We start from the raw sequence: 72,089 nt of genomic DNA, 5'->3' as shown, positions 1-72,089 counted from the left end.
ATCTAGACCACCTTGTTTCGGATTCCCATCGACTTTGTGTACATGAGCTGGCCTATTAGCGGGTCTGACATGATGTCTTTCGCCAATGTACTGTTTCAGGTTGTACCACTTTGTTCCTCGAACCTCTTTCTGTCCACGCAGTTGTTTAATACGTTGACATGCGTCTCCGCTTCCCCACCAAGCTTGGTAACGCCCTTAAGTTACGCCACGAGCTTTAAGCGAACTGTTTTCTTAGCGCTCTTTGAACATTCGTCGCAATTCTCTTCGTTGTTCTGCTTCGCTATATGATTTTCTTGGCTCAGTGTAGGTTTCCTCCGCGCTCCGGTAACGGTGACCTTCTGGTACGACTTCTTGTTGACAAAATTTTCCGACTCGGTGAAAGGGGCTGTCGTATGTACTGCTTCTAATGTTGTCCGCGCTCCACCCTTTTCCTCTGGTAGTTTGGAAATGTCTCCGGGGATTGTTCGAATAAGCTTGTCGACACCAATTGCTCGAAGATGGATCCTTTTTTTGTTGTCGCGTGATTCTCTCGGGTGACCAGTCCAACGCTGGTGCACTTGAATCAGCGAGTTCATGTAGCGATTCTTTTTTCTCAACTGCGGCCATTGTGCACGCTCTCATAGACTTTATCGGTGTTGAAATGATTGCTTTTGTTGTTTCTTTATCCTTTTTCCGTTCTTCATCTGGGCGTCTTCTTTCTTCATTCATATCCGCTAACCTGCTTGTCCATTTCGCGTCAGGGTCATTCACTTTCCTAATGCCGGTCACATTACCCAGAATCAAGTCATACGGTGGTTCATGTACACATTTGGCTATTGACTCTCTCGTGTAGAAGGGGCCGCAACTTGAATGATAGCTTCCGGCCAGCACCTTACCGTTCCATCTACAAGAACCACTTGTGCCTTCTTCCCAGTAAACTGGTTTTCCGTGAAAAGGCTCCTCATCACCAATATCGTGTTCGTTCCGGTGTCCCGGAGAACTGAGATTCGCTCTCCCCGCAGCTCGCCATCTACAACAGGCATTTCGCATTCTTGTGTCGCCCGATCTCCTTCTCTCAGTGTTAACTGTGTTTCTTTGGGGCTTGCGATTGGCTTTGGTGGGGCCGGGTCGAACTTGTTCGCGTTTATCGCACAAGCTGACTTATCGTGGTTTTGAAAACGGCATTCTTCTGTTGTATGTCCTCTTCCCTTACACACCTGGCAAGTCGAAGGTGCTTGCCTCGAGTTAGCTACAGTTCGGCAATCCACAGCCCCATGCCCTACGCGATTGCAAAGAAAACAACGCGATGGAGCCCTCGGAGCGAACCTTTGTGGCATACTTTCCTGTGATTCTATGCTCGTCGCCATGCCCTGTTCCTTCACTTTGCCTAAGTTGTTAAGCCTCTGAGCTTCGCAGTACTGATCTGCTGCAGTAGTCATCTTTTCAATCATCTTTAGGCTGCGCTCTTTCAGAAATACTGCAAACCGGAAATTGCAACACGCGAAAAGCTGTTCCGTCACCATTCGCTCACGAAGTTTTTCAAACGTCTTTTCTGTGTTGGACATCTCCAACCACCGGTCAAAGTAACTCATGAGACGTGAAGCAAACTGTTTCCCTGTTTGCGCATCCTCTGGCTTTGCTTTGCGAAATTTCTCGCGGAAATCCTCGGCTGTAAGTCTAAAACTTTGCAGCAATGCTGTCTTTACCATGTCGTAGTCCATAGATTCTGATGCCGCCGTTCTTCCGAAAACACTAGAGCTTCGCCTACCAGATATAGACTCAGTGCGGCAGCCCACTGACTCTTCTCTCAGCCTTGCCCTAGTGCTACTCGTTCGAAGCGATGGAGATAAGCGCCAAGGTCATCTCTCTGTCATCAAAGGGAGGCATGAGCTTTCTTGGGTAAATTTCCTGACTCTTCGACGTCTGTGGTACCGGAGATACTGGCAATTGTTCACCACTTGGGTTTGATGCGCTGGCATTTGCTAAACATAGCTTTAACTCGACCAACTCTATCTCTTGGGCTAGCTTTTCTTTTTCTACTTCCGCCATGCGCTCCGCTCTCTCTTCTTCTTCTCGCCGTCTCTGATTTTCCCTCTCATACAGGTCCAAAATCTATTCCTTAGTCAACCCCAAGCTACTCGCTAATATCATTAACTTTTCAAGATCTATTTCTTCTACCGCAATAAACAGGTGACAATAGAAAAAGGGATCGTGGCAGGCTCGCCAATGTTTTTGTCACGCGTCACCTCGGTAGAAAAATGGAGTCCGGACACAAAGGTATCAAGTTGAGACAATACTTTAAGGTTGGTAAAGGTATTGGGAAGTTAAGAGAAATAGACAATAAAAGTGTTTGAAATACATTACACACAAAACATACCCCAAATGGTTTTCAGTCCCTAAACTACAATAGTGTCCTCACGCTCTAGCTATTGGTAACTATAGGTTCTTCAAGGACATTTTCCTACCGCACTTTTGTTTTTGCGTTGCATCCGATCGTTGCGGCAGTCGTATGTCACTTGTCGCTGAGGTGATTCCCTGAGCGCAGCCCCGTGAAGATGGTGACGGGGACAGTTGGGCGAAGCCGCTGGTGCATGTGTGCCCGTGAAATCATGTGCTGAGACCAGCGGTGCGGAACCGCGGTTGCCCAGGAGCACCCACGTCGACTGCCTGAGGAGGCCAACGGAGCAGTGCCGCTGTTACCTTGCAGGTTCCCAGACCTTGGGTCATGCCTCCTGCGGTCGCCTCGAACCACGATCTCTCCGTCCACCCGCTCTTCGTCTTCCTTCTCCTTCTTCTTTTCTCCACCAGCTTTCAGAAATTTCTCGCTTCTTATTCTCTTCTTCTTCGTCGTCTCCACCGTCTTCTCACCTTGCCTCCTGACACCCGGACTATATGAAAATAAATGTAAATTATGTTCAGCAAGGGCCGACCTTGAAAACATTTTATGGGCCTGCCCCCTTAAAGTCAAAACCACACCTCAAGAACCACCGTACCCCAAGGCGCCGAGGCTACACGGGCGATGAGGCGCACCATGGTGGAGGGCTCGGGATTCCCTTTGTCCACCTGCGGATCTTTAGCGTTCGCCGAAATCTCGAACTCACGGGCGTTTTTGCTATTCGCCTCAATCAGAAAATCGGTCTCCGCGGCCGGGAATCACACTTTCCGAATCTTTTTTCCGAGTAAACAATTTCGAAGGTGGCTGACCCAGTTCTTGAGGCCATGTCTAGGGCAAAGACAGAAATTTAGGGTTGAATAAACAAGATAACCAACGATTGCGAAGGTGGACATCGAATAGAGGACATCGTAGGTGAAATCCAGTAAAAGAAGTAGGCTTGAGCCAGGTATACAATGCGGTGAATTGACAACATGTTGACCATGACGGTAAACGAATGTTCTTTTGAGAGACGATACAAGATGTAGGGCAAGAGACAATAGCAGAGAATGGACCCTGTTATCGCCGCGGTTGGAAGTGTATGGACTAGGCGGTCGTCCTGAAGTGAACATAAATAGGCCTATGATGATGAAAACATATTGCTGATATTGCACACCACGCTAATAATCACGCAAAGTGCAAATTGGCTAGTATTCAGGCCTAAGAAATCTAGGTGGCCCTCGAGCAGAAAATGCACAAAACAGCTTCGGTATATCGCTCGATTGAACTGGTCAGAGTCATGCAAACAAGTCATTCCAGAATGTTTAGTATCTCTATGAGCGGAATATGGTACAGGTTGTATGAGAAACAGATAATACGTGTCTAATGGAACCTTAGAGATTAGGGAGGAATTGAGAATACACGGATAACAGCTTTGGGCAGAAGGGCGGACGCTGATGTCCACTGAGCTGTTTTGATCTGGTGCGTCTGCATTATTTACAACCCTGTGACTTATTCACATCACTCTTAATATAATTGAGACGGTCGCAAAGATAGGTTTCTAGTGGAAGAGAACTCCAAATGGGGAGTAAAAACGAGCTTGGGGTAATCAAGGGTGACATTGAATCGTAAAACTGAGTTTTTTGGTTTCTCCGAGCTATGTAATGTGTTAGGCATGCTTAGGAAAATTAACACATATACACCAACGTTGGCCTACAGCTGTTGCTGTTAACGTAATAAATTTACAACTATCAGCTTTTACAATTTCTTAAGTAGATGGCACAAGTTAGCATTCGTAAAGCGTGGGCGGTACTCTTAGTACACACATTCTCACATTAACGAGTGCTTTTTTTTATTATTCTGAATAATTCCGGTGCAGCCGCGTATCAGCCAAATACGAGGTATATGCTATTTCGTTATAGCTAGTTCAAAAGAGATTACAGGGTTCTCAGACAATAAATATCTAAATATCTTTCTGTAGGGTTTGGCCTTATTTGGGTGGCGGTGTAGAATAATTGACCGTAAACTCAAATTTATCTTTGCTGCGTGTGACTAAAAAGCCATCAGACACTCGTGGCTCGAATCGAGGCGCGCTTGATAAAATGATAAAACCTAGGCATTATGGCGACTTCCTTGTAAGTAACTGAACTATGTTAGACTAGCTGCGTTCTCCTTGGTTCTAATTGTTAACGCCTACGCAACGCAAGCCTAACGAACAAAAACTATAGCGTAAAAAATGTTTCTGATTTCTTTTTATATAGCCCCACGACCACTTTATAATTGCTCTTCTGGGAGAAAAAAAGGCTACGCTCACTTGAAAGTAACCAGGCTGTTCCGCCGATGTAGCTTGTACAGTTCCGTATAGCAAATAAATATTCGCGTGCAAGAAATGTTCTTGCGCTTCTTATTCTACTGATGTTTAGCCATGCGGTACTGTTTGGTTGTCATCCAGTACAGCTCTAAACACTGCATGACGACTAGCGATACGAGTTCTGTCGGGTTTTGATTAGCTGGCCTAGTATCTGCATGTGTAACTATAAACCATAACCTTCGAAGTGTGTACACGCTTGAAATAAATGTTTTGTCCCACAGTTGTTAAGAGATGCCTAACAGCGTTTCTCAATGCATTGAAATACTTTTTTTTATTCGTAGTATGGCACCCAGGTGACACTGACATCGGCTCTTTCCCAGGGGCCACTAAGTCAGTCGACACCGTGTCCATGACCCTCTGGGAGAAACCTGCAGGAACACCATGCCGCGTCTAGGCCAGACCAGCTGTACCTCACGTTCGGATTCCGGGTTGCGTCGACTGGTCCCGTCACAAAAAGCTGCGGTGGACGAAGTTATTCCTGGGCTTCCTCGCGAGGACTCGCAACCGTTCATGAGGACACCGAGCTTGCAGGAAGTGGCTAAAAGCTTTGGGAACACACGTACGACGTGCCTTTTGCACCAAGACACTCCATGCAAAAGGTTTTGTGGTGCTGTCGTAGAAAGAAGCTTTGAATAAAATATGCGAACATAAGTTACGGTTGTATTAAAAAACTGATACTATTAATAAATGCGTAGATGAGACATTTGGGGGCATAAGCACTGTGTAAAAAATACCTAGCATGAATGAACTTGCGCAGGGGCGCCGTAAATTAAGAGCCTCATAACTTCAGCATTGAGCGCCGAAAATTATTCGCTTATAAATTAACTTCCATCACACCGCCTTGTATTTGTGTATGTTCATTAGGCGGCAATTTAGGAAAGCAAGAGCTTGAATAATAACGTCCTTTTGAAAACTGCGCCAGGCAAATTGGGCGTAGTAACTGTACATAACAAGCACAAGTGGTAGCGCAAACCGGATGGAGGGAAATACTTTCCGTAAATGCAGCACATCTCTTCACAATATTGCGGGTAATTGTTTCTCGGGATCTAAGTTCAAGCAAGTCATAAGAGCCAAAGTAGAGCATTTCCGTTCTTTAATGATACAAAACTAAGACCAGCGATAATGACACCAAAGTGAAATAAACATTGCGCTGTCGAAATGACCCGTTGGGCTGAAAGAATAAAGTGGGTACGGCGGTCACAAATTGTTCGGGTAAGTAAAATGACGCTTCTGCAGTTCATTTTTCCGCATTTTTTGCCGGATTTTTACTTCCTGATACATCAAATTATTTTAATACAAAAATTTGTGCAGTCTATGGTACCAAGAAATTTGAAAGCCAACACCCTTTTTTTTCACGCCACGGTTTTAAAGCCTCTTATTTAAAAGAGTTGGAACTTTTCTTCAACAGCCTCACTTCTGAGCAATAATCGAGCTCCGATTTGTCGAAAAATTCGCCGTTATTAGAAAATCACACTGGAATTCAATCGAGAGATATCCACAGGTAGACAATCAAACTATTCAATTCCAGCACTGCTAGTAGGTGGACCCACGTTCTAGAGCTGGCCAAGCGAAATGAAATATTTGTGGCGTTAAAGGCCCACGAGAGCAGTTACAAAATACAGCCTCTTAACGCTAAAGGATAAAAAACCTTGCTGTTTCAAATTAAAGGATGCATAATTTGTAGCTCCCTAGGCTTTTTTGTTCAGCCAATGATGTCTGCGTGCTGAAAAATCAACAGTTGAAGCAAAAATTTTCTTCTGCAGTTGGCCTCTCGTATTTTGTTGCTTTAGATATCACGCCCAAAGCACACTCCATTTATCCCATCATCACAACACTGTTGAAAACTTGCTGTCAGTGGTTTTTAGCTTTAAGACAAAAGATTCAAAGACGATTAGATAATTTTTTTCACACTATCTGTTCATGGGGAACCAAGGCAAAGTAGCGAATCGCCCCCCTAACCATGCGGTCATCAAGTGCCGCGCCGGTAGCGTCCCGGCTAGGTTCCGCGGCCTTGGAGAAGAGGTAGAAAATATTGGCACTGTTGGTCAACAGTAACGTTTCTGCCAATGCAGCTGATTTTTCAAGAGATCTGGGATTTAGCAACTGGCTGCGCTGGGTATATGCGTTGGTAGTAAGTAGGTAAGGTGGGCTTTCAAGTTCAATTGCATACGTATTTTGACTCCGCTTGCACTGTTCGGTGAAACATTACTTGGAATTTGTAACTGAAACAGCGCATACCGCTTGTAGATCTGAGGCATAGACACTTAAATTATGTTGGATAGTTGCAGTTGTTTTTAAAATAGCCCATGGTCAGACAAAGTACTCGCGTACATTATTTAACACTTATTCTTCCGTCTGGCGGGGATAGCGACGCCTGTTTTAATGACTTTGTGTTTTTCTGTCACCAAAACGAACTGATGATGGTGCGAGAAGGGTTTTAACAGCAGAGGTGTTTCAGCGTTAAGTCCCACCTTCGAGCGTTACCAGAAAACTCAGCCCAGCCGAGCGCACGACCGTGGACGCCTCGTGAGCAGCACCCGGCGTTGTCCAGGCTTGCGCATGCGCTTGAGCCACGTGAGAATCTTGCAAAAAATACCAAGGAAATATACCGAGTGCAGGTGACCGTGCGCCCTGGGGGAAGCACCCGGCGTCGGCCAGCTTGACCTTTGAGAACACTGCCCAACGTCTGAGGCGTGATCTTTCAAGCGCTTTTCTCCTAGCAAGTTCGCGTGGGTTCACGCTTGAAGTGGGGAGCATGGTTACCGAGTTCGCTACAGACGCCGAGTTCGCCGCCGCTGGTTCTAGCACGTGCTAATGCGGTCCACTTTGGCAGATATGTCAAAGCCTGTGGAGAACACGATCCGGGCCTGCCCAGTCATGGAGAAGTTTCAGCCGCAAGTTCAGAAATCCATTTGAGGTGCAAAAGCCTGGTCTCCGACGAAAGTAGAGGGGCCGCCAGCTCTGCTGTTTCTTTAGCCTTGCATCACAAGTACAAGCAGCTTCACTTTTTTTTTATTCATGACACTCAGACCTACAGATTTAAAGCGATGTCTTGAAAATGTAGTGTTCATTTAAACAAAGGTAGTGGCAGTGCCTGTCCCGTGACTTTTCAGTGACTGTCCCTACCTTGTCTCTCCTCTTGTACAGCGTGTTTTCACTGGTTTTCAAAAATGACTTGCGTGGGACCCTGTAAATCTTTTTCGTTGTCAGCTTTGAGCTATAAACGCGATTGGGACTTTAGGAGGCACACATGCGAGATAAGGTTGTGTTCTCCTACTCGCACGTTCACGTACCCGGAATAGTTAAGGTACATGGTTGAATGTTAGAATTTTTTTGTTGTAAGCGCGTGTCCGCGAAAAATGTACAAAAAGTTAACACGCATTTGCATCATTTAGAGCAAAATGCCCCCCCACCCCTCTGCTCCAGTGGGCAGGGTTGCATTGCCGGAATGTGAAGAAAGTCCCTTCGCAGTCTCTTCACTTTGCCGCCTTTTCTCTATTATACGGTCTCTCTTGTACACTTATTAGTGAAAAAAACTTGTTGTGATTTAAAAAAAAGCTCGACACGCTGCGAAGATGTCCCGGCCAAAACCCATGTCGAGCGCGTTGTTTCTGTGTCTTCTTTAGTGGTGTTTTGTAAAAACAAAAGCAAGAATCAATACAGAACCGTCGCCACTACACTCGCCGGTCACTGCTTGGCTTCAACAAATCTTACAAGATATTGTTACGTGGCGGCAGGGCGAATGACAGGAACAATGGCTGAATGCGAAGCGATGTACATTTGCACATTTTAGTGGTACAAGTGTTTCACTGCCGTGCTAAGCACGCAGTGCTTGTGGGAAGGCAATAAAACACCCCACGGGAAAGCAGTAAAGGCCACGGGGGGGGGGGGGGGGGGGCAGTAAAGACTGCATAAAACATCTTGTTGGAACGCAGTAAAGGCCCCATGTCTTATTATGCATGCAGCTTCAAGACCGGGACGACCTCCTGGCCTCGGCGGAGCGGCTAGCAACTTGCATGGCTCCGAAACAAGGCAAGCTGCACCCTGTTCATTGAAAATTTAAACGCACTTCTGGAGTTGTTTTTGCGTAGTATGCTTAGAAGGGCGTTATTTTTAACGTAGCACGCAAGCACTGTAGGAATAAATCAAAGGAGAGACCACCTGGCAGGTTTTATAACTGGACCTGCGTTCCCAAAGAGTGCCGTTGTTGAAAAAAAGTTTTTAGATGCGGCGCATCTCTTGCTCTGAGTCATGTCCCTCCTGCGTCGTCGTCGTCGGCGGCGGCGGCGTCCGCCCGCAGCCCTCCTCCGTTTGCCTCTCCCACAGCTGTGTGCAATACTCTCACTCCGGCGCATCAGCATAACGACATCTGGCGCGCTTGGTTGGCGCGCGCTTCGCTTCGTTTACGCTGCGTTAACAGCTGCTCCGGTTCACATGTGCGCGCATGCGCGACTCTTCTCCGCGGTCTCCTCTCATTCAACCCAATGAATGGAAACGCCAATTGAACCCCCAGATGCGCCGCATCACAGCAGGGTTCCCTCGCTGGGAGATGGAGGCAATTTTTGTTCTGATTGCCTAGAAGTGCTGGCATTACGTTGCCGTACGTAATGTAGTTGGTATACAGGGTGATCGAGGTTAGGTCGACAAGTTTTTTTTAGGCGCTTAGATGTACGTGAAGACCCCTGATACAGTAAGATTATGCGTTGAGGGAGACACAATGGGGCAGTAACTCTTGATGTCGGTGGCTATATTAACTAAAATGGAATAATTACTTTTTAGCGGATGCTATAAGCGGGAATGTTTGTATTGAAAAGTTAGACGCAATCTTGTTTATCCGCAGCCTCATTCGGCAGAATTCTTCTATTGTATTTCTACTCCGAGATATCGAGCTGCGAAGTTTAATTGCGGTTCACCTGATTACGCTTGTTAGACCGCGAAGAGCGGCGCAAAGCTCCTCCCTCTTGTGACGCGTCTGCTGTGTTTGGTGTTTAGTTTGACAATGGGGTGGAGGCATAGACAGAAGTGATAACTGGCATCCTTTCAGTCATGGCTGGCGTTATCGCAATCTGCAATAGGCGGAACCACTATCGAAACACAGAACAAAAAGAAGGAGCTTTGTGCCGGCCTTCGCTGTCTAGCATGCGCAATCATGCGAATGGCAAATAAACTTTGCAGTTCGGTATCTCGGAGTACGGATGCATTAAAAAAAATTTGCCAAATGAAACTGCGTAGAAACACGATTGCGTCTAACTTTTTATTGTAAAGATGCCTGCTTACTTCAGTCGCTAAAAGTAATTATCCAATGTTAGTTAATTAAGCCACCGGCACCAATAATTACCATTTAATTTTGTGTCCCCCTAGACGCATAACGTCACTGTAGAGGTGGTCTTCACGTACATCTAAGCGCCTAATTTAAAAAAAACCTGTCGTCATAATTTTGATCACTCCGTATAATTATTCCGAGAAGCACGGCAAGATGAGCGTGTCAGAAATCAATCAGGCGCACACGAGATGGAGAAGGAAAGAACGTAAAAGTTGGGCAACGCATCAGCCGAGAAACTAAACAAAAGACACGTTAGATAGAAGCGCAGAGTTTCAATGAAAGGGGCAGGCACGCGAAATACTTACCTAGGTGTAAATGTCGCCCTCCTAAACTTTTTAATTCAATTTACGCCCCGCTATTTTATTATTAATTAGCATTATTTGATGATACCATTCTGGAAAACATTATCAGTTGTGGGACATCATGAAGCATGTGGTCGATGAGTGCTATTTAACGCCAGTAATATATTAAACAGCTCCCATTCCGGCCTGTATGACTGGTAGCTTTTTTTAAGAATGCAGTATGTGCCCTCGACCCATACATTGAAAAACGTACCCGATCTGCCATTTCACTTATTTATTAGCAAGTCCAATGCAAAATCAACAAAACAGGCGTGTAAATTATATACCGGAGGGAAAAAAAGATCAGAAAATTTTAATCACTTTTATTTTCTATAGCAGTACCAGGGTATCATTTTTTCGGGTACCGGCCACTTGAAGGAAAGTTTAACTTTAAACTTTTCCTGTTGTATGGAAGGCAGGTAGAACCGGTGCAAGAAATTAATAGGTACTGCAAAAATTCATATCTCATTGTTTTTAAATCTGCGCCATTTTTTCAGTCGCAACACTTGCTAATACAAAGACGTTGCGCTTAGAGTTTGCGCCGGATACATGTAGCAGCCGTAGTGTTTTACGCCTTATTTTCGCGCCTTTCTTTAAAAGCAAATTGCAAATTGTTTGTACTCAGCAGCACTTGTGCAATAACATTTTTCAGTAATGTTTGTTTAGGTTTTGAAGTCAAGTAAGATTTTCTGAAAAATTTTTACTGACGGTAATTATTTCCCCCGCGGAAATATTTTGCTGACAACTGGGACTTCATTAGTGCAGGGACATGAGCCAATTCAGCGTCCTAGGTTATGGAACATACTCCGAAAAGTATATCGTAGTTCACGCCAAAAGGGAAAACTGGACTCGGGCTCGCAGCACTACCAAGGTCTCTGACAACCGGTGGATCTCTCGACGGACAAGGCGGCTTCAGAGAGATGCGGTGCGAAGACAGGAAATGCAGTGGCCGGATAAAATAATATGTTGCAGATGAATGTATTCGAATGACGCGATAAGAATCACTTAGAAGTTTGCAAGGGAGGTCTCCGTCGTGCAGCGAGAAAAACCACGGTGATGATGATGGTGAATGAAGGGTTGCTTGGTAATTCTTTTTGACGTTTTTTATTGTATAGCTGATTCATCAAATGCGACACCATGTCCTGAAGACGAACCCGAAGTGTCGCAAGTGCGGAGCAGCAATCTGAGCATCGCAGAAACTTCGGGTGAAGTTTGATGTGAGTATAGCGGGGTGATAAAATGAAGTAAAATAATGCAGAGCATATTTTCTTTGGGTGGGACTGTGACGATGCTGTGAGTACTTCTGGCGTGGTAAAAATGTGGTTGATTGCTCTGTCATAGGAATTGGTAAAGCACCAAAGTGAAATCTGCACAGAAATCTGCAGCTGAGCATGATTTGCGGGTCGGCGGCTGGGTGTGCTTGGAAAGCGACGTCCTGCTTGCGGGTGGCTTCGGCAAAGGTGTACTGGCGTCATTTTCGGAACGGATATGACGTCAGTGAAATCTTGGTGTATCCCGGCATAAAACACTTTCGTGATAAATTATAAACCCCAAAACGAACAACCCTAAGTAAAACGTACCCTTTAGTCCTAAAGGTTACTTCCCCGAAAGAAGACCCTATGGGCAGAGGTGCAACGTTTGCAGGCCGCTTGCTTCCGTGTACTGGCGTCACTTCCGTGACGGATATGACGTCACTCAAATGCTTGTGTAGACCGGAATAAAATAGTTTCATCTTAAAATGTCTGATTTCAGGTCCACGCTCAGGACGTCATTTGGAGTACCAATATAGTGCCTTTGGAAACCAGTCCCGGACCCGTGGGCTTCAAAAGTCTTACGTATGTTCTTTTCGTTGGTTTATAGGGCGTTAAAGTGCGGGACCTTAGAGCCACAGTGAACCAAAAAAAAAAAACGAATATTGTATTTGCGGTGCCGTACATGTGCTTTGTAGTGGTATTTTACGTTGAACCATAAGACAGTCTGGGCCATTATTGTGTGATTGTACGAACGTTTTCAATGAGAATAAAAGAATGAAAATGTCATAAGCAAAGGGAGAAAATAACAGCAACTCACATCTGCAGCCTTGGCGTGGCGGCTTAAAAAAACCAGGAGAAATTAGCCTTTAGGTGTTATTGGAGAGACTACTTTAAAACCGCAGAAAATAGTTCCGTAAATCAGAATGCAAGCGATTTGTGCAGAAGTGTGCTAAGAATATTTGGCGAATCATTATACGCAACAGTGGTAGGTGCAGAACGTGCGTTACGTACTTATGCTATGACACTTGAGCTGGCTAGATAAAGAAAGTAACTTTGTTGTGGCTTATTCGGATATTAAACAGATTGTAATTTCTTAGTTGGTGTTCAAAGTCTTGACTATATTGATAACTTAACCATTCAAATTCATCAAGAACTTCATCAATATATTGGAGAAAATGAGTGACATATGCAGTTACGGCTCTTTTACAGAAATACATAGAATGGGAGTATTTCGACACCATTCCTTGCAGCTACGCTAACCAGTCATGATGGCTCTGGTCGTGTAGCCTGCCGAATGTCCTCAAACTTCACAGCACTAGCGCATCTCTCAGTTATCGGTAGTGGCAGGCATATTATGCCACGCTGTTATACTTGCTACCCCTAGTTTACCTGCACTATTTTTGGACCCTTTTCACTAAACCAGGCAATCATGATTGCCTTGACTTAGGCGTTTGTTAGTTTTTATGTGACCACTTTTTATATATTACCCCACTGTAGGTTCTCTGGGGATATAAAATAAAATGACGTCCTTCTTCTTCATTTTTACGGTACCTCACTTTTGGTCAACGTATCTGCGTTGAAATTTCTGAGCTATCACTAATTGTTTCGCTTTTAAAGATTGTGTGTGTATTGTGAGCATGACGTAAGAATGATGTCATCACTGTTACACCAGGCAGAATGGCTATGGTAGCAGCAGAGTCCTTCAATGCTTTTTTTGGCCACGAAACTCCACCGTAACGCTATGGATGGAGTTGTTTTACCGCCGAAGCCACCGTGGGGCGGTTATGGGATCACGGACTGGGGCAGACAAGATCTGCGCGCTGCGCGAACGAAGTTGGGGTCCCACGGAATCCGGCGATGCGGCAGGTTGTTTGCGCAGTTTCAAGTAGTTAGTCGATGTGACGCCTTTGGTCATGACGCCTTTGGAGATTGCTTTCGGCCTGCCGCTACGATAGCATGCTCAGTAGAGCCAGAGTGCTTCAAGGCTTTAAAAAAAAACAATAAAGGACACTGACGGACCCGAATACAGTCTTGGGGTTAACTCTTTTCGTTAATCATAGATAATTAGCTACAATTCAAGGCAAAGCAATTAGCGAATGTACGCAATTTACGCGAAAACAGGGAAATACTGAAATGCACTTAGCTAAACATATTTAGGTCGCGAGGGTCCCCAGGCATCTGGCCTTATTTGCTGTGGTTCTGTCGAGTGAGCCTCGTCTAAAGCTTCTTTACACCCACCCCCAAACACCAACACTTAAGTTTTATTACATAAAAACTACGCTTTCAAGAGCGTTTCCAAAAGGGTGGGAGGAGAGACTACTAACACACACTGGTCCGCTGACTGGCTACGTCAACCAAAGGTTTACACACAAGCAATAACTTGATCCACACTCCCACTCTCACTCAAACTGTAATGTATTCAGAAACGGACAAGCACGTAACTAATAGAAACCAACCGACTGATAGCAGCTCTGAGCACTGGTCATCGACCCTCGGGCGGCCTCTCTGAAGTATTGCTCATACGACGCGCCCCGAAATTATGCTAAGCGCTGAAGGAACTCTGGCCTTTGTCAACCCGGCGTGTGCATTACAAAAGGAGCTGTTCAGTCCCTCGTCACGTGTATCCGCCATCGTGGTGACACTGTAGAACCGTCACCAATTTGGACCACACTGCGTACCTTGGACGGTGCACAGCGCCGCTCCTTTTTCTATTCATCTCGGCCCCACTAATGAAGTCGCATGAAGCGTAAGCCTACCTACCAGGACGCACCCGCACTTTGCACGCTCTAATGCGGTAATTACCTCCTCCAATTAGAGGGAGACCTTCCATCGGCGTCTCAAAGTACCCTGGGCTCCGTTCGGACCTACGACAACAAAGGCCCGGTTCACCGCAACAGGGCATTGACACTCTTTTTCCTGGCAGGGAACGTTGATATCGGCTAGACGAGCAGCCCGGCTTTTCCAGACAGATGACTGACGGGGAATAGCGCTCCCGCGTCTGCTTCTAGCACCCCTCCAACACGCCAGCCGGACCGGCAAAAAGGAGGCATGCAAGCTATAGAACAATTACGCAGCTGCCGGTGGTCTTCATTGATAAACTCAGGTACTTTAACTGGACAGCCATCTGAACTGAACCGTATATGGAACCGTATTTTGTAGCGTGAGCTACACTGGCCGAGGTTGAGCAGTTTGGCGTGGCTCTTGGATAGCCGTGCTGGGCATGCGCGAGGAGCAGTGACGTCTCACGGCGCAGAGCTGGCGCGCCGGAGCCGCCGCCACCGCGACTGGATTGGATTGAATTATATTCGATTGGATTAATTTGGATTGAATGGGATTGAATTGAATGGGATTGGATTGAATTGGATTGTATTGGACTATATTGAATTGTATTGGATTGGAAATCGTTTTACCAGTAAGCATGGTAATCAGCTAATCCTAGACACCAGGAAACCTAAGAATAACCAGCTGATCCTTAGCTCACGCTACAGACACTCTGGCATAGCCGAGCAAAGCCACTTGTAATTTTTCGTGTGCCACTATGTACTACGACGACTCTGTCCCCCCCCCCCCTTTTATGTAATACCCCTCTGGGGTCCTTAAGGGTTGAATAAATGATGATGCTGACAGCCCGTCTAAGCCGCGTTCAAACGAATGGAATTTGCCTACCTCGCAAAGTGAGAACAGAGCAGACTGAACTGCGACTTCGCGACACAACATCCAAGTGGTAGCGGGATTTGAAGCTGAGGGTGGGACATTTCTGAGAGCGTAACGCATTCGGAAATTGGAGCTTTCGAATGACCTTGAGTGGCTTCACAATATTACGTGAGACGCACTTCTGCTAGTGCAATGCCTATGTAACATTATGCTGTTGAAGTTCTACGAAAATTAACACGAGGTAGCCGGCAACTCGAAGATAAGCTGGGTTAGAATTCTCAAGATCGGCCTGTATTCACGCGTCGAAAGCTTTATAGCTGGTGCTTTGAAATTTCACCGAAGCGCTATGTTATAAGCGTGCAGGAATGAAATTAACTTCTGCAAACTGTTAACCCGGGAAATCTATGCCTTTGTTTTTGGTACCGCAAGCACGGTGAAGACCGGTCGCGTAACGGTCGGATCGCATATAAAGCCCTAAACAAATGGACGGGAAATCGCTCGTCGCACCAGCGTCGGCGTCGTTCGGCGGCACCGCGGCGACTCGCGGGAGAGGGCGAGTAACCGAATGAGACCGGCGAATTCACGCGTCAGCCGCTGCACCGACGTGTGTTGGCGGACAGGTTTGCATGAGCGCAGCCATCCTTTCCAAGTTAGTTTTGACTGTTTATGAGCGGTTATTATCGATTGCTTAAATGCAGTCATCAGGAGCCTATATTCTTAATAAAAATACACTTGTCCTATTTTATTCATTGCTGCGAATGCTAGCAGCCCAATTTTAAAATCCTTTAAATACTGTAAAATTTTAAGTGTCACCGTCAGATCTAAAAAAAGAGCTCGATAAACAGAAACGCACTTCGAACAATTTATTTCGTTGCTGCTTGGTGCCCTACATAGATGTTATATACGGACTGCTACATAAGCGTAAGAAGAAAAAATTTCACCGCTGCCTTGGTACTGAGGTTAGAATCTAATGTCGCTTGTAGATCCAACGTCAAGGTACTCTGCCACGCTTTCTTTACTCTGTAAAACAATCTAATCTCACAATCTCACCGCAAAAAAAAAAAACGCGAGGTTTTGCCAAGACTCAAGCCATGTACTTTCAAACAAAAGCCCAGCTCAACCTCTCGACCACGCCAGAAGGCATTTCGGGAGCCAAGAATTAAGTGTAGTAGGCAAGGCTGCCAACCAATATTGCGGGGTGTGTTTTGTTTTGGCCGTATTTTAAAAAGTAGGGCAATGGTAACGCTTGTTTCTTACACACCGATCTCGGAGGTGGGGCCAATTATGCTAGTACTACAAGCGATGTAATCAAAGATCCCTCATTTGGATCACGAAAAGCTATCGCACATCCTCGGTCGCCCCTACACAAGTTATGGTAGCCGCGAATGGAATGGAATGCGCCATTGGAATTCTGGCGTTGATAACGCTTGCTCGTGACGCACCGATCTTGCAGACAAGCGTCTTCATGCTAATACTTGCCTTATTTAGAGGTGCCTTATTTACCTCACAAAAAGCTATCGCAAATCACCGATATCCCCGATGATGAAAACCATACCTGGAACGAGTGAATAATCGCTTTAGAACACAAACATCTTGCAATTTGTTGCAAAGCAGCCGATTGCCGCCGGTTAAAAATAAATTGATTGTTTTCTGTGTGAAAGGAATGACCCCAAACAATGCGACGTACAGGAAACCAGGACGCTGGCGGCCGCTTTCCGATGCTTTCTCGCGCTGCGTCGACGCTGATATCTGGCGAGCATAGACATCGGCGTTGCTCGCGCGTCAGTTCGCATCACCATGTATTTTTAGCGGCGTGCCCTGAGGCGCTTCCACGCCGGACGACGTCGACGAATAAAAGCGCGGAAAGTACGCTGCATCCGATTGGGCCTTAACGCGTGCGATCGGCGTCACCACAGGACTCGCTGCGTGGCGCATATTTGCGCCATTGAATGACGCAAATGCAGTAAATGACCTTCGTCTGAATAAAGCACAAACACTCTGCCTCGCACGAGCTAAAAAAAAAAAAACCAGCTGCAACACCATGTACATGAATAATGGCCGCGGATACGCACAATTAACTCCATCGAAGCGTTGATTTCTTGCAAAGGTAAGCGAATAAAACTTTTTACACGCGAATGCAGCAACCCTAATTGTATGTAAAAATAAATATGAGTGAAAGCACACTGTTCTCTGAGCTGTGTAAAACAGCCTCGTTCGGGTGGCAGAATGAGCGGTGAGCTGTCGCGGAATGCCCCCTCCCTGACAGCGGCGACCCTAGCGGCGGCTTTTGTCCCTCCATAAACTGCAGCCTCTCATGACCATAAAAGTATTGAGAGACTCTGGTATCAGTGATACACGTTAAAACTGTAGCCACCCAATAAATAATGTTCACGTGACTTCTTTCGCAGGTTAAGAAGTGCGGCCATTTGGATGAAGATGAGACGGCCTTGCAACACGACATTGGACATCCTCAAGCAACACACGCGCATTCATCCGCCTTATTTGCTTATTACGGAAGGAATGACCACAAGAAGGAACGTTCAGCGCAATACGTTCTTCCGGAGTGTAAGTAACGGGCGCAGAGCTTCAGCGTGTGAGAAGACTGGAAGCTATTAAGAATTTCACGCCATGTTCAGTAGCAACGACTTTTTTTAATGAATACTGTGCAGCTGTTGTCAATAAACGTTTTACAGATTCCGTAGTAGTCAGTGACAACCATCCAAAGAAACATAATTTTCTACACAAAGATATGACCACTTTTTTTTGAATTTGAAGTAATGCTGAGGTTAAAATCTTGGATCAGTGAATGATTTCTTTTAAGAAGCCACTTGCTGTACCTTCCTGGATCGACGTGCCTTTTCCTGAGCGCCAGCGCATTAACCTTTTTAATACGCCACATTGTCTTCTACCCGTGTTTTATATATTTTATAAATCGTGGGCTTCCTTCTCCAGTAGAAAACAAATTGCGTCAACTATTGCACTGTACTGACATTAATAAGTAAGGTTTCAATAAAAAAAAACTTATGTCGTCTAGAACTTCACTTTGCTTTATAAGTACTCTTACATTACGCATGCTAACGACATTCTCTACCTTTTTTGGCGTATATGCACAGAACATTGTGCATCTTTAAATATAGTGTGGTGGTCCTGTTTCTTCACTTAGTTCGTGTTGGAGCTAACAGTGCCTAGCCAAGTCTTAACTACATGGCCTACGGAGCCGATAAATTACGCAGAGTATGTTACCATTATATAGCGTGTTGCTGTATTACAGACATATAGCTTGTGTACTCCAGAGTATTAAATCTGCGTTGAGAGGGAACTTCAGGATATGTATGAGGCAATATACATACACTGCCTAGACGACATGATACGGCCTGGTACATGTCTTGATTTTGTGAGGACGAAGTTAGGCAGCTAAGTTAATTGAATGCTTTTAAGAAGAAAGCATCCCCAATAAAGTGGAGCGTAGTAAATAACAGGAAGCCGATCTGCCACGCTTGGCCCAACCCCGAACCATTTTTTGCGCTATAGTACTCCATAGAAAGAACTGCCTAGGTAAAGTAATTTATTTAAACTCTTACTCCTACGAAATAATGGGTTTTATGAAGCGGAGTGGATACAGAACACATAGAAAGCATGCGCAGTGTAAACAAACTCTTGGCAATTTCAAGCTGGCATTGTTAAATAATGACAGTCAGCAATTGGGCATACCGGTGTGACGGACCCCAACATTTCTTCTGTGCTCAAACTAGACAGTATTTGACGCTTAAAGACATGAAAATTTGCGTATGTTTTCAGTCATGTATCGTCTGTTTCTGCTCAGTAACTAAAAAAAGACACCTTCTAGACCTGCAAATTTTGTCGACGCCGCAGCCGCCACTACTGCAGCTGAACGAGGAGGCTGGCTAGCACGGTTTTCAACCACCTTATTCTGCGAAAATGTTCGAACATTTTTGCGAAACAAAAGTCTAGGCAGCACGCCCGCAAAACGCGAAAGCGTACGCCACTACACAGTCAAGTGAAATTCGCGCGGGAGTTCTATGCTGCTGCAAACGACCGAAATGCCGTCTACAGTTGAAATCAAGGAATAGACATGGTGAAAAGCATTCCATTTTTGTGTGACAAGGGGGACGGTGAGTACATTAACACGAACTTTAGCGATCAAATCCTTGTGAAACACTTCCGCGAATATGTATATATATATATATATATATATATATATATATATATATATATATATATATATATATACACAGAAATAAGGGTTGGCAGCCAAGAAAACCTCGGAAAGCAAAGGGGAGGTTGTGGTAGTCATTGAAACAGATAAAGAATTTGAAAAGAAAGAAAGAAAGCGGAGAAAAAATGCCCGCCAGGAGGGATCCGAACCCACGTGGGTTCGTATCCCGCGTGGGTTCTAAAATTTAAACGTAATGAACCAAATCATTATCATCATCGTCATCATCATCGTTAGGGCCCCAAGGATGCAGTAGCCCCGGGCCCCAAAGTTTCCTAATCCGGCACTGAAGATGTAGCGCTTCGTTCGCTCTTATGTGTCATACAAGCCATGGTCGCGGCCGTCTTTTTATGTGATCACCCCTGTTGCGACGCTGATTCTCCGAAAACCTGCCTTTGACCCTCAGTCATCGACTTGCCACGAACCGGCGTATTCACAGTGGCGAACTTGCCGTTGTGAGGATGATTCACCGAAAAACTGTATTCGACCACCGTCATCGACTTTCCACGAACCGGCGTATTCGCAGAAGCGAACTATGCGCCTTTCAGTGACCTCGTGGCTTCTCAAAGCGCCAAACGGCCAGCGGCGGTGCTAACCAAAGCATTGCTTGGCGCCCTCACTCTTAGCCAAAAAGGACTAACGGGGCATCGGCGTTAGTCCTTTTGGGGACTAACTGCGTTGCCACTAGAATTAGTCCTTTTTGGGACTAACGGCAAGGGTACCAACTGTTAGTCCCTCTACACTTAGTCCCTTGATGGTTCAACTGTTGGTCCGCCATAAAGACTAACTGTTGGTCCCTTGCAGATCAACTGTTAGTCACCCCTGTTAGTCGACTGGAGATCAACCGTTGGTCCTCTGAGTACCAATCGTTAATCTTTCCCATTACTCTCCCTAGACCAATTGATGCTTTCAAGACTAAATGTTCATCCCTGCAAATGCTCCCCTCTGGATTAACCGTGCATACTAAAAGACGATGTGCTGGCTCGTGCAAGTACTCCATGAGTGACTGTCGTTCCATTAGACCGACAATTCAGAAGACAGGAGTAAACACAAGAGACCAGAAGCAGTATTTCTTGGCCACTTGTTCACGACAAAGTACTCACGACAAAGAAAATGTTACTTTCAAGCTTTTTATTGCAACACTGTGTGAGCAACATACACAACAAAAGTAAACCGTACTCTACTCTTGACGTTGGAGTCTCTATTTCGAAGGCCTGTACGGCACACCTTATTGAGGCGATGCGCCCAGTATTGGGCTATTCCGGATATACATGGCTGCTGTCCTTGGCGCAAGCGTGCTCCACTTGTCTTGAGGTACTTGTCCGTTGACAGGAGACAGCCATCCTCCGTGACCCTGTCGGCAATGGGCGTATGTCGTCACGCTCCTGCAGGAAATAAATAGGGCAACAAAACAAGTGTTATTCATGGTAGGACGCAAAATTGAGAAAAACGCAGTTTCCAGCAGCCCTAACAAGCATCCGTAAAAAGTACCTCAAAAAGCAAAAAGAAGCAAAATCAACGCTTTATGTAGTGCAGCCAAATGTGGCCTGTGAATTGCACTGAGTATAAGACCACGGATTAAGACCATGGGTGCACGGTAGTTAACAAGCGAAACTCAGACATTGTTGTTTTTCCGACTCCAGCAGAAAAGACGCCACTCAAACCAGCAATAGAACCTGGGGACTCATGCTCCCTCACTCAACGCATTGAACCACTGTATAAGGGCAACAGAAAATAGAAAGATTGCTCATTTCTCGCATGCAGGTTCGCTATCATTCTCAGAGGCTTACGTAGCACGAAACAAGGGCCTCTTCCCTCTCTTTCACAAGACATGTAGGGAAAGAGACGCTTCCTGTCAGCACCAGCTCTAAATCAAAATGGTTTGACGGCAATCAAAAATAAAAAGAAAACAGGAAGGAATATTTATTTATTGGAAGAAAACCTGCTTTCCTGCGCTGATGGTGCGGGTTTGTATAGAACAAGGTCATTATTGATTTCTGGCTGTGATGTCGGTGTCGAAGAATGCGTTTTTATTTCGAAAATGTATTAAGAGCCAAATTTTCTCAATGTTTAGTAAATTTAACAATGTTTAAGAAATAGCCTCGGGCGAAACAAACAAAACGGCGTCCTCTCAGCTTTCTGCATGGGCAGTGGCTATGGCTGCACGTTTTCATTTCCTCTTTGCGGACAGTTCACAGTGAATTCGTACGTGCACACAAAAAAAGGCTTTCAAAGAAAAGGGGCAAAAATGTTTGAGGCTGACCACGCTGCGAGCGCTTGACTACCAGTGAGGGAGCAACGAAAATGAAAAAAAGTGAAGGAAGCTTTCGGCCACGTTAGATGAGTCACGCGAGCGTGCGCCTGCTACTGTGAAATTCATGTGAAAGGCACGGGTGACTAGTGGGTGCGGGAAGGACTGCAGGACGAGAATGTTTCGTGAACGAGTTCCCCGAAAGCCAAACAATTTTGGGGGGGCGCGTTACTGCCAGTTAGGTTCGCTGTGGCGGCCACAAGGAGGGCCGGTACTGGAAAAGGGGCCATTAGATGACACTGTATTCTCAAAAAAAAAAACTTGCCGTGAGATACATAAAGATTCTACGATTTTGTTAGAGGATTTTTATTACGGCGGTCAGACCGCGCCTTCGAGGAAGACTTCATTTTGCCGTTCTGCTGTGGTCCGGCAGATTACAAGTTCGGGTTCCGCAAATTATGGAAAAAAATGCCTTACTCAGCCAATTTACATCAGATTTTAACCGTTTTTTTCTAGTTTTATTCTGGACGTAGTTGCGGTTACGAGGGTGCAACTATTTTTGCCCTACTCAGCCTCAGAGTGTACGCGTCCGTTGCAGTTCCGGCGTTGTGCCAGACTTCTTGTAATTTTACTGCTTAAAATATCACGTTTTCATTTAAAATTTAATATGTCTGCGAGTAATTCTTGTGTCCTAACAGCACCATGTTGTTATTTTAGTGTTCATATGTTTGCCTAAAAAGTTAGAGCCCTTCAAGATTCTCGGCCACGTGTTAACCACGCTTTGACATTTCTGGCTATAAATGTATTAAAACTGCAATTTCAACAGAAAAGAAGTTAGCGGTTAGCTTCCTTTTTGTACGCTGCTCCTGCTGGGACGGTTATTTATGCGGTTGGGCCATTTGTTTAAAGAGAAATTGCATTTTTACTATTTTAGGGTTAAGCAAAAAATTGGGTAAATATTGACCGACACAAATAAAAATTAGGTCGCCGTCGGCAGTAACGCCCAGCGAATCGACTGGCGTTGGTTTTAAAAAATAGCTGGAACTCTGACGCTACGATGCAAGCTCACGAACTTCAAAAAAAGGGCGAATGGGGAAAAGCGGTCGCCGCCGCAGCTCACCTTTCGCACGTCCGTCCCCGCTGGCCGCCGAACAAGTAGAAACAAATCGGAGGGCCCCCGCCAGGGGGAGCAACAGCAACGTTGCGGGAGCAAAGGGCGCTGTTAGTCTTTCCCTTGGTCCCATTCGCGTCTAGGGACCAACGTTTGGTCCCTTCATTTTGCACACGGCACTAATCTTGGCGCGTTTGGTCTTTTGGGGACTAAATGTTCCTCGCGAGGCGTAATTGCTGCAGTTAGTCTTATTTTCTCCCATTTTGGCTAAGAGTGCTGCACTGCAAGCCTCGGCCGTGGGCCCGCGCCTCATTGTCTTGGCCTTTTGTGGCGTGTTGTCTTGAATAGGTCACTAGAAGAATATTACCACCGAGGGATGCAAGGCGTCTTCGTGGTAGTGCAACATCGCCGGGACAAAGGAAGGCTCTGACCACGGCGCATTGCCACGGCGGGAGCAACCTGGCGCTCACCTGCCCAGGAGAGGAGGGGTCTCTCGTGCGTGTGCGCGTGTGTTTTGCGTGGTGGCGCTGCCATCAGTGCCATGTTTTGTGATTGGTGCATCCTGACGTCAGCCGGAGAAAAGGGGCTAAGGGGAATGGACCCAACGTGCCTATTTAATCTCGCGCGCGCAGGAGCGCACTGCCCGCTCTCATACCAAGGTGTAAATACTTGTATATAAAGTTTTCTTCTTCGTCAACTTGCCCGTCATGACTGCCCCGGCACTTCACCCACCTCGGCCCACATCGACCACGCTACCATGGTTCGCAACAGTGGAGACATCGGTGAAATTCCCAACAGTGGAGTCAGCCCCTGGCTTCCCAACACCCCATAAACTTGTAACGTAGCAGCAGACGATAGCGTGGCGGCGGTGGCGGCAGAGAAGCAGAGAAGCTTGCGTTGAAGCAGAGAGCTCAACGATGTTAGTAAAAGTGATTGAAAGAAATAAATAGATACGGCAAAAAAGATCGTGATATGTTCGTTAGCGCTACACCCGCGTTTCGCTCGCTTTTGGATCGGCGTTACTTGATCGCTTTATGGTGTGGACGCCAATTTTAACCCGAAGGCATGTGTTTCTTTTGCCAACTTAAGCGGCAGTCCTAATTTTTATAATTCATGCCAAACGTTTTCATATATTTTATGCACAATATTTGATAGCTGGGTTGTGATCTTTATAAGCAAAGCGTCAAGTTACACTGCAAGTCGTCATAGCTATGCGTGCATCGCCTCACAGATTGCTTACGTTTTGCTTAAGCAAAAAACATGTCGAATTCACTGTGAATTTGTGCAGTCGAGAATAGGGCCCTTTGTCGGTAAACTACGGTAGGCTTAGCTTGTCCTCACTGCTCTGTGGCGGCGCGTGACTGATGAACGGAATGCGAAGCAAATATAACGCACGTAAGAGCATTTCAGCAGCAGACGTGCGTCCAAAGATGGGGCAAATGCTACGTCCTGCCTAGCCTGACGCATCCGGTCAGCGTCTTGGGCAAGAACTTCTCTTTTTAGTCACACTAGTCCATCTTAGCCTCAAAGATAATCTGCAAACATAATCTTTACCAGGAATACATCATGGGTCGGTCCCATTGTTCGCAGGTGCCTTACCATCCATAACGCGGTTTCGATGCTTGTTTTCTGGTGTCCTTAAACTAACTGTGACCTCTATGCTGTATGCCTCATTAGCCTGACGAATGCGCTCGGTGTCTTAGGTCTTGGTGCATTGGCGTTTTTTTCCCACGGAGATCACTTTTGCCCAAGGCGATGAAACTGTTGAGGGTAGCGGTATACAGCTTTGCTGTAAGATACCGATGGCGTAGCCACAGCTGGTGCTTGTAATTGGCTTAGCTTGCTATGGTAAAAATTCGAAGGATTAATGGAAAGTATTAAAATAACCCGTGCGCGTCAACGCCAGCAATGATGCAGTTAGGTATAGCGTGAATAAAATTTGAAGTAATAAGCTACAGACAACTCTAACAAAACCTCAACTGGTAACGACAATTTAAGATGTAGGGGAGGGGGGGGGGGTGGCAAGGATCCACATTGCTGTGGTGGGGGGCCCTGCCCCAAGAAACACCGGAAGGTGCTCCGGCCCTCGGACCCTCAGCGTCTATGCGTACGTGTTTGCGAAGCGTTTAAGCACCCTCGTTTCAAAGACATTTTTGCGCAATCGTAGGCAGACATCACTTGAAGCATCTAAAAACCGAGCGAAGATACACATTTGGAGTCTCCGTAACAGCGCGGTAATTATGACGAAGGGATGAAGGTGAAGCCTGCATGAAGTGAAGAGCGTCTGTTCAGAGCAATGTTTCTGGTGGAGTACAGAAAATATGGTAATTATTGCGACTGTATGCACCTGCAGATAGCTAGAAGAACAAAGTTGGAAGGAGCTGAAGACCTTCAAATCTGTTCAGTGGTTCAATTAGGAAAACACTACGAGAACCAAGACTAGTACAGGGCTGGACTTAAATACGAACACTTTCTTTTTCAGCCTGCTGAAGTGATGAGCCATAAACTGTATTACTGACCATAGTAGCGTAGGAAGAAAAGCGGCTCGAGCTCAGCTACACAGAATAAGTGGCAGATGCTCTAGTCAGCACAAGTTTGGTCTCCATACAACCAAAGCGGGGAACCTCAGTCAACGTAAATCAACTGGGTGGACGATTAAGCTTCGCCGTCGACAGGGAAACCCGATAGCCGAGCAAGAGCAGGCGCTGGGGTACACGGCCCCGCGCGTGTTGCACACGCGTTGCTACCGGCGGGCGAGCGGAGGCGCCAAAGTCGGAACACGTGGACGAGACGTGACTACCGCAGTGACTCAGCCGCGACTAGAATCTTGCCGTCCTTTCACACGGCTCGCATCCGTCGTGATTCTATCCACTAGTCAGGAATTTCGCGTCCTTCAACCGTCATCGTCATTTTTTCTGACACAAGCAGACTGACATCAGAGCCCTTCAATGCTTCTCTGGTCATGAAACTCCCGGCCAAGTTTCGCACGGGGAAAAGGCTACCGCGAGGGTCCCTTTCATCGTGCCGTACTTCCGGTTAAGCAGTGAGCGTTGGCAGTAGGTTTGTTGCGATTGCGTTACGTCACTTCCGGTTGTTTGCTTTTAGCCAATCAGGGCTCGCCAAAAGGGACACTTTTCAAAGGGACGCAGAAAGGACAAAACTCGAGCATACCGCCCCAGGCCCCCGGCTGCCCTCCGATCAACACCAGCGCCGCGGCGTGGCCTCCCTGGGTAGCGCACGAAGCTCTCCCATTGCGTGACGGCGAAGTTCCATGACCAGAAAGACATTGAAGGACTGCTAACACTTTCTCATTAGAAATGAAATAAGCTTGCATTATTCGCAAATTTGGACGGAAGTATCCCACGTCTCAAAGGGAGTCTGCAACACTTCCAAAAACCGCTTTCACCCTTCTCTTTGCGTTTGGAAGCACTGTTAAAGCTATAGTAAGGACTCTGCTATAGTTGTCGCCAGCACTGAGCGGCACTGCGTAATGTGCTCGCCGCAGCAGTAACCCTTTCCGTTTCTGTTTTGCGTTTACTGTGGCTTCTTTTGGAAGGAAAGCCAGCGAATAGTCTCTGCAGCACGAGAATGACGTCATTCGAGCGCTCAGAGATCGCCAAGACTTTGTAACGAGAGAAAAATCTTTTAGCAAGTTCCAAAGTTATCTGATGGGCATAGAGCAGTAGTCTTTGGCTGAGGTAGTTCGTGACCCTTTATTAAAAGTGCACGGTGTGTTCGTTGAGAACGTTGGGAAAACATTAAAGCTTTTGAAAAGTTGAAAGAAGTTATGTGGGATCTCTTTAGGACACACAAACGGCAAAATGTAGGCAGTGCATGCACAACTACTTAAGTGGCAGTTCAACACAGACACAAAATATTCAGCAGAGTGTAGTATTGGGCTAGTTGGTGATTCATCTTAACAATACAGCGCAACAAAACAAAGACTTAAGCTAAGGCACACGGGACGGGCGCTGGACGATCGCTGGACGTCCTGTGTGCCTCAGCTTAAGTCTTTGTTTCTTTTGCGCTGTATTGTTAAGACCAAATATTCAGACTGTGCCTTAAGACAGGAAAAGTGGCTGGCGCCTCGTAGGTGTTGTGAAATCTCCCCCCCTATCGGATAATGGCCACCGCGAAAGCAGTCTGTCTGGATTTTACCTAACCGGCCAAACCGCTTCCGCTCACTGACTAGCCAGCGTCACTATCAATAATTAACAGTGACTCTGGCTAGTCAGTGAGCGGAAGCGGTTTGGCCAGTCAGGTAAAATCAAGACAGACTGCTTTCGCGGCGGCCATTATCCGGTAGGGGGGGGGGAGATTTCACAACACTTACGAGGCGCCAGCTGAAAAAGTATCTAAGGCACAAACGAGTGTCTAAGGCCCTGTGTCGAAGACACAGTTTCTAAAGCGGTATGTGGTCATACGCGGTGTTGTAGTCGACGTCGCTCCAGGTTATTGAGACTGTTTTCCTAAAGCAGGAAAACACCTGTACGCCGCTGTAATTTGCACTTTAAAGCAGAACGTCTGGTCCAAAGTATTAGACAGACGTCAAATACAACCAGTTTTTTATGCCATCTGCTTCACGCAGCTATTTTGTGCTAGAACACCTGTATACAGTCAAGGACAAATGTAATGCGCTCACCAAATTATGAACCAGAACACTCAAACTTGAAACATGCTGCTCGTGGAAGGCCAATAATTGCGCGCTAGTGGTATATTTGGAGAGCCACATTTCCGAACTCTCTCACTGTAATTAAGTGACGCATCAATTTGACTTACATGGAAAAAAATCGCGCAACTTGTGTGTTCTGGGTGCTTCTGGGTTGATATGTTCGTGATCGTGTTTCATTTGTCGATGACTGTATGTAAAACGCCATGGTTCCTTCACTAAGGATACTGTATGTCTTCTTGAATGACACACACAAAATACGCTGTAATTCCACTCGACTAGTAAAAAGAGAAAAAAGGGCTCTTCCAGGTGTATTGTACTACGCTTCTACACACTAACAGACAGCTTACGTTAGCACCTCACCACTACCATCTAGTGAGGCCGTAACATAGACGTCAGTTTTCAGAAAGTATATCGCCAAAAATAGTTCCTGAGGCTCTACATTGGAGGCATGGCTATTGTCAGTCCACTGAGAATTTCTGTATCCCCGAGTTCAAGAAATTTTTCAGGAGATTTGAAGGAAAGCATATCTGCAGGAACACCAGTTTCGATAACCGACTAGCATTTCTCCTACCGACTTTTCATTAGGAGACCAGCGACAAAATAGAAGGGGAGGCCCGGAGCTCGGTAAGTCCCTTTTAATACACTGGACCTGTAGTTACACCCCTTAAATGTTCTCATATCTGATAAACATATCCTTGGCACCTCAACCTCAGGTTCTTTGCGTGTATAGAAACGCCACTGTTTTAGAACCGATGAGGATTCTGCCTAATTTGATTAGCTACTGCGAAAGTATAAAGGTGTGGTGGCCAGGTAAATTCGGAAGGCACGTCTTCCAAATGCTACCCCTCATATAAGTGGGTATAGTGTTTTTATTTGTTGTCATAATTACGAAGAGGGGTTCCGGCTTTTTCTACTAGCTTCATTTTTGTTCGGAGCCCCCGCCCCCATGAGTTGCGTGTGGTGATTCAGGGTCTTTTGGCGGTGCTCTGAAAAACCACCGCCGACCAGCTTCTGTTCAGCCGAAATGGACAGCCCCTCTGCAGATTCAGCGCTCCGCACTTTACCAAGTGGCAGCGGATGAAATTTCCACTCTGTTTGAAAAAAAAAGGCGCTTTTTGTAGAGAAATCAAGAACGAATAAAAGAACACACACGACCAGGTTAGCAAGTGAACGCCGGAAGTGCAACGTTGTAAGTGGTGAAAAAATTAGGCAAAGAAAGACAATAAAGAGGCAAAGGAAACATGTTCTTACAAGACTGAGAACAACTAGTGTGCACATTACTAAGCGCCTAACTAGGTAGAAAAGAAGCACAATAGAATAAAAAGATTCTCCTAAGAAGCAGCTGAACATAGGCCAAGCCTAATCCGCATTTCCAGCTTGATTCGTATTAAAAAAAGATTGAAACCTTCATAAAGACATTCACTAAAGAGACGAATACTCGCAGGTATTGGAGCGTTGCTCGGAGCATAACATCCCTCGTAGATAATTTCCTCCTGATTGCGAGAAGAGTTTAGGCACGCAGTGTTTCCTCTTATGTAAGCTTATCGGCTGGCGTACATAATGCAATAAATCTTTGCTGCTGCTTTGGGTGCGGACGAGGTCAGTTACGATGTTATTTAAATATATTAATGTCGAAGAGTGAAAGTACCCGGTGTAGACGGCTGTGCTGCTCGACTCATATCTGTCTTCGCCTCGTAGCATGCGGCCTTTACTCCAGGCATAAAACAATTTCCACTTATGTTTCTGTTCGTGTTAGTCTTATTTGATCAGTGGAAGCAAAACCATTCAATCTGCGAATTTACGGACGTTTAGTGCATTTACCACATTGATATGTGCGAAAACATCGCGTGCAATGGTACAAAAAGGGCAACGGGACAACCACACACAACCTTAACGATGTGCAGGATTGGGCGAGTTGGTAATTCATGCTGAATGTTCACTGCGAAAAAAAGAGACGAAGACTCGAGAAAGATGCTTGATACAATGCGCATCTCGTCGCGTATCGTTAGGCGGTTATCGTTTCATTTTTGCTCACAGAACAATTAGCCCACTAAACCACAACAGCACTCTGTGTGGTTGTTCCTTGCTTCTTTTTTTCCTTTGTACGCTATTTTTATGTAGGAATTAATGGCAAACCAAAAAGGTTAACATTTAACGGTAGTCATCTATCGCAATACAGGTGGCCCACAATAATCGAAGCCATTTACTATTGTCACCATTAGTAGCTGGAGGGCTTAAACCTCAGTTCATTCTTGACTGTCGATTAGCTCCGCCGTGACAGAAATTAGTCTTGTATAAATATCTGAGCACATTCTGCCAATAATACCAATTTTAGAATGCCATTTCAAACGCTGTATTTAGAAAAAAAACTTGCCTTCTCCAAGAAAGAAATGTTTTAGTCCGCGAAAAAAGTTGGGAAATTTCCTATTAGGCTGGTTAATATTTTACAAAAAATACAAAAATATTGAAACCGTTGTACGATGTATGTTCCGACAAAACATTCTTCATGGCGAGCACGTCCGAAGAGTTTCAATCCAGCCGTACAAAGTTAACATGCCTCTCGGATCTCTACAGAAATGAGGCACCATTAAACTTTAAAGAATAGACACAGCAGTTCACGTTGAACAAATATCGCGTAAAGCAAAAACTGCAACAGCATTTATTAGGTTGTTTAAGTGTAGTTTCATAACATTTTGTGCTATCGCATGTTCTCCCTTTCTAGCCCATTTAAGAAACACAAACGCGTAGCTTATTACACAATGACAGCTAGAGCCTTTCTGTTCGACATATTTAATGAAGTGCAAAATAAATAGAGTGAAACATACAACTTACGTGTATATTTTCGTTTGCTAGGGTCCCGGAACCATGTTTGTTGTCTGTGAAACGCAAAAGAAAAACTTTTTTATGCTTGCACTGTCCACGCAGTCCGCTTGGCCTCTGTACAGATTCAGTCTCGATATATCTCCCAACAACTGCGCAGGATGTCCGTCACTATGCAGACGCACGGTGGCCTCAAATAGGGCATCACCCGGTAACGTCTTCACCTGCAGAACGTACTCCGCAGCGGTCGCAAGCGAGCTGCGCACAAGTACGCCAGCACTCTCAACCGCGCCAACTGTAAGAGGTGCGCATAAAGCTCTGTAGGCATCAGTCATCCTGTTGATATGGTTAATCAACATCGTCGCAGCTAAGAGTACTCCCTCACTCTTCGGATTCTCGGATATGCTCGGTCGGCAAGCGCACCACTGCTCATCAATAGATGCGTCTTCGCAACTTCGATTCAAGGGAACTTTGCCAAAGAGGTTCACTGCTCTTTCCAGGATAGGCCCGTGGTGGTGGTCAGGGTAGCTGCCCAGGTCCAACGGCCTTGGCTTCCCGTCGAAGTTGACCAGACTGGCCAATGTGGTGTGCAGGTCGAATGCAGTAATGAGACGCCTGGAATTGATGTGGATGTTCCGCATGATCTCCGGGTGGTGGCGGCGGAAGGTGGGAGGAAAGGAGATGAACAGCGCTGGGAGCCTGTCTTCCAGCAATCCGGCATAGGTGGCCCTGACGGGACCCCAGCGGAACCCGTGATCACTCATGAAAAGCACGATCGTGTTGCCGAGGTAGGCGTCTTCGTGAAGAGACTGGAAAAACAACCTGCAAAAGTGGGGTAGAGTAGATTGATTAGTAACTCGGCGAGGGGAAATAAGCTAAAGAATATCTAATTCTTAGTATTTTTGGGTGAGAACCCTCAACGCCAGGACCGTGTAACGTGCTGCACTCGCAACAAAATGCATAACTAGAGGAAGAAACACATTTATCCGTTGTATTAGCGTCAATCGGGATAATTGGTTGAAGGGAATTTTGAAAAACTGTGATATAAAAAATCGAAAACTGAAATTTTTACAAAATGATCACACGAAATAAAAAATTTGGGGATACACCTACTCCTGCTCCGAAAATCGATGACTAAACAAGAAAGCCCGAAAAATGACGTTTGAATGATGAATAGCAAAATAGCGAAAATGAGCAAACCACATAACGCCATTTATTTCCACATAAATGAATCAATGGCTGAAGTACCCCAATCGTACGTTATGAGAGGTAAGTGGAGATAAAGTGGAACTGGTTGAACACAATTTCGAAAACCAAAAACGAAAATAAAAGAATGAAAAAATGAAATGACGCAATCAAAAACACTCATCCTCCAATAAACCTAAGGTTTTATAGAAAAGACGCGAAAGAACGTTGGAAATACTAATAGAAATAGGTAAAATGACCAAACCTTGCAACGGCCTACAAAGATGTGAAACTGGTAGAGAAGGTACATTTAGTCACTCTAAATGTGTAAATAGAGGTAAGTGGTCGAACAGAATTTCGAAAAACCAAATACTAAGTTAGATACAAAAAATAAGATTTTGCAAACATTTTCCGACGAAAACAAAATATCCATGCTGTGCATCTCCGCCAAAAACAAAAGGCTAAACAAGAAAGCCCGCAAAAACTTTGGAAGTACGAATAAGAAGTATGAAAACTGAGTGTAACATGTTGGAGCCGACATTTCAAAGAAAATCCCGTCAGGGCTGAAGTAACACATTTAGGCGTTACATTGGTAAATGGGGATAATTGGCGACTCAAAATTTTGAAAAACAAAATTATTATAAAATGAAGAATTGCAAGAATGAACTTAACCAATCAAGAACATGCATCGTATACACCTGTTCTAAAAACCGAAGCCTAACTGAACAAGCACGTAAATGAACTATGAAAATACGAATAAAAAGGAGTGAAATAGCACCAACCCTGCACTACCCCCCGCATAATGGAAAAAAAAAGCATAATTGCGTAGGTAAATGCACTTTATCTCCATAATGCTAAAATTTAAACCATATGCGGGATTAAGCAAAATAAACCTTCAAAACAACAAAATAACCCAAAGTCTTCGGCCACTCACAGGAAAATCTGTGAACAGCCCACCCTCTAGACAAGCGGGATAAGAATCCCATGAATTAGTGAACAATGCTCTAAAGGATTGCGCATTTTCTTTTACAACGGTCTACTAACGTTTGAGTATTCCTAGGCCGGTTCAGTTTCAGCACCCTCACATTTTTAACAGAACAGTCCTTTAAGCTTCTTGTACCGCCGTATTTCGTAACCATAAAAATATACCAAGAAAAAAGACCGAGCACACGCGGGCATGCGCATCGTGAGGAGCGCCCGGCATCGGCCAGCTCGACCTTCGGGAACACTCTACCCAGCGTTCGTGGCGTGGTCTCTCGCTTGCTGTTCTCCTCGCAAGTTCCCATACGTTCGCGCCTTTAGTGGGAGCACAGACACCGAGTTCGCGAAGTCGGTTGCCGCGGGTTGCTAGCACGGGCTAATGCGGTCCTTTTAGGATTAGATGTAAAAGGCTGCGGACGAAACGAATCGGGCCTGCCAGCCATTAAGAACTTTCAGCGGCAAGTTCTGAAATTTATGTGAGATGCAACAGCCGGGTCTCCTACGAACGGAGAGGGGCTGCCACCTTTGCGGTTTCTGCAGCTTTACACCACTAGTGCAAGCTGGGGCAATTGTTTTCGTGGCGCGGTATTTCTCTTCGTTCCTGCCGTTTCGGTTATTCGCGTGAGGATGCCGGAATGAATAGAATCTTGTGACTTGTGAATTTATTTCCAGTGTTTGTATTTTGATTTTTTTGTTGACTGATACGCATGGTGACGTTGGATTAAATACAGCTTGCTAACTTTGTTAGTGCATTTTGTCTTTCTAAGGTGATAATATTCTACTTTGTTCCCGATATAGTTAGTCTTTTTAGAGATGGCGTCAGGGCGTTGGATTAGTTAGACCTGTGGCGTTTCCCTACTGCATTATGACTTTTTATTTGTTTACATTTTATTTTCGTGAAACAGACGATGTTTGCCAGATTTAGCTGTACCAAAAGCCGTTATGTTCACATTTTAGTATCAGCAGCCGAATCAGGTATATTTTCGTTTTGGTTCATATATCTATTTTCGTATTTTTGTAAGAATGATCTGCACTTACACTACTGCAACAAAAAATGCCTGAACTTCGCCAACTAAGCTTTGTGTGCAGACACAGGGCGTTACACTTTTCGCCTTGGGGCTCGAAAAAAGTATTCGTACGCATTAAACATTGACTGTGCTTTCGCACGAACCAACGACCTCAAATAACATCACAGTTCTCAATTTAAAATAGTTTTGAATGGGTTGGGTAACAGCTCGGCATTCAGGGCCCAAACGTAAACGGCGAACGTATTAGTCTCAGACAGCATTGCCAGCGGGAGTTGGACTCAAGATTTGTTTGCTGTGCAAAAACGCCTTGGCGGTAGCGGGTGGCGGGGCACTATCAAAGATAGGGAAGCTGTATGCAACCAGCCAGATACTTGGCCAACGATGTCTGACCAACGCTCTCTAGCGACGTATAGCCCGTGCTCCTCGTCTCTTGTAGGAGCGCGACGTTAACTCATCTTCGTGCAAGCTGCATGGCCAACCAAAACTTCGCCACTGTTGGCTCAACAGCTACTGTAAAACGTAGGCATAATTTTGTTTTAATAAAATCACGTCATTTCGATATACCTAGAAAAGCTTCCAAAACTGCTGCATCCCCTAAGAAACGCCAAACACAATAAAAAGACTGACGTTGGCGGAAAAGGCAGTTAAAAAATGAGCCATCTCAACTAATTCGAAACATGGGGAGGGGCGAATCACGCAGTGTATAACTGTATTCAAAGACTGTAAATCTCTCTCTTGCCACACGGAGCGCGCTGATTGCGCGCCGTAGAAGCGCCGGTGGGAGGAGCGATCGTGCGCTTGTGAGGTGGTGGCGTCTACTCTTGCGTTGAATCAGATTTAAGCAATTTGCATGCCCCATCGGCCCCAGTTTGGGTAGTGGCAGGGGTCAACGCGAGTGCAGTAAAATGCCCACACCTCGCCCTGGGGGCTTGTCCATTAAGAGAATTTATTAAAACCTAGTTACAGCTAGGACCCGCTGTAGTTAGCTACTACACGGGTGGACAGGACACAGGATTTACGCAATGTGCCACAGAGGAAAGGAAGTGAACATCACACAAGTTCACAAACCAACTAGTAAACCCCATCGAAGGTTCTTTACAATAATGTCCGTGGCATGAGGCTCAGACACCATAGTTCACGCGTGGGAGTGAACATAAAAACCTCAACAGTTCACACACATCAGTTCTATATCCGTACAGAGATGCATGCTCAGCCAGGCTGCCTAAACTGCGCCTTGGCCTCAAACATACAACTCCCTTCAGCACGCAAGTTTCACCTTATTATTAAGGCACGATACACCATTGCACGGTGTTATTGGAAACCTTGATAAAGCGAGTAGACCAACGCACGAGGAAAGATTCTTCACCCAGTGCCACCAGCTCATGCTGCAGATGTTCTATGGCCATTTTCCGAACACGCCACAACACGGGATACATGGCACGCTGTGGTCGTACCTGCAAGGCGGCTACATCTCGCTGGCGCCACACAACAAAGCCACTCACACACAGCAGAAAGCTGACAAATGGGTCTTTCGATATCGTGTGGGCTCCCAGCCTAATCTCAAACATTCTGCTGAGTAAAACCCAGAATGTGGCGGCCATACGACACTCAAAAAGAGCATGCTCTAGAGTCTGAACTCGTCCGCATTGCGAGCACCGGGAAGAGCGAACCACACCAAATGCTGCAAGGCGGTCACACGTCGGCAGGGCTCTCCAGCCACGCAGCAACCCGAAATCACAAACGTCTGCAGGAAGCACCGCTGACGTTCACTGTTGCCAGCGGGACCCGCGAGACTTCTCTTTTTGCCGATCATTCAGTTGCCCAATAGCTAATTTCTCGCATATATCAGTTACAGATGAGGCTCTAATATCCTAATCTGGGTTGGCCGACTGAAAGCCTCTAATTGTTTTAGCAACGTACCTATAGAAACCCGGCGGCTGCACGGCTGTAGGTCCGGTAATGGGCTCATCATAAAACAACAAGCGAGCAGTACCCAAGAAGTATCGAAGAAGAGCCTGCCCCGGGTACTCATCATCATCTACTAGTTCCCACACACCGCCTAACGCTAGAACACTTGACATTGTGTTCAGGCATGGCAAGCTAAAGCCCCCCATGCTGCGGGGCAGACACAGCAAAGGGCGCGCAACTGACTCGGTCTTGCTAGCCCACAAAAATGACCGGAATTTTGTAGCCAGCCGACGGGTAATGTCACGAGGTGGCCGAGCTACCCTCGCCACGTAAAAGAACGCCGCTGACACGCACGACTTAATGATATAGCTCCTCTCAGAGAGAGACTGCTTGAAAGTCGACGCTATGCTTATACGTTTGTCAGCCGTGTCTAACAAACCCTTCCACGTCTCACGAGCAACTTCTCCAGAGCCATGGAAGACTACACCTAGCGCCCGGACTTTCATCACCCACTGTACGTCTTCAGCAAGGTCACTGGCAAGCGACCCAAATCGTAGCGCTCTGCTTTTGCCCTTATTCAGACGGGATCCACACAGCTCACCATACTCCAAAAAAGCCGTATAAATGCTCGGTAGCTGTCCTCATCCCGGAGAAAAAGGGACACATCGTCCGCATATTCAGAGACTTTAATCTGACCTTGACCGGACAGCGGGAAGCCGCGGATGGAAGGACACACTGCCACGCGACGCAGAAGGGGGTCCAGACATAGGGAAAAAAGCGAGGGCGACCAGGGACAACCCTGCCTGATCCCGCGCGTAACTGTGAAGCGCTCACTGAGACGGCTATTAACAAGCAGACTGGCGGTCACGTTCGAGTAGGCTAGCTGAAGGCAAGATATATACTCTGACGAGAAACCGTAGAGACCTAAGACACCGAGCATATACCGGTGCTCCACTCTGTCGAAAGCTTTCTCCTGATCGACCGATATGAAACAACCGGAAATGCCGGTTCTCGATGCGAAAGTCAAATAGGTCGCGAGTCAGGGCTAAGGATGAAAAAATTGACCGGCCCGGCACGCTGCACGTTTGCGCACAGCTTAGGATGCACGGGAGTACATGGCTCATTCGGCGGGCTAAAATGGACGCGACGATCTTATAATCAGTGTAGAGGAGCGTGATTGGCCTGTAGGCACCTGGGTCCGAAGGGCTCCCTCCCGGCTTCACGATCGGTACAACACAACCCTCGCGAAAGGATTCCGGCCGCTCTCCATGAAGAAGAAAGCCGTTCACCATGGCGAGAAGCGCGCCCCTAACGAAAAAAAAGGTCTTGTAGAACCTTGCAGGGATGCCGTCAGGACCCGCCGCTGATGCGCCGTTCAGGCGTCTGACGCAATCATGCAGCTCCTCTGAGGAAACCGGCGCACAAAGCCTGCTCGCCATGTCATGGGGTACCTGGGGCAGCGCTCCACAAAAAGTCGCTAGGCGTTCCTCAAAGAATTTATCCCGCAACGTATTCTTTGAGGTGAGGAGGCGAGAAAAATGTGCCGTGAACACCTCGCAAATGTCGTCGCTATTAGCGCTTTTTGAGCCGTCCGCCAACCTACCCTCTGGCACTTGAGCTAATCCTGGTCCGTCAAGCGAGCCTGATTTGACGCACCGTAACACGGATGGGTCTCAAACCGGGCGACCTAAAAACTGGGCACGACTAGCAGCGCGAGAGGACTGCCGTAACAAATACATTGACGTAGTCATGCATGGTGAAGGTTAAAGCGCCATCCCTTTTGACGATCCGAAGCCTCCACAGTGTATCGTTGATCGCGTCCGTGATGCGGCCTTTACGCGCTCTCCCCTCCCGGTTCAACACCTCGCGCCAGCCTGACTTTAACTCATCCCACGGTAGTGGGTTCGTCGAGTCGCGGCGCGGTGGACGAAGCGCATCCCTTAAAGCGGCTACACTGACCTCATCTGTCAGCAAACTCTCGTCCATCCGCCACATCTGGTGACGTGGCATACAGTCGCCGAGGTTTAGAGTTGCTAAGACTGGCTTGTGATCGGAGATACGGGGAGTGCCCACAGGAAAAGAGAGAACGTAACAGCGCTCAAGATAATGGCTGAGCTCCAGCGGGAAGTAGAACTTATCCAACCGGCTGCCCGATCATCCCCTTTCCCACGTGGCGGCAACCCCTTCACCATGCAGCTGCACCCACGCGTCGCGGAGTTGGAACTAGCTTACAAGATCCTTTAGTGCCCGCGCGCCGACATAAGGTTTACCCTGTCCAGGACCGCACACATCTCGCTGGGGATCGAGAACACAGTTATAGTACCTCACAAAAAAGGTGAGGTAGGGCTCCAACTTGCATGCATCTAGAGATGCGAAAAACGCCGATGAATCGGAGTGTCGCGCCGGTGCATAAACAACCACGGCACGCACACGACGATATAGGAGCAGAAAATCTACTGCAACCACGCGCCCGTCAAAGCCAAACGTGCAGTGAGCCTTGCGACGAATGCTGTCGCGCAAGAAAACAACTCCTACCCCCGAAGCTACCCGATCAGTCCATGCAAAAAACGCGTCTACTGAAAACCGCTCGCGAAAAGCCAACACATCGCGTGGCGAGCGGAAATTACATTCCGGCAGGAAGAGAACTTCAACGTTTTGGGCACGTGCATAATGCATTATCTCTCTCTGTTTGTGCAAGCTTAGAAAACAGTGGGCATTCAGGGAAAGAAAATGTACTAGCATGATGGCATTAATGCGCTAGTTAACGTTGACGCTCCCTTCTACATTTCGCTGTCCTCAGGGGACACTTCAACACACAATTTCTTGGTGTCATCCGCGTCACCTGTGACCGCGCAGGAAGGCACACTCCGCTTGGTCGCGTCGGGCCAATTCAGGAGGGATGGGGAGCGCAGTAGGTCAGCGACCTGGCTGACAGGATTGACTAGTCGGCGGTCCTTGACCTTGGGCGGAAGCAGAACACTGGTTTTGGGCGTAAGAAGGCCCGCGGCAGAGGGCTTTGACGTGAGTGCTGTTTTGGCACTGGTTCCGGGCTGGTTTTGCTCCTTTCGACGGCTGCGCGGGCCGCTGAAGGTTCCAGAAAGAACGGTGTTTTTGACCGGCGCATGCCCTTGCTCGCACTGAGGCTGCTCTGCGGTGTCGCGTCTCTCGGTAGAGCTGAGAGTCGGGAAGAGGGAAGTGTCCTTAGAAGACGGTGACGTGGCCTCCCCAGCAGGTGCAATCACCTCCTGTGAAGGCGACGTGTAGCCCTCGAGGTCCATTTCTTTGCTGTCGCTCGGAGATTCCTCGATCGCCGTGGTGTCAACCATATCAGTGCTCCCGCTTGACGCCTCTGCCGGGTGGTCTGAGGAGGCCCGGGGTAGTTCGGGAAATTCGCTTGCGCTTCCGAGAGCCTCAATATTCCCGCTTGACGCCTTTTCTGGCTGGCTGTAGAAGGCGCGGGGTAGTTCCGGAAATTCACTTGCGCTCTCGAGAGCCTGCTGGGTGGGGGACGCACAAGGCGTCGCGGAGGAATTGCTTGCAGCGTCTGCGTAGGACCAGGGCCGCAGGCAGTCGGCGGTTCCATGGTTGCCCTTGCAGCGCCGACACTTGGCGTTACAGTCGGCTTCGTCTTGGCCGTACTCCGCGCAGCGACGGCACCACGGGTTTTTGCAGTTGCTAACTTGGTGATCGCTCTGATCGCAACGGGCGCATACCCGTCGCACCCCTTTGTACTCAAACTGCCCCTTGAACCCTCGTATCTTTATAAAGTTAGGCATGGCCTTGGCCATCTCCATCTTCACAAGCCGTATGCCGGTCTTGATGAGCTAAAGACTTCCACGCCGGCTGGCTGACGTTGAGGACCTTCCCATATGGCCTCAGTGCTGCCGCGAGATCCGCGTGGCTAACGATGGGGTTCAAGCGGTACACCGTCACGTAGACGACCTGTGGGCCCATGCATGCCACAGGATACGAAACGCCGTTCACGAGGACGGCTCCTTTTTCGGCGATCTTGCGATCAGCAACAGCCGAAGCAGCCACTGCACAGAACTTGAAACCACCCAGGTGCATCAGGGTGTCCAGGCCATAATGGCCTACGATTTCCTCGAGGCCGTTCACCAGGTCATCCACGGTGACGTCCTTCGGGGTTGTAAAGTAGAAGACATAAGCCTTGGGCGGTGGCTGAACAGCCTCCCAAGACGCCATGATGACGTGTCCTTAAATGCCCAAGAGGCAGTCCAGTCGGCGGCAGGGTAGATGACGTCCAGAAGGAGGGAACGCACAAACGTAGGGCCGCCCCGTAGGAAAAGGAACTCCTTGACTCAATCAGCGTCGGTGTCAAAGTCGACTTTTCACGTGTCGTCTTGACCGGCGACGCTGGCGAAAGATCGCATTGCCTCCACCGAACAGCCCAGCACCAGGTCGGTGGTGAAGAAGGCCCCGGCACCACGTAAGTATGCCTTTCCTTGCTCCGACCTACCACCCGACCCGATCAGGCCTAGCGTCGAGAGCCGGTGGGTACTTGAGTGCAACACAAAGGTTAACCCATCTACAAACAGCTTCCGCTTGCGCTTGACAATTGCTAAAGCGAACCTGAAGCGTTGCACAAAACTTTAAATCATGTTAGTCTATTTTAAACCGGTTTTATCCTTCATGCACTTTTCTTTTACTACGCTTTACGTTCTAGCTAAAGACGTTGGAAAACGAGTGTCCCGGTGTTTTAGTACCGTGACTACAGGAGACGCGGACAGCCCGAACCCCTAAGGAGCTTCGCTCCCCAAAAATAAAATTACGGTTTCGTACGACAGGCAAAGAAATACTGTGCTGGATAAAATATTTGATATTAGAAATCACCGAGACACTTACTCAAATATCTGTTCTTCCCAATTATTACAAAATAATTACTACATTTCAACACAGCTAACTTACGGCAAACTTATTTCTTACGGTAATATATTTTATAACTCCACCAACTGAGTAGGATACATGTGAAATGGCAGCGGATGTGACTGTCTTGACCATCTGCAAACTCTCGGTCATGCATTGTGCGCTCCGAGGACCATATATGCGGACAGATTAGTTTAATTCATAAATACAGTTCTCTAGAACACGTTGTATTTCCATCGATTCTATGGGAAACTGGTAATATTTGCTCTATTGCCATCGGCCAGAAAAAAAGGTGTTAAAAGTTCAAAACCAGCTACCTCACCCCTTTGCATATTGACCCTCCCCCACATCCGAACTTCTACGTTGGAATTTGTTCTTATTTATAGATTGCTTAGCCACAATTTTCTACCCACAGTGCGCTTGTATATACCTGAATTTAATTTTTTTTCTAAAAAAAAACGATCAATTGCTCCCATGCTTCGTTTTTTTCCCGTGTACATTACTTCCGCTTAACTCCATTTTTTTCTTTTCTAAAAAATTTCCAATGCCACGAAGTCTTTTTCCTTCATTCGTGCAAGTGCTGTTGTTGGACGTGTTTCTAGTAATCGCACTTTAGAGGCATGCGCAGGACTCCCTCCGTATCACATTACCTAGTTCGCGAAACCATCGCTCGAAGTCCCGCAGCGTCCTTACAGAGCCCCTCGTGCACCCTTCCAGCCACCCCCCTTCTTTCACTTTAAGAAAACTGGTGCAAGTCTGCCTTTCCTCCCGCCGGCTCTCAATCCTCAACAAGCACACCCTCGTTTCTTTATCATCGTTTCCTGTCAAAAGGTCCTGCTGTCACATTCTGATTTTCTTTCGCCAACCGCAATTATTAGAGACACAACAGAGCTTCCTGCCTCCAATGATCTAGTTCTTTGATTGCTAGATTCAACGCTTAGGCACAGGCTCAAAGTGGGAACTGAACAACATTTTCCGCACCTTGAAAACATTTTTGCTCTATACTTTCAAACTCATTGTTCCACTTTATCTGACACTGAACAGCCCTGGACGGATTGCACTCATTTTTGCAAGCCTTATACAAAGTATGCAGGAAGCGTTAAGAATGAATTAATTGGCCAGCCACGTTTCCCGGGGGGTTCCAAGGCCTAGTGAGAAACAATACTTACTTGTATAGGTGGCCTACTTGGGATCCGCCATTAAAGTCGTCATGAGTTGCGCTGTTGAGCCAGACAAAGGCAAACGACGGCCAGTTCACTATCATCTGCGTGTACGAGCGTAGCCATTCGAGAAGCACCTCCGTTTCTGACTGAGCGCCAACACACTGGTGGCAGTTGACCGGCTTTCAATGTCCAAAGTCCCATTCGTAGGCTCGCATAAAAGGCCTGAAATAGAAATCACTCGGCTGCTCCAGGAAGCCTTGCTTCAGGTAATTAAATGTTGAGAGTGCGGGATTGTCTTCGGCGTAGAACGTTGACCAACCATTCGCCGCAAAAGACTTCCAGAGCATGGGGAGACTGTCCAGGAACTCGTTCTCCGACCAGATTCCGAATGCGAGCTCTTGCTCGGTGAGTCCAGTTAGGAGTGGTACGAGATTGGGGAACGTGTTGTCGCCAACTTTTTTGTATCCGTGCATCTCTACAGCGCCCATCCGCTCTTTCAGAAAGCGAACAGTTTCCGGGAACTGCCTGTGTGCATTTAGACGAGACACACCGTCCACACCAACGATGAGAACGCTGTACTGGTAGCCGGGGTTCTCAGGCTTGAACGACTCGTTAAATCGGCGCTGATATGATGGTTTGGGTTGGACGAAAGCGTGGTAGTTGGCGTAGAAGAGGGTGCCGCCATTGAAGCACTCCACTTTGATGAACTCGTACGGCATCTTCTGCCCGTTTAGAAGGGGAATGCATTTAGTTAAAAACCTGCAAAAGAGAAAGCATTCGCGGGCATTTTCTGTTCTCACGGCACTCCAACTAGCCGGCTCATGGCCATACAAGGCCCACCCAAACTCCATCTGCAAAGCCACACACTTTACGAAAAGCACATCTTCAAAACTCACACGTGCGAGCAACGCCTGAGATGGCTTGAGAGAACGCCAAAGAAAATGACGGAGCAAGATAGCACCAACATATGAAGAGGGTCCGAGACTACCAAACATAACGTCAACACAATCGTGGCACGTTAACTGCATACTGAGTGAATTCGCTAACTTTAAAGCCAACCAGAAAAGAGTTATAAACATTTACTTAATACTTTCTTGTGCTGAAGCCTTAAACGTGCAGAACATGTTAGCAGATATTTTTGAGTCGTTTCCGTCGCATTTCTTTACCAGAAAAGTCACTAAAAACGCGGCGTTCTCTATAAACCGTCGTCCTCAAGAAATGGTTGACGTCGGCAGTTACGACACAGACTATCTAGTACCTTGAGTGCAATTTAACAAAGAGCGAACATATTGATCCTGTTGCTAGTTGGTGTGAAAAAAATAATAAATAAAAAGCGTGTTATAGCAGTGAGAAAGGAAAGTCATACGCGTTTTCCTTTTTATATATTTCATAAGAAGACTACGGGATCATTTTTTGTCTGCATTTTCAGAAACCAAGTCATACGTTACGAATTCACAACGCCTTACTAATAAAGTACACGTTACTCATTTATTTGTCATTTTAAAATTGGGGCAAATTCGCACTAGTGGCGCCAACACTGGGATAACTGCGAAGCTGACTAGCTTATTCTTCTTTCGGCTGAGTTTATGCGTGGTTTTGCTTACAGACCCGGCAAGTTTTCTGCGTCGTTATGCTTCGAGACTCGGTCAAGATTTCTGCGTGGTGCCGTCGTGAGATCAGCCAAATACTCATGAATACTCGGTCATCAACGTATGTACAATCTACGCGTGCCCACGGGCTTTGCAATGAATCTCCAAGAGTAGCAGAGGCCATAGGCGGACTAGCGTTTGCTCGAATTTTTTAAACTCGTTCTACGGCCACCGTTGAGTGCCCACCATTAGGATTGTGTGGTCTGGCGTGTGGGACTCTAAGAAGTTGATTAACGTTATTGCTCGTCGGCCTCATGGCACGTAGCATGTTGGCAATAATTCGTGTCTTTACACCGCCAAAACTGCAACAGTCGTCTCAACAAGTGATACAGCGAGACACCCGACAACACGTTTTCAAAGCCGTTCTTGTATCAGCTGTGTCGGGTCTCCGACAGGTGGGGGCACTTGTCCCCCCCGAGCTTGGCGATGCAAAGCCGGCGCGCACGATGACGTCATCGCTTTGCGACGTTTTTCTACGCACGTTCGGCGGCCCAACTACCTGCTTAAACAGCACGTATCTATGTATCCATGTATTAACCACTCTGCTACAACCCTTTTCATTGGGGTTAGCAGTATTACTAAATAAATAAATAAATAAAATCACTCCTAATTCGGCGGAAGACTATGATATTCCCTACTGCGCAATTTTGGCGTAGGGTAAATTGCGGTATTCTGCGTGACGTCGCATACCTGCTGCGCCTTTAGAAGTGATCGCAGCATCAGCGAACGCGTGAAGGCGCGCGGTATTCACTTGCATAGTCTCGCAGCGCCTTGCCGCGGGAAACCGTGTTACGCGCCTTTCCCTGTACTTTCATCCTCCGCTTCCCACCTCGTTCTGTCTTCAGTGTCCTATTCCTTCTCTCGGTTATCTCGGAGCGCGCCGCCGCCGGAGAGATGGGTTGCGCTATCTGGGCATACCACCCTTCTCCTCCCCACACTTTCTTCATACTTTCTTCCCGCGCTTTCCTGCTCGTTCGATGTCGTTTCTTTTTGGTGTTCCCTTAATTGGCTCGGTTACAACCAAGGACGACGGCGCCGTGAAACCACAGAAGCGGGCGCTTAAGTGCTGCTCACTAAAAATCAATCCGTATTCTTTGCTTGGATAATGTCGGCTTTTTAGTGCGCAGCCCTTAAGCGCGCGCTTCTGTGGTTTCACAGCACCGTCGTCCTTGGTTGTAACCGAGCCAATTAAGGGAACACCAAAAAATCCCCGCACCTCCCCGAGGGGGATTGTGAGGATGCAGAAATGCATTGGGTGCACCGATGAGTGTGATGCGATTAATGGCAAAAACAGAGGCGAGAGTGGGAGCGTAATCATTTATTTTTTTCTTTTCCCACACCCGTCATTTCCGCTTCGTTATAGAGAAGCGTCTTCGAGACCGCGTTGAACGCAACCGCCAACTGCAGAGGATCGTTCACGTCAAAGTCGTTGGGAATCGTTTCGAACTCACCGTCAGCATCATCGACGTCGTCTTCCTGCGGTTCCTCTCGTTCGCCGCCGTCATCGAAGTGATCGAGCCGACTCCAATCGACCCGAACGTTGATGGCGCGATACAGCGGGGTGTGTTCTAGGTGCTTGAGCCAAGCCATGGATGTTGCCGCGCTTCACCAACCCGGGCTTGTACGTTGCCGGACTCATCAGCCTCCGCTTGATGTGAACGTCGAACGCAACGTCCTCGGGTACCATGCGAGGAAGGCACCGCACAACCTTCGATACGTCGATGGACACGTTCACCGCCTGTCCCTTGATTCCAAACTGCCCGTTGCCTCGAGTCAGCCGCCTGATGCTCATGAAGGAGAGTCGAGGCGCGATGAGCCGCTCTTCGACCGGGTTCAGATCGGGAAGATGCGCCGGCCGCGGAGGATAACGGTAGCCAAAACTCACGCAGCCCTCCTCTTCGTAGCTTTGTCTTCTTCTCCTTCTTCTTCTTCAGCGGTTCCCCTACGGGAAGATGATGATGGTGGTTGAACGCGAAGCTATCTCGTGATGGATTGTTTGGTTGGCCAATCCCTAGGAGCATCATGCCACAATCATCATCAGACGCGCTGCGTACGCCGGCCAAGGGACGCACGACAACCCCCGACTATAATGCATTTCTGCATAAACGCAACGTCCTCTGGTACCATGCGAGGAAGGCACCGCACAACCTTCGATACGTCGATGGACACGTTCACCGCCTGTCCCTTGATTCCAAACTGCCCGTTGCCTCGAGTCAGCCGCCTGATGCTCATGAAGGGGAGTCGAGGCGCGATGAGCCGCTCTTCGACCGGGTTCAGATCGGGAAGATGCGCCGGCCGAGGAGGATAACGGTAGCCAAAACTCACGCAGCCCTCCTCTTCGCAGCTTTGTCTTCTTCTCCTTCTTCTTCTTCAGCGGTTCCCCTACGGGAATGATGACGATGGTGGTTGAACTCGAAGCTATCTCGTGATGGATGTTTGGTTGGCCAATCCCTAGGAGCATCATGCCACAATCATCATCAGACGCGCTGCGCACGCCAGCCAAGGGACGCACGACAACCCCCGACTATAATGCATTTCTGCATAAAAGAAACGACACAGAACGAGCAGGAAAGCGCGGGAAGAAAGTATGAAGAAAGTGTGGGGAGGAGAAGGGTGGTATGCTCAGATAGCGCCAGCCATCTCTCCGGCGGCGGCGCGCTCAGAGATAGCCGAGAGAAGGAATAGGACACCGAAGACAGAACGAGGTGGGAAGCGGAGGATGAAAGTACAGGGAAATGCGCGAAACACGGTTTCCCGCGGCGAAGTGCGACGAGACAATGCCAGAGTATATCGCGCGCCTTCGTGCGTTCGCTGATGCGGGGATCACTTCATGAGATGCAGCAGGTATGCACCGTCACACTGCAGTTCGCTGGGCACAAATTTTGCATTAGGGAGTAGCGTAGTAGCGTAGCCCAAACTTTTTTATAGAGTAAAGTCGTCAAATTTAGTTTCCAACCCTTGTGAGGCCACCGCGAGTTACATGGGGTGTTTTCGTTATGAGTGTTCAAAAGGAATGAGTGATCTCGAATATTGCTGAATTGAGGGAGCACTGATAACTGTAGTTGACCTGCACCGTGACGCTACAAAGAGAAGCTACAACTGGATTTGGTGGTGATGTGCGGCCCTCGGTTCAATCTCACGTGATTCCTAAGCAGGTCCATGGAACGCGCTTGCGTAATTTTCTGTCCTTTCTTCCCTGCAATGTTAGCTACGCGGTATATCAGTAGTCTCACAGTCACATTGTTTTTACGGCAACAAGAAGAAACAAGTTTTCGTTGCACTAAACACTCTTTCGCTGTTTTGTTTTCTGTTATTACACACTCGGAATTTCAACGGTGACATTCATTGCAGAACAAAGTTTTGCTTTATCTGCAGGAAAAGTTCATAGCTTTACTTTTTAGAAGCAGTAATGAAGGCTGACAGTTCTCTTCGTTAGCAGACCTTTTCATCGCAACATCAACAGTACGACTGAAAGGAACACCGAGGGCTGCGCAAACACCAATCAAATAGGGAGCTGCGGGAAGGTGTAGTAAGTAGAAGCATATGTTCAGAGCCAGGTTTCCTGCCTCGAAGCTTCCGCTAATATTAGGCCGTTTTCATGCTTGTTGGTGCTATAAACTTTTAACCGCACCGGATGTAAGAAGAATCGGTTTTTTGCGCACCCATATTTGTAAATATTGTCACCAGGGTGTCGAACCGGAATTTTTTCGGGTTCGGTTCGGGTTCGGGTTCAAGCCTTTCGGGTTCGGTTCGGGTTCAGTTCCGGCGCACCATTCCGTTCCGGTTCGAACCGGTTCGAACCGGTTCAAACGGGTTCGAACGGGTTCGGGGAAAAAAAGCAAGCGTGTTTTTTTTTTTCTGTTAAATTTTTTTTGTGCTGGGTTTTCGTTTACTTGACAGGTTTCCTTCTCTGAAACGAAGCCATAATGTAAGTTTTTTTGTGCAAATGTTTTGTTTTGGCCAAAAATAAGCAACCCTGCAGCACTTTTTTTAACTTTGTTCGAAATCGTGAATGCTTGCAGAAAGTAGTCAACCAACACATCCAGTACTTAGATCAGGGAGTCGGAAAGTCCCTCAGACAAAAGTACTGCGCTGTCCCCATCAGATAACTTACAAACTTGGTTGAAATATTTTTCTCTCTTCCCCAGGCTTGGCGTTCTTCTACCGCTGGAATGACGTCATTACAGCCATGTAACGGCTATATGCCGGCTTTCCTTAAGCTGCGACATTAAAATGAAACCACAACAGCGAAGCAGAAACGGAAGGCGTATCTGCTAGGACGAGCACTGCTCCTCTGTGCTGGCAATAGCTATAACTCTTGCAGTGCTTCCAGATGCGATGATAAGAGTGAGAGCGTTGATCTAAAGTGTTGAAGAGTTTCTTTAACTGTAAAATGTGCTGCAAAATGTTTGCTATAGTAGGTCCAGGATTACAACATTAACTGAAGCGAAATGAAAAATTCGCTCGGACACATAAGACTGCATATTTGTATGAATTTGAAATCCCTGCTTTTTATGGCCCCAAGTTTATTTTTATTGATTTAGTTTCTTTCATTTTTATAATTTAAATGAATTTATTCTTGGATCATAACACTGCAGTTTTATACCCCGCAGTTGTTTTCATGAGGAAGAAAATGACGGACCATTACGACACTCACTAATGCGAAATTTGAGTGCAGCGCAAACTGTTGTCTTCTCGGCGACGGCGCATAGATGCTGTGCCTCAGGAAGTGATCGCGTCATCAGCTAATGCACCACGGGGCGCGGCATACTCTGTGGTTATCTCGTAAGGGGTCGCCACTGTGAAGCACGTCTCGCACGGTCACGGAATTACGCCCTCCCCCTTACACTTTCGTCATACTTGCAACCTCGGTTTTCCTGCCAGGTCTATCTTCGGTGGCGTCTTCGTTCTCTCGTTTACAACGAGTCTAACACTGAGGGACTACGCGAAACCACAGGAGCGGGTGCTTGAGGGCTGTGCTCTAAAGCATGGCTCTACGCAGCCACTGTGCAGCCATGTGATCCACTCCCTGCGCCGACAAGTGACGGGCCGCACATCGTCTCCAAATAATGCGTTCTCACCACAGTCTTCTGGAAGGCAAACAGTTAGCCTCTAGACCTGTGGGCAGCACACGGGTTCCTCCGACGCCTCCCACTCGGGGCATCTTCGCTAGAATCTTCTAGTAATGGGCCGCCTCCCTGCAGACTGCCTATTGCCCCGTCCAACTAAGCAGACGACCCCACCGTCCACAATCGTTTTAATGCGCACCATTCTTTGCCCACAGCAAGGACCGTGTAACCCCCTTCATTTCCACATAAATACAGATTTCGCGGGAGTTCCATCTGTAATCGCTATAATAGCGTACCGTATTTACCCGATTCTAACGCGCCCCGGATTCTAACGCGCACCCAATTTTCCTGGCAAAAAAAAACGAAAGAACTTGCACCTCCGATTGTAACGCGCACGGGACTTTGTGACCCAAACAAATGAATGCGAGAGAAGCGGGCGATTTATTTCCCGAACTAATCTCACTCATCTCACTCCTCGTCGCTCTCCGCTGACCGCAACATCTAGGCCTCGGTGCCTTCGAGCGCGTTCGCGATGCCACACTTCTGAACGAACGTTCAAACATGGTCGATGGGATCATGGCCCACGACTCGCACGCCCATCCCGAGAGCCTCTCCAGAGGTACACGCTTCAGCCGACCGCTCGTTTTGAACGCTTGGGAGCCGCTGCTGCCATTGCTGCTATCAAGTGCGCAAGTGAAACGATTTGACGATTTGTGTGAACGCCGATAGAAAAACCTAGGCGCCTAGGGTGACTGCTATAGAATTCTTGCTGCGTCCAAAAAATCGTTGCTAAAAGCTTTGGCGCCATCTTGAGATGGCGATGGCGATGGCTGGGACGAAATTTCCGGTGTTTCAGCAGTATCCGATTCTAACGCGCATGCAATTTTTCGGCCTATTTTTTCGGGAAAAAAGTGCGCGTTAGAATCGGGTAAATACGTAAATGGAGATAACTGGTCGCACAAAATTTATGAAAAACTAAAAAATAAAAAAAGTAATCACCGAAACTGGCAAACCGTGTGACACCGTGCATTTCCACAACAATGAGGATTTCGGGAAATTTCCACCTGAAATCGTTATATAGGGTAAATGGAGATAATTAGTCGAACAAAATTTATAAATGTAAAAAATAAAAAAAATGTAAAATAATTGCGGAAACTGGCGAACCGTATAACACCCTGCATTTCCACAATAAGGCAGATTTCGCGAGTTACAAATGTAATCGTTATAATAGTGCAAATGGAAATAATTGGTCGAACAAAATTTTGAAAAACTATAAAATAAGAAAAATATTAAGCAGTTAAGGAAAATGGGAAACCGTAAAACTACCTGCATTTCCACAATATTGGAGATCTCGCGAATATTCCATTTGTAATTATAACAGCGTCAATTGAGATAATTGGTTGGACAGGATTTATAAAGACCAAAAAATTGGCTGTAGAAACTCACACTGAGGACAAGCGGTATAGGAATGCTACGCATTAGTAGATAATTGTTTGAATTTCTGCAGAAATGTTTTAGTACCCTGGAGTGTCGCATGGCACAGTATTTTGCGTCTCCGCCGCCTCCTCTCTCCGCCCGGGCTTCTAGTGGCGGGCCGCCCCTCGTCCCGAAATCACGCATTCTCGCAGGAATCGCCTGCCTGGCAGGCAGCCAGGCAGGCAGGTAGTTTACTTGCGAGCGGGAAGTCTTTTTGGCGCGCAGGAGAGCCTGAGCGCCCAACATCTTTTTTGGTTCCACCAAATGTCTAGGCACGCATGCGCGCATGCACCCCCCTTTTCGCACAATGAGCCAAAAAATTTTGCATTTAAATAAATTGATTGGTCTGCTACGCTTTTCATGTACCCATTGTTTCAACGGCGCTTTACCTTTAACACGAAACCATTAGCACTGCTAGAAGTCGAAAACAGTCCCGCGTCGGCGTCAACCTCCGACTGTCAAGCGTGGCTGGTGGCGTTTAAAGCGATTTCCTTCTGCTCATCTTTCATATGCTAACGCACCAGTTAGAAAGAAAGAACGGCTTTAATGACTCATTGGACGCCGTGTACAGGACGGCATTGGATAGGGAACCACCGGAGATAGGAACTTGCTAAATGGCACTTCAGCGACAGGTGAGAGCGGTTGGGCTCTACGAAAGATAATAGCTGAGTCAATTAAGTCACAAGCAGCAGTAATTACCCCTCGCAGAGAGAGGGAAAATGAACTTTAAATAAATCGAGGAAAAGTTTCAGAGAGGCGTCCTCATTCAAGGGGTAGAGTCGACAGTCGTTTCCATCAAGGGAAATTGATCTTACAGGGCGGAGCTGGCCAAGGCTTTTCCCCAAATCTCTATGGAAACGTGTATGTTGGGGGGATCTAGAGTGGACTTGTCGCAGCCGCCTACTGTGTGTATGAGGTTCCCAGGCTCCCCACAGAAGCGACGAAATGGAGATAATTGTGTCCGGTCAAAGAGGGGAAGACTGGTGATGTGTGGGAAGGTGTTAATCCGCAGTGCAGGGATTATTCTTTCCTGGTTATTCGCTAGCAATTTGTGCGGGAAGGAATGCATTCTACGGGAAAGCCTATAGTGCTAATTAATTTCCTGGTATGTATACAGGATGCATGCGCTCGGGCTCGGCTTCATCAGCGCTGGCTAAGCGGGTCAAATGTCCAGCCACGAGGTTGGTGATCTTGTCTGCCGGCGATGCCATTATGAGCTGGTGCCCATACAATCCTTGGTGGCCTTCGGCAGTGACCATCTTCCAACTTACACAGTAATCAAGGGAATTGGAGGTGGTCCGCAAAAACTCACAGCGTGCAGCATGAATTGGGAGAAGTTTAGAGGTATCCTGGAGGATGGCAGTGCGACTTTTACTACACATGAAAAGTTTGCTGACGATATCTCTAACGCGAGGGCTGCGTCCGAGAGACGTTGTTTGCTTCCCAAAGAAGTATCAGCGATAGACAGTGAGTACGAGCGCCTTCGCGCCCTTCGCAGGAGAGCAGAGCGGCGAGCACGCAAGACGTCGTCTCCGGACGACATTCGAGCTGCTAGACGTGCGCAGAAACATGTCCAAAAGCACATTCGCAAGCTCGCTAAACTGCGCTGGAGCCAGTTCTGCTCTCGGCTGGATCCACGAAAGCCACTAACACGTATATGGCAAATTTTTCGCACCTTAAAAACCCCGTCAAGTCCACTTCACCCGTTCTCGACGGTTGCTCTTCAGAAGGGCGTTAGTGAAGTGAGTGTTGCAGAAGAATTTTGCATGAAGATCACCACTTCTCCCTGCAACGTTGTGATCTCGGAGGTGTCCATGTTTTGTCACTCCACCACAAACGCGACGCTGATGGACGAACCTTTCACCATTGAAGAGCTCACCAGGGCGTTGAATAATCTCAATTTGTCTTCTTCCCCTGGCGCTGATGGCACCACGTATTTGGCTCTACGCCACTTGGGCCCAAAGGCTCTTTATCAGCTCCTCTCCGTGTACAACGAATCGTGGCAGAGAGGGCGCCTTGAGGCCAGCTGGAAAGTCGCCCGGATCGTTGCGGTCCTTAAGCCAGGCAAGCCGGCAACCAATATAGATTCATACCGGCCAATTGCACTTTTAAGTTGTATTGGCAAGGTGATGGAGAAGATGGTGTTAGAACGGCTTGCTTGGGACCTTGAAAATCGAGGTGTTTATCCATCGCATATGTCTGGATTTAGGAGAGGACGAAGCAGCACGGATAACATACTTTCCCTCGCGACAAAAAGCTTACTTATTAAAGCGACAAAAAGCTTACTTACTTACTTACTTAAAGCTTACTTACAAAAAATATACTCATCTCGCGACAAAAAGCAGCTGGAAACATCACCATAGCTGTCTTTTTGGACGTCAAGGCAGCGTTTGACAGCGTGGCACTCGAAGCTATCCGAAGAGAGATGACGTTCATAGGGCTGCGAGGACGTATGTTCCAGTGGCTCTGCGATTACCTACAACATCGGTACGTCTATATGGTCACCAGTGATGGCGCAACGACCGAGCATCCTGTCACACATGGAGTTCCTCAAGGCGGCGTCTTGAGTCCGACTCTTTTCAGCATATGCCTTATACGCGTGCCAACGGTTCTTCCCCAAGGCGTCAATATTTCGCTGTACGCAGATGACATCTGCATCTGGGCCTCATGCAAAAACCGCCGAAACATTCGTGCCGTACTTCAGAGAGCGATCCTGGCGATGCGAAAGTACCTGAGATGCTGCGGGTTGATCTTTTCCCCTCACAAGTGCGCAGCGATTGCGTTCACTCGGCCTTACGTCTCACGATACACGCTCAGTGTAGAAGGTACGCAGATACCCTATGTCAAATGTCACAAATTTCTCGGCGTCGTCTTTGACCGCTCAATGTCTTCGACTCCTCATATCCGGCAGCTGGAAGAAAGGCTTTTGTCTTTTGTGCGCATTTTGCGCATGCTTAGTGCACAATCTTGGGGATGCTCCGTGTCCCCTCTTCTTGGACTCTATCAAGCACGCCCTTCTCCGCTACAGCCTGCCGGCCCTGAATCAACTGTCTTCTACAAATTTGAAGGTCATAGATTCAGTGCTGGCGAGAGCTCTACGCGTGTGCCTGGGTCTTCCCAAATGCACGTCGACAATTGGAACACTTCGGGAAGCTCGGTGCCTCTCTGCGTCAGTGCTTCAACGTCAAGAGTGCCTTCGAACGTCACTACGCCACGGCACTCGGTGCCATGCGCATCATCTGGCAGCCACCACTGCATCCCATGTAAAAGACTCGCTTCCAGCAAATTTCCAGCGACCTGTGAATCCAGCATTGACACTGTGGTTACTTGCACCATGGAATATAATAACGACAATTCCCGGAATAAGCAAAAAGTCGTCCATGCCCGCACCTGCACTGAAGTTTTTCACACTTGAGTATTTATTTACCGCATACGCAAGCCACACCCACGTTTATGCGGATGGCTCAGTGACCGAAGAATCATCTGCCATTGGCGTGTGGATTCCGTCGGTCCAGTGCACAATCAGGAAAAAACTGAGCCATAAAACATCATCCACCGCTACTGAGCTAGCGGCTGTAAGGGCTCCCTTCATTTCATTGGTGCACATCAAGCTCGACTATGGGTGATCTTCTTAGACTCACGGGGTGCTCTGCAAGCTCTAAGAAGGCTGTCCAACCACTGCAGTCAGCTTGTGTGTGAAATCAGTGAAATCCACACAGCGGTAGTGCACGCGGGCCATTACATCGTGCTTCAATGGCTTCGTGGTCATTCGGGAATAGAAAGAAATATAATATCTGATGCAGCCACCAGCGCTGGCCACTCTCTGCGCAACACGACACAGCTTCCTTTCTCTCGAGAGGATGGTTGTGCCCGTATCTATCGAACTGGTTGGAGAGAGCAAATGTTGAAGTGGCAGCACCCTCGCAGCGGATATCCACCTCTACATGGAATTGACCCTTTCTGTAAATTTCGTGTTCCACCCGACCTAAGCAAAGCGTCTGAAGGTGTACTGCATCGTTTGCGTCTCAACGTGGCTTACACCCGAAGCTTCAAGTTCAAAATAGGGTGGGAGGATTCACCACTGTGCCCCACGTGCGCTGTGCGCGAGACTGCGGAGCACTTGTTGTGTATATGCCCGCGATTTTCCCCTGCGCGAGTTACAGCGGCGAGCTGCCTGTCTCGTGTTCGACGCGGAGCAAGCCTTCAGTTGTGTCACTTTCTTGGACCCTGGGACAACAAAAATGACTCATATTTAGGGACAAAAATTCTTCTGCGTTTTTTGCGAGATTCAGGACTAGACAAAACTTTGTAATTCTTCCACTGTGCGCATGGCTACGTCTGTACGCCTTTGCGTCGTCGTGTGCTCTTTGACTGCTTTTTCTTGTTAGGCGCTCTGCGCTTCCTGGGCTCCATTCGCTCAATTTTTATCTCTTTTCCTTAACTTTATTTCGAGTTTTTTCCTTCCACTACATTGCGTGCCATTTTTATTGAACTTTTTTTTTCTCTCTATTGCTGCTTTCCCGATCTCTCACATTCACTTAATTCACTGCATTGTAATCATCCCCATCTGGCGTAGCAAGCACTGCCGCTAGCAGAGCTGACCTCTCCAGCCCACATTAAAGAGTTCTCTCTCTCTCTCTCTCTCTCTCTCTCTCTCTCGTTGGTGGTCTCTGCTTGTTCATTCGAATTGTCGTAACATGCAATAGACTATTGGCAAAGTTGCGCCACGCCTGATAAGAATTTGTTATTAGACTTTTGGCGGCCCTTTGGCTAAGCGCACGTGCTATCGCCTCTTCCTCAGCTTGGAAGGGGCTGTGTTCGGGGGTTGAGATGCTACATCTGTGGAAGGCTGCAGAACGGTAGCACGAAGAAAGAGAAGGTATCGGAGAAAGCTATCGGGTGTCTTTCGCATCCAACCAATTGATCGTTCCTTTTTTTTCTCTTTCAGTTTAGTTGCTTCCTAGTCTTACCTTATATATATACACATTTTGAGAACCTTTTGGTGAATATAAGACATGGATTAGGCAATTAGTTTTTAACTTTATTGCGAGATGTAAATCTTACGCAAGAGATAACCTAAGAGCGTAATACGTACATAAAAAAGGCATTTTATAGCATTCAGGTGGTCGACACATAACTTTCCGGCTATTTTGTGCGTAACTAAATTTCCTGATTGGTCGAGAAAGAGAACGCTGCAAAATTTAGAAATGCAAAGGTCCCCAAATATATCATGTTTGGTCCAACCCTCTAATCCGCCTTAACTGACCCGCTAATTCCTCTAATCCATATAATTCAACACCGCAGTCCCACTAATTCACATTAGTTCATTCACTCATCTCACTAAACCACCCTAGTCTACCCACTAATCCACGTTAATCGACTTAAATCCATGCATCGAAATGCTATCGCATTTACTTTAAAAGTGAAGATGAGAAGGCCCTTATTTTTTTTTCAATTCTTATGTTCTCCTAGGGCAGTAACCAAAGTACACAACGGCACTGTACAAGAAAAAGTGATGGTGACGTAGAGAACTTTGAGTGTTTGTGTCTCAGTGCTGTTTTTATATAAGTGTCCACTCAAACTAAAATAAGTATAAGATACGGATTTATTGTTCATGGGGTCCCTGAAGGCCTTCACAAGCGGACACGGATGCATTCGAATAACCAACGTGAAAACTTCACACGATTTTAAACACACTGCAGATAGAAACCATAAAGAATACCCCATGATATGTTGCCACGGAATATGTGCTCTAACTTAAGTTATTGTAAATGCAAAAAGATAATTTGGGGAGATGGGCAATACCTAAAGCAAACTAATAGTGTATACGGACTATACATTAAATTTAGGGTAATAATAAGATGAGAACCTTGTGGGCCTTGGGAACTGCAGACTATGCAAAATATTGCATGGTGGCGTCTGGCGAATGGTAAAAATATCTTCGGATGCAAGGTAGGGTTCCGGGATGGAAAACTAGAAATCACCGTATGAGGCCCCGGAACCGGTTCGGAACGGTTCCTTCAATTCGTTCCGGTTCGGGTTCAGTTCCAAAATGGCGGAAAAAATATGGTTCCGGTTCAGTTCCGGTTCCGGGTAAAAATTCGGGTTCGGTTCCGGTTTTCGGTTCGGTTTCGGTTTTGGTTCGACACCCTGATTGTCACGAAGCCAAGGACGACGCAGTTGTTTGGAAAAGAAACAAGTTTATTGGAGCGAACTTGTGCTCCCCTAACAACTGAAAAGAATACAGAGGCGGCGAGGCAGCGGTCAACAAAGTGACGTACGTGCGTCGGCGAGCGTCGCAGAATCGAATGCCCCGGCGTCTGCTCTGCAGGCTTTTTATCTTTCGGCGCGCGTGGTTCTGGAACCGTCGATTCGCATCGAGAACATTGTAGATGCAAGAAGATTATGCCGGGCTGTTCACGTAAATCGGAATGCTCTCCCTATCACAACAGATAACACATGCGGCACAGAAAGAAGGAATGGAACACGCGCTTCCCTTGGCACGGAGATATCAGACCGGCGCAGCCGGGCGGTAAAAGCAAAACACAAATAAACAAACCCAATGTATGGTTCGCGGCATTACCCCCCCCTCTAAGAGTGCATCGACCCGATGCTAACATAAGCGACAGTCCGAACATAAAAATAAAAGTTCGTCATCGTCCGTAGAAAGGTTTTAAGCGAACCACGTGGACGACTTCGGGCCGCGTACGTCGTCGTGATGTGCCGGAGTCACCATCGGGGATCACTTCGTAGGTAAGTTGGCCAACACGTCGCAGAATCTGGTAGGGTCCGAAATACCGTCGCAGAAGTTTCTCACTCAGTCCGCGTCGTCGGATGGGAGTCCAAACCCACACACGATCCCCTGGTTGGTACTCGGCGTCTCGGCGTCGGAGGTTGTAGCGGCCGGCATCCACCAGCTGCTGGTTCCTTATACGAACTCGAGCGAGCTGGCGGGCCTCCTCCGCACGTTGAAGGTATCCTTGGACGTCGGCGTTGAGGTCGTCGTCTTCTAGATGCGGAAGCATGGCGTCGAGCATCGTAGTCGGTCGTCTTCCGTAGACAAGCTCGAACGGTGTCATCTGCGTAGTTTCCTGCGTCGCTGTATTGTACGCAAACGTGACATACGGGAGGACTTCGTCCCAAGTCTTATGTTCAACGTCGACGTACATGGACAGCATATCCGCAATCGTCTTGTTCAGACGTTCCGTTAGTCCGTTCGTTTGGGGGTGGTACGCCGTCGTTCTTCGGTGATCCGTGTGTCTGGAGCGTAAGATTCCTTGCATCAGCTCCGCGGTAAAGGCCGTTCCGCGGTCCGTGATTAGGACCTCAGGTGCTCCATGTCGCAGAATAACTTGGTTTATAAAGAACTTGGCGACTTCTTGTGCAGTACCCCGCGGAAGAGCGGCGGTCTCTGCATAGCGCGTCATGTAGTCTGTCGCTACGACAATCCACTTGTTCTGCGATCGTGACGTCGGGAACGGGCCTAGGAGGTCCATTCCAATCTGTTGAAAGGGCCTCGACGGGACGGTGATCGGTTGCAGAAGTCCGGCGGGTCTTGTCGGCGGCGTTTTTCGTCGCTGGCAGTCCCGGCAACTCCGAACGTAGTGGGTGACGTCGGATGTAAGGCGGGGCCAGAAGTACTTCGCCTTAATTTTTGCAATACTGCGAGCTGTGCCGAGATGTCCGGAAGACGGGTCGTCGTGGGACGCTTCCAAAATTTCGTCACGAAGGTCTGCGGGGATGACAAGTAGATAATTCGTTCTTGTTCCGGGGCTGAAATTCTTCTTCACGAGGACGGAGTTTTTAAGGCTGAATGCTGGTAAGTTACGCTTGAACGCTCTAGGCACGGCGACGTTTCGTCCTTCGAGGTAGTCGATCATTACGCGCAAGTCGGGGTCGGCACGCTGCTGGGCGGCTAGGTCGCTCTCCGTAACAACCCCGAAGAACGCGCTGTCTTCATCGGAGTCTTGTGGTGGCGGGTCGACAGGGGCGCGGGACAGGCAGTCGGCGTCGGAGTGTTTCCTCCCGGATTTGTAGACGATTGTAACGTCGAACTTTTGCAGGCGCAGACTCCACCGCCCAAGACGGCCAGAGGGGTCCTTCAAATTGGCGAGCCAACACAGCGCATGGTGGTCTGTTACAACTTTGAACGGTCTGCCATACACGTATGGGCGAAATTTTGAAATGGCCCATATAATAGCCAAGCACTCTTTTTCGGAGGCAGAGTAGTTTTTCTCCTCCTTCGACAGACCACGGCTGGCATAGGCGATTACGTTTTCGCACCCGCTTTGTTTTTGGACAAGGACGGCACCCAAGCCTATATCACTGGCGTCCGTGTGTATTTCCGTGTCGGCGTTTTCGTCGAAATGAGCGAGCACGGGCGGGCTTTGCAGATGTTTTTGCAGCTCGCAGAATGCCTTTTCTTGGTCGTCTTCCCAGCTGAAAGGGGCGCTGTCTTTCGTCAAGCGCGTGAGCGGCTCTGCAATGCGTGCGAAGTTTGCGACGAAGCGCCGGTAGTATGCGCACAGTCCAAGAAACCTGCGCACGCCCTTCTTATCTTTCGGCCTTGGGAAGTTCGCTATGGCTGAAGTTTTCAACGGGTCAGGCAGGACTCCCGCGGCGTTGACGACATGGCCCAAAAACTTCAGTTCCTCGTACGCGAAGCGGCACTTTTCAGGCTTCAGCGTTAACCCCGACGTACTGATGGCCTCGAGTACAGACTGCAACCTTGCGAGGTGTTCGTCGAAGGTCCTAGAGAATACCACAACGTCGTCGAGGTATACGAGGCAGGTGTGCCACTTCAGGCCAGCTAGCACAGTGTCCATGACTCTTTGGAACGTTGCTGGTGCCGTGCATAGCCCAAACGGCATCACCTTGAACTCGTATAGGCCATCCGGGGTTATGAATGCAGTCTTCTCTCGATCTCTCTCTCCACTTCAATTTGCCAGTAGCCTGTCTTCAGATCCATCGATGAGAAGTACCTCGCATGGCAGAGGTGGTCGAGGGCGTCGTCGATTCGTGGCAGGGGGTACACGTCCTTTTTGGTGATCTTGTTCAATCGCCGGTAGTCAACGCAGAACCTGAGTGTGCCGTCTTTTTTCTTCACGAGTACGACCGGCGCAGCCCACGGACTTTTTGATGGCTGTATAATGTCGCCGTTGAGCATGTCGTCGACTTGAGTCCGGATGGCTTCACGCTCGTGTGAAGAGACGCGGTACGGTGACTGTCGGGTAGGTCGTGCTCCATCCTCGGTTATTATCCGGTGCTTCGCCAGAGGTGTTTGACGTAACTTTGAGTTCGACGAAAAACACTCGCTGTAGTGACGCAGCAAAGCCAATAACTTGTTCCTTTCATCTTGCGGTAGCGCCGGATTCACGTCGAAGGGGTGCGGAAGCTTGAAGGTATCGTCGGGTGCGCGTTCAAAGTCGGCGACTGCTAACACGTCACTTGCTTGTTGCATTTCTTCGACGAACGCAATTGCAGCGCCCTTGTTTAAATGCTGGTACTCCTCGGTGAAATTGGTGACCAAAACGTGGGCTTTGCGCTGCTTAAACCGTGCAATGCCTCTTGCGACAGACACACCGCGGTCAAGAAGCAACCTTTGGTCACTCTCCACGATAGCGTCGACGTCGGGAGCAGCACCTTCACAGTGGACGGTGATCATCAAGCTTGCGCGGGGTGGCAGGGTGACGTGATCATCGGCGATCCTTACAGCTGCACGGTGTTCGGGGTTCGATTCCGGCGTCATGGAGTGGTCACAGGAAAAAGTTATCGACTTCGTCTGCAGATCGATTATTGCGCCGTTTTCCGTCAAAAAGTCCATTCCGAGAATTACGTCGCGGGAGCAGTTGGGCAAAACGACGAACACCGCAGGGTACGTCGTGCCGTCTATGGTGACGCGCGATGTGCACGTTCCACTTGGCGTCACGAGGTGGCCTCCTGCTGTGCGTATGTGCGGACCATCCCATCTGGTCATAACTTTCTTCAGTTTAGACGCAAATGGTCCGCTCATTACCGAATAGTCAGCTCCCGTGTCTACGAGGGCGACTACGTCAAAGCCGTCGATGGACACCTTGACGTCAGACGCAGTCTTCCTCGAGTTCCGGGTTCGTCGGGGCGTCGTATCTGGGCTTGTGCGTGTTGGCGGTCGGGCACTGTGCGTCGTCGTTGTCGTCGTCTTCTCAGCGGACGTCTCGGTCAGGTCGGGTACGCGTCGCGGCGTATAGCTGTCGTCGTGTTCGGGAGTCTCGTCAGGGTTAGGTCGGGTCGTCTTGATGAGGGCATGTCGTGAATCATTGTCTTCACCGCGTCCTTGCGTCGTTGGAGGGTTTCCAGTTTTTCGCCGTAGAGCAACTTCACCTCCAGAAGTTGCTGCTTTTAGTTTCCCCCGCGTGGGCTGGGGGACCTTCCACGGGCGAAGTCAGCGTTGCTACGGCGGTTCGGCGATTGGTATGGGTAGGGCGACGGCGAACGGTTGAAACGGGCTGGTCGACGGCTGGTGTTGGACAGGTACTCTTCGATCTCCGATGGGCGCTGGCCAGTTCGGGGGCGGGGTGCGTCGACGGAGAACCCTCGCAAACCGAGCCTCCTGTAGGGGCAGCGACGGTAGACATGGTCGGCCTCTCCGCAGTGGTAGCACAGCGGACGGTTGTCGGACGTTCGCCACACGTCGGTCTTCCTTGGAGCAGGGGGTTGCGCCGCAGGTGGTCGGGCCGGCGAGAGGGGACGACGGTACGGAGCCTCGTGACGATAGGGTGCAGGTGGGCGAGGGCGATGTACAGCAGCTGCGTAGGTCATGGCTTGCGGCTCGCGAGGTGCTACTGGCGTCGTTGAAGTTCCCAGCGCTTGCTGCACTTCTTCTCTAATGACGTCGGTAAGAGAAGCGACTTGTGGTTGCGGCGGCGTCGGGAGCAGTTTCCGCAGCTCCTCCCTCACTATTTCGCGGATAGTCTCGCGTAGGCTGTCAGCCGGGATCCGCGTGCTGCCAAAGTCGTTCGCATTGGCCGCGCCAACAAAGTTGCGGTCATACTGCTTAGCACGCATCTCGAGGGCTTTCTCAATGGTGCTGGCTTTGGTAACGAATTCGGCGACGGTTTTGGGCGGATTTCGGACAAGTCCGGCAAACAGTTCCTCCTTCACTCCGCGCATTAAGAACCGCAACTTCTTTTCTTCCGTCATTTCGGGATCCGCGCGGCGAAATAGCTGCTTCATCTCCTCAACGAAGATCAAGACGCCTTCATTGGGGTGTTGCGTGCGCGTTTCCAACAAAAGGGCGGCTCTTTCTTTCCGCACGACGGTAGTGAAGGTCTTAGTGAACTCGCTTTTGAACTGAGCCCAGTTTGTCAAGGAGCTCTCGTGGTTCTCGAACCAAGTGCGAGCCGAATCTTCCAAGTAAAAGAAAACATGCCGGAACGTTTCTGCGTCGTCCCACCTGTTGAATTTCCGGACGCGCTCCAGTTTCTCCAACCATTCTTCTGGGTCTTCTGCGGGGGCTCCTCGGAATGATGGCGGTTCCCGTGGCTGCTGCAGAACGACAGGAGGATTGGCTTGGTTGAGCATGGTGCTGGTTGCGACGTCTTTCTTCTTCGTCTTCTCCGGTAGTAGACCGAACTCAGGTGGTAAATCTTGCACGCGGAGGCTGGCTCTTGTTGGACTGGCTTGGCGGCTTCCAGAGGTTGTAGTGGGCATGAAGGGTGCGTACCCCGCACCTCCACCAGATGTCACGAAGCCAAGGACGACGCAGTTGTTTGGAAAAGAAACAAGTTTATTGGAGCGAACTTGTGCTCCCCTAACAACTGAAAAGAATACAGAGGCGGCGAGGCAGCGGTCAACAAAGTGACGTGCGTGCGTCGGCGAGCGTCGCAGAATCGAATGCCCCGGCGTCTGCTCTGCAGGCTTTTTATCTTTCGGCGCGCGTGGTTCTGGAACCGTCGATTCGCATCGAGAACATTGTAGATGCAAGAAGATTATACCGGGCTGTTCACGTAAATCGGAATGCTCTCCCAATCACAACAGATAACACATGCGGCACAGAAAGAAGGAATGGAACACGCGCTTCCCTTGGCACGGAGATATCAGACCGGCGCAGCCGGGCGGTAAAAGCAAAACACAAATAAACAAACCCAATGTATGGTTCGCGGCAATATTTTGACTACGCGCTTGTTCACAAAGGCTGGGAATCTGATCGAAATCGAAAGTGACACAAATACCACTGTCTGCTCTAGAGATGCCTGCTTGTTTTGCAATGCTTACAAATGTGGAGTTTGTAGGATTTTTACACGCATGTGTTAAGCCGCAAGATACACTTACATTACACATACATTTTTTTACTGTACAGCTTATTATCAGAAAATGGACTTACACAGGCTCCACGAGTTAAGTTTCGGAAATAACGCGTTCTGGTGGAACCCATAGCGCGAAAAGATGTACGAGGTGGCGGTACCAGCCTTTGCGATTTCACCACTTTATGCGCTATTTGTTAACTGCCCGATACCTCCAGTGCTGTGTGTGTAGGATTGGAACTCCGATCAGCCTATATAAATCAACTCGCTTTCGCACTTTCGTGTCCTTTCAAGACTTGTTATTTACCGGGCTATGTAAACACTTGAAGGCTTTGTAGCCTACTCGCTGTGCTTTAAGGCATGTGATCACCTGACTCCGCAGTGGCGCCGTTCGCCAATTTCTTTTTCTCTTTAGAGCACAAATTTTTTCTAGTTCTGACTGCAGATTAAACAATTTTCATACATATTCGGCCATGGTTAGAATAATGGCCAAATACGCCATGTTTTTCGTCGATGTCGTATATTTTTAACACCATTGAAGTGGAGTTGTATATATTCGCATAAACGACGTGAACAATATACCCCCACCCCCACGTTTTAAATTGTACAGTTTTTAGTTTTCGACACAAGTGCGTATTCAGTGTGATAGCAATTGATGGAGTAGAAAGCTACTTCGCAATTACCGATGAGCCTTTGTAGAAGTCAACGTAACTGATGCTCCGCTTTTTCTTGTCTTTTTAACCTTAGATAGAATCGGTCACAAAAAAGTGTCACAAAATACCCAAAGCTCTGTTTTCTAGTAAACAGAAACTACGTATACACACTCGTTATCGTTGTCACATTGTAGCTTCGTTGTCCGGAAGAAGGGCCTATAGCAACAATGAATGCCAAGCACCGGCGTTTTCTTGAGTACTTGCGGTAGAAGAGGGTCGTTAATGTATATCCGGTCACCCTGAAAGAATGCAAAACAGATAGCATCACGTGATGTGGTGATTTATTGTGGTTAGCGCAGTATAAATGATTTTGGCACGCGCTCTCTCACTAACTGCCGCGCAGGGTTCAACGCATGGCGAATGAACCGTTCCGCATTTGGAAAGGCATGGCGGCTATATTACTCGATGATCAGCACCCACCTTTATGCAAAGGGATGCTCGAGACTTGCAAATGGCAAAAACACTGCGAACACGAAATATTTGATTTCCTGATTAGGCATTTCTCCGTCATAAACATGACATCAAGGAACGGATCCTCACTGATTTCACTGGTAGTTCTGCGTCACCAAATTCATTTTCTAGTTTTAGACGAGTATTTCGCCTCGTTATTTGGCATTCTGTCGAGTTCATGCAACTGTTTCCATCGTCATGTGCAGATGTGTTGGGTTTTGCTGTCGCGGTGGTGGAAGTATGAATCTTCCCCCTCTTGGAATGCTATCTCCTGTACCCGTTCTCCTAATTCGAAATAAGAAGTCCACAAAACAATCCGTTCCCACATACCTGGATTTTCCAGCTGCTACATAAGGCTTTTAAACCACCACCTACAGTGCTCTGTTTTCTCTGAATTAATAACAAGAGTGAATACATTGCTTTACGAGAACCTTAAGCAATTTCATTAGGAACCGCTCCCTTACGGATGGGTATACGTGAAGACCCTCAAAATAAAACAGATTGAAATGGTGCCCATGCACGTTGTCGCAAAGTTTGTTAGTGTGAACTGCTCAGTGATAGAAATATGATTAGGCGACTGGTGTCCTTTTAAAGCCGTCATTTTGTAGTTTTGGGTGGAAAAAGATATCCTCAATATAGCTGATCTGCACATTGGACACTTACAGTCTGCATTTGAAGCCCCTATGTGCTTCTCGAGACGGGATTATTGAGGGAAAAATAAGATGCCAGGCACCGGTAAGAAGCAAAACCGAAAACACGTATCATTGCCCTGGAAACGAGTGTTTACGTATAAGTTGGCCGGAAATCTGTCTTTTGTTATTGCTTTGCCTATTTCCGGTGGCCAGCGCCACTTACCTCTACGCCCGGCTATGATCCGCCTCACAGCAAGGCACCCCTACTTTGATGGAAGCGTCAAGCCACAACCATACATCTTCCTTGAGAACAAAGCATTCCTGAAGACTGGCTAACTAAATATTAAGACATTTCACGTTCATTGACAACGCTGTTGATACTGCCGTAGCTGCCGTAGTACATTGCTGGCCCCGGCTGTCTGATAATGGCGTCTGTGTTTTATTACGATTTCGAAAAAATCTGAGATAATATTGTACTTGTTTGAATTCTCGGTTGTTGTCTGCATTGGTTTCTCTTGATGGTACTTCTTACGCTGTTTTTGTGTAATGACGTGCGTAATTTCAGCAATAATGGCGGTATTCTGGAAATAAATAAATAAATAAATAAATAAATAAATAAATAAATAAATAAATAAATAAATAAATAAATAAATTCTAGGTACGGACACAATTTCCAAATAGCCGGTGACAGAATGCCGCGACAAGATTCGCCCACTTCCCACACCCCATCTGATTGGTTAGGCCACTCTTTGTTGCCTACAGTTTGCCCGCTTATTTCGGAGGCAAAGTTTTGAGGCAGTGTTAACTGTGAGCAATAAAGGAGTGTTCGAAGAATCGAACCGCTGAAAAACTCAACAGCGGGCAAAAATTTCTAATGTTTTTGAAATATCACGTACTCCACCACCGGTCAGGCTAAAAGCCAAATCACCGTTGAAGGCTACGAATCAAATGAAAACCCGTTGGTATCACTAACACCCGCTCAAATGTCGACAGACAGACCTTATAGCTATTCCTGGCCCCAGAAAAATGGCTGATGAATCAGGTAACGAAGCCTCGCCAGCCTGCTCAGGAACACAACGCCGCAGTCGCTGAGCTATGGTTAAAAATGCGTAAATACATTTTCTTGGAATCACAACAGTTTTTTTAGTACGCAAACACTGGGTGGATAAAGCACAAAAAACGTCGTGCGCATCCATTCAAGCCGTTGAGCAGTTTCAAGCCATTGTTATACCCTGATACCGTTATTATACCCTTATAGCCTTACACCAATGTATCATTAATATACCCTTTAGCACATACAAGAAGAGGTGTATTGGGAGACATTTTATTAAGCCAATAATCAATTGACTTTCCCTCGGTCCAAGAGTTCAATCAATCAAAAAATTAGAGTGCAATTAATTGAAAGGTCTACCACAAGAAATAAGCATGCGCACTCTGAAGCGCGTGTGCATACCTTGATTCCGGGCACCGCGTTACAGAACGCCTTACAAGTAAGAAATATGCTGAGTCACATGCACACACGTCATAAACAACACTAAGGTAACTTTGGTTACGTTTATAGAATCCACTGAACTAAATGGGGATTGACTACCAATCCGAAAAATATGCATCAGGTCGTCGTACAGTGTTTTGCTAAAGATTTTAGGACTCTTGAACTTCTGAAAAATTTGGCCCAAAAATTTAATGTCAATTACGTCACTGGGGGGAGAATAACAGAAACGGTAGTTTTATATTTCGGGGCTTCAACAAATATTACGATTTAATGTAACGTGGAAACAGGTTTTGTTTACCTTGGTGAACGTGAGATTTGGAAAATACATCGAGCAGTCAAATCTTTCCATCTTGCTAACATGAGGGGCAATGCTGGGATCGAAAAGGTCCATTTTTGGTATCTTGCATGACGGCGTGTCGATAATGAACTGCTCGTACGTGAGTTCCGCTTGCGATGAAGTGGGTTCATCGATTGACATTGAAGGTTGCTTTGTCAGTGAGCGCGAGAGCACTGTTTCGTACGTAGCCTTGTTGACATCACCTCGGCCGCCGCGTCTCAGAAGTGGAACTATGTCCATCTGCATCCCATTTGCCAAGTCCTGCACCGCTGGTATAAGCCGACCATGACGTCCAGAGAGCACGAGCAAGCAGAGAGCAAAAACAGCTGCGAGTATAATAGTGGCCTTAACTGAAATTATAGAGAGAATGAGAAAAATAATCAGCAAGCCATCATTTTGAGAGTATGGGCGTTTTGTTACGCACAAGCAGCAAGGACAACCACCAAAAAGGCTCGATTAAAATGGGAACTCAAATCGGCCAAGAAAATCAAAAGCGCAATGATAGCAGGGACCATAGAAGCTGAAGACCAACAACGCCTATTCTCTGGTCAGCTTGGTGCATTTTTCTGGGTTGTGGCTTCAGAAGTGAGTACTGCTTTTGTGTCTCGCTCCCTCCCTCCCTCCCTCCCTCCCTCCCTCCCACAATCACTCACTCACTCACTCACTCACTCACTCACTCACTCACTCACTCACTCACTCACTCACTCACTCACTCACTCACTCACTCACTCACTCACTCACTCATTTACGCACATTTCATGTCGATCGATCGATCAATCAATCATTGACTCACTAACTGAATTTGGCTACACATTTCACATGAGCAACTGGATTTTGTTTTCCTAACCCTTTCTGATCGTTCTTTGTCAACACTTTCTTTAGCAAAAGCCTGCTTTATTGAGGCCGATGAAATTAAATTGACACTGTAAGATTTTTCTCTGTCTGTGCGTGGCCAGTCTTAAAAGAGTCCTGAGGCCAAAAGAGATTCAGAACGATCGCACACTGGTACACATACCTTTGGACGACAAAGCGCGCGGACAGGCCGAGCGTGTGGAAAAGCGGTGTTGAGTCAGTGGCGGCATCACGCGGTCTCACCAATGAATGCAACATAGATGGACGACGTGTTTCTATCGCGGTGCAGGTGCAGCAGAACTGTCTTGACGACCACGGCAGAGACAACGTGGGCTGACGTTCTCCAAGTTGCCGAAGTTGCGCGGATCAGCAGCCGGTGGCGGCCTCAGCGAGGGGGCGAGGAACCCGAGCCGGCGAGCGCTCTGCGCGAAGGAGATAGTGACACTCCTTTCGGCCCTGCACTGAGTAGTGCGGGGAGCCGTGGCGGCCTGGTATCTGGACACGGAGGAAATGCTAGGCGGAGGCAAGAATCGGTTAGCGGATGTCGGGACGCGCGGCCACTCCGTCATGCTAATAGGAAAGAGGAAAGCACTAGAAGAGACTGTCTGTGAAGTTTTCAAACCTTGAGCGCGCAGTAACAAAACCTCCACAGTGACGGGCCAGTATAAGATGCTATGCACAGCTCGGCGTACACAATTGCTGTATAGAGGCTTTCTAATCATTTTTAAAACTCCCGAACGCATGGAAAATCACACGGTGTGCTGCGCCACGGTAAAATATGCTGGTTATTTCAGAATGGTGCTTGCTTGCAGCACTCGCGTGTATGTGACGAATTAATAAAAAAAATACACTAAAATTCAAAACAGTGATGGAATTATTCAGGCTATCATATACCGCTCGACAGTCACAATGATTTGATCGACATGAAGGCCTGCAATATAATTCTACCCGCGCAGGAAAAGACGAAACTGATTTTTAAATTAAAATAACTCTTTTTTTTTTGTTATTGCAGGAAGTTTGTTATTGGAGGCTGGTAAAGGCGCTATATATAAGCCGGTGTAATCAGTTCCTTTAAAGAGTCTTCTTTCGCATTTAAACTTTTGCGAACGCGTGGAAAGTCACGCAGTACGCCACGGTAAAATGGGCTGTCAACTTCGAAATCACGCTTTCTTCTATCATTCGCGTTAATGTCGCGAATAAATTAAAAATGTATATATAGATAGTAAAATAGAGATGGCTAATTCAAACCTTAAGGCTATTGCGTACTGGTCGACAGTTGTTTGATAGGCACGAAGATATCTAATAAAATGCTTCACTTGCAAGGAAAGAGCGGTTTTTGAATGATTTATAACTCTGTTTGTTGTTGTAAGTAGTTTAGCAGGCTTTGCACGCTGGAAAAGGCACCCGACACTTGGCTCATACTTAAATGCTACGTAGGTCATTGGGAGTTTTTATACGAACCCAGCATTTTGCGTCGTTTTGGCGACTACAGGAAGGAACCTTGAACACCGCCCTTCTGTTGCCGATGCCTCAAGGAGCATTGAAAAACATGTCACATTTTCTGTTACGACCCCACGCCACCAAGGGCTTTTTACTGATCACTTTTGCCCTGGCGGAACCAATTGCATTCATTGCGCTCCTGAAAGTGAAAGTTTTGCGTTTCTCTAGAATTTTTTTATGCGACGATGACACCAGTAACATTCACAACCAGCACCATCCTCCACATTGTCATCCTTATTGTATGGAACCCCTGATTTAACCAACAGCTTTCCGGTGTCATCTTACTGGTTGGCTGGGCGAATTGCAGTAAACTTGGACCTCGTTACGAGTTTCACAGTCAAAACCATTTTGAACAGGTCACTTTAAACGAAAACAATTTCGTTCAAATATCATTCAAAAAATGTCGTTCAATAATCGAGGAGTACTACTAATAGCTGACGCAAAAAAGATTTTAGTTGAATTGTATGCCTCCACAGAAATTCACGTTATCAAAAGATAAGGAGCTGCATTAACTTTCTTTTGTCCTATAATCTTCATGCAAAGGCACATAGTTAGCTGGTGTATATATATATATATATATATATATATATATATATATATATATATAGTTAACGCGCCTTATAGTTTATGACTTTAGGAACAACATGAAATAAATAAATTGTACAGCTCACAAGAATACAACCATCTACATACACCGTTGTGTTTACCCCTCACCATATAGATGCAAGCATACTTCACCCTAGATTTTACGTTTGTTCTAAATGTTTGTTCTCTCTCTCTCTCTCTCTCTCTCTCTCTCTCTCTCTCTCTCTCGTCACTATGCGCTCAGAAGCAAACATCTCTGTGTGGTGTAGTTGGATCTGCCGCCCAATATTTTTTCTGGTCTCAAGGGGTAGTCTGACTCTCCAAACGATCAGATGCATAACAACGCATTGAATGTATAGATTGGGAAAAAAGATCGTGGGAATCGTATTTTTGTTGCTATACCCAGGGCACTTTAGCAGGAAACTTACTTTTCCTGACGCCTTACTACTTGCAACTTCTTTCTTGACAGCTCACAAAGGACGAAATATGCATATACTTTAAGACACCCGTAACATTTTCTACCAGAAACTTTCTTTTCTCTCATTGTTGCTTAGTTTTGTGGCGATGCAAGAAAACAGTACCGGTTGAAATTAAAATTGAAAATTGGAAAGGCTTTGTACGAAGTGGACCCCTCATCTGACGTCAACAAACGTGTTGTAATTTCTGGTTTGATTTCCCAACGTAATTCTTTTGGTATATGTTTTTGATTGTCTGCCCCATAATTTCTTGATCTGTGCCAAGTGCGAGACATACAACCGCGTGCATTCTTAAATAAATATTTTATTTCACATATCAGTCACCAGGATTCGCTACTGTTGTATTGGCGAGAACCCTCGGGCTGGCTTTCCGTCAGCGGTGACTTCAGGATCGCTTCACTACGCTGTTCATAATAGCGCTTTTGTTACATACCGGTGCCTCTAGCTCACCGTTAGCAGCAACATCATAAGTGGGACTCCTTTAGTCCTTGTCATTTGCCTTCTCTGAAGGCGATGGAGCAAAGACTTGCCCATAGCCGTTTGCCAAAGAAACCTGCGACAGGTAGGAGGGGGGTGGGGGTGGAGTATAAACGCTGTTCTGCGAGAAAACGTTTAATCTAACATTTATATTTAACAAAATGTGCGACGGTTGACCACCTTTCGAGTGTTTCATGCGGCTATCGTAGTGCTAACTGCATCCACGAGCTTACCGTTCGGCGGAAGGTATTGTGAGTCATTTTACATGCCGATGAAGGTCCCGCTGTTTTCCCTATGGTTCTTGATCTTCGAAAGTGGTGGGAGTAACAAAAGTTTCTCAGCTTCAACATTCTCTAATGTCAGTAGCCGAGGCGCTTATATTTACGTTGCGTTCTGCCTCTTTGAAATCGTAATAGATTGAAAATGAAATATCAATTGCTAAATGCATTTGCGATACGTTACTACCGAGGTTATAGTTCCATGCTTCCAACCATGTCCCAACTTCAGGACCTCGACACTATGCTAGGAATAGTTCAGTTGCCGTGTGTACATCTGTTCAGTGGATTTGTCTTGGGATAGCCGCCCGGTAACTTAATTATGGAGTAATAATTTTTGTGCACTGTCATAATCCAGCTGCGATACCAGACCCGGCAAAGGCTACGCTCAACAAGTGTAGCAATAATATTGTATTCAGAGGTAACTTCTCATTCATTGCAAACACCCTCAGACTGGCAGAGAAGGAGTTCCTGAATGCGTCGGTGCACGTATGTAAATGCGCCAAGTGTGTGCCACTTCCTTCCTTCATCCTGCCTGTTCTGTTACTTCCTCGTTCGTCCAGCCTGTCACTTCCTGCCCTTGCTTTGTCTTCCGGCACATAATGACTGCTGTGGTAGCCGGTGATAACCTAAAGGTGTCAGCAAAAATATTAACAAATAGAAGAGAATAAAAATGGTGGCGTTGATGCGGTCCACCGTAATGCAGTTTTTCCTCGGCTGCATATATTATGGACCGCAATCAGTGGGCTGCTCTAGTGCACTTTGAGGGGGCATGGAAAACCGCTTTGAACTATTCTATACATGCGTATATACGAAATGTTTCGACCATTCGTCGTTGATATGGTGCTGTCAATGTCCCTGAGGCCTTTTTGTTTCACGTACCATCACCTTCGTCCCCTCTCATGCAATTTTCCCTTCAAAACAATATCAACGCTCTATTTGTAGGCTCAACCGGGAAAAGAAATTCGCACCAATGCAGCAATTGGTGCGAATTGGTCGCGCCACCATGCACTCTGGTGGCGCGACCAGAGTGCATGGCTCGCGAAACGAAGTGCCATTCTCGGCAGCTTGCAAGTGATATGACACGCTTTGCTCTTCCCTTCGCTGATACTTTAAGATGCAATCAGGCTTCAAGAGCTCCGCTGCGGAACGCCGGAGGCCGACAACCGAACTGCGCAAACCTTTTTCATTTCATAATTTGTTGTAAAAGGTCGCACACCTGCAAAATGTAAGTACTTAACAAGTGTGGCCCGCAGGAGTTGTTCAGTGGCTAGGCCGTTTGCTTCTGACGAGAAGGATGCGGGAACAATCGCCGTCCCCCGCGACCGTTTTTATGATGTAGGAGCAAAACGAGAACGTGAATATACCCAAGTGGCTGAAATTACTCTGCCGCCCTGCAACATTAGCTGCGCCTCTGACCAGAGGTGCAGCATTGAGGCATCAAACAAGGCAGTACTTTAAACAAAAAGTCTGTTTCCACAGCAAAACAAGAAAAATAAAAGGCTCCTTACATGGTTTTAGGTTTTTACGTGCAAAATAAGCAAATTTGATTAAGCAGAATTCGAGAAGGTGCATACTGGTGTGTGCACATCCTTTTCTTTGTACGACATTTGACAACCAAGCGGGTTATCAATGCAAAGGAAGCGGCTGCCATGGGTCGTAGTATCTTCCTAAGTTTTTCACAATGGTAGAGTAGACCAGTTGGCGTTTTTTAAAAGATACAAATAAAATTCGATGTCACAGGCATACAAGCTAGGGTATGGTGCACGCTTAACGATTTTTTAAGAAACTGCATCTGCCAACCTTGCAAACCCTGCGTATTTCGTCTTGGAAGGCACACAGCACTAAAGCAGGTAACAAATACATGAAAGCACGCCGGTCCCACACTGTCCCTTTTGCCCAGCTCTCGTCCTGTCTGCTTGATCTGTAGTTTTCAGCTCTCATTTGTTTTCGGGAGTTGACTTTTCCTGTCTACCCCCCTTGCTACTCCACTGCTACTCTGCTCGTTCCGGGTGGGATGTGCAGCTGTGGACTAATTAAAGAGGCTTCCCCAAAAAATTTAATCTCGTGCTTCGACCCTCAAATTACATTTTGTTTGGTAATATGGCATAATTTTTTATAAGATTCGCAACGCAGGGGAGAGAATGATGGCCGGGGGCCAGGCTGAACAATAAACTATTCCTTGTGACGAACACTTCCGCGACAGTAAGCGCAAAGTGTATTCCGATGATCAAGGCAATAATGCAATGACTGCGCATTAACTAAAGCTTACTTTGAACAAAATGGTCCTGAAGAC

At 47.3% G+C, this 72,089-nt stretch overlaps 1 long non-coding RNA gene and 1 pseudogene across 2 annotated transcripts; one reads left to right on the top strand and one right to left on the bottom strand.

Annotated features, from left to right (window-relative positions):
• The first annotated feature begins 11,137 nt into the window (after nt 1-11,137).
• Nucleotides 11,138-17,863, top strand: LOC144173443 (uncharacterized). Its single transcript, XR_013323273.1, has 3 exons — nt 11,138-11,602; nt 12,138-12,220; nt 17,701-17,863. It is a non-coding gene; the product is annotated as an uncharacterized LOC144173443 (long non-coding RNA).
• Nucleotides 17,864-30,254: 12,391 nt separating this feature from the next.
• LOC144173442 (uncharacterized) lies at nt 30,255-66,822 on the bottom strand (annotated as a pseudogene). Its single transcript, XR_013323272.1, has 5 exons — nt 66,644-66,822; nt 65,590-65,978; nt 62,829-62,956; nt 41,536-42,288; nt 30,255-31,202 (listed from the first exon to the last, which is right to left on the bottom strand). The product of XR_013323272.1 is annotated as an uncharacterized LOC144173442 (transcript).
• Nucleotides 66,823-72,089: the final 5,267 nt, after the last annotated feature.

Source organism: Haemaphysalis longicornis, unplaced genomic scaffold (assembly GCF_048455015.1).
Source record: "Haemaphysalis longicornis isolate Haplotype H1 unplaced genomic scaffold, Haemaphysalis longicornis Haplotype H1 scaffold_3, whole genome shotgun sequence".
NCBI classification, from domain to species: domain Eukaryota; kingdom Metazoa; phylum Arthropoda; class Arachnida; order Ixodida; family Ixodidae; genus Haemaphysalis; species Haemaphysalis longicornis.
The sequence above is the reverse complement of the archived record's forward strand: the minus strand, read 5'-3'. Positions and strand labels throughout refer to the sequence as shown.